At 45.3% G+C, this 56,143-nt stretch overlaps 4 protein-coding genes and 1 pseudogene across 5 annotated transcripts; all 5 read left to right on the forward strand.

The window, feature by feature from the left end:
* The first annotated feature begins 1,221 nt into the window (after window positions 1-1,221).
* LOC133911459 (homeobox protein BEL1 homolog) lies at window positions 1,222-5,822 on the forward strand. 2 transcript variants are annotated; one of them, XM_062353703.1, is made up of 6 exons: window positions 1,222-1,380; window positions 1,730-1,794; window positions 1,881-2,618; window positions 3,349-3,731; window positions 4,363-4,423; window positions 4,738-5,822. In XM_062353703.1, exons 3-6 carry the CDS (start codon window positions 1,911-1,913, stop codon window positions 5,407-5,409), a joined length of 1,824 nt encoding a protein of 607 aa, XP_062209687.1. In that variant the 5' UTR covers window positions 1,222-1,380; window positions 1,730-1,794; window positions 1,881-1,910; the 3' UTR covers window positions 5,410-5,822. The 2 variants fall into 2 exon arrangements, with proteins under 2 accessions (XP_062209687.1, XP_062209688.1); XM_062353704.1 differs by having other exon boundaries at window positions 1,886-2,618.
* A 16,456-nt stretch (window positions 5,823-22,278) lies between these two features.
* On the forward strand, window positions 22,279-24,209 carry LOC133911461 (uncharacterized). The gene is made up of 2 exons (XM_062353706.1): window positions 22,279-23,945; window positions 24,099-24,209. The coding sequence occupies exons 1-2, from the start codon at window positions 22,473-22,475 to the stop codon at window positions 24,207-24,209; spliced, it is 1,584 nt and encodes a 527-aa protein (XP_062209690.1). The 5' UTR covers window positions 22,279-22,472.
* Window positions 24,210-27,848: 3,639 nt separating this feature from the next.
* Window positions 27,849-31,288, forward strand: LOC133911460 (probable receptor-like protein kinase At5g24010). Its single transcript, XM_062353705.1, has one exon. It carries the CDS (start codon window positions 28,048-28,050, stop codon window positions 30,616-30,618), a length of 2,571 nt encoding a protein of 856 aa, XP_062209689.1. The 5' UTR covers window positions 27,849-28,047; the 3' UTR covers window positions 30,619-31,288.
* An 882-nt stretch (window positions 31,289-32,170) lies between these two features.
* Window positions 32,171-34,104, forward strand: LOC133911462 (probable receptor-like protein kinase At5g24010). The gene has a single exon (XM_062353707.1). It carries the CDS (start codon window positions 32,360-32,362, stop codon window positions 33,776-33,778), a length of 1,419 nt encoding a protein of 472 aa, XP_062209691.1. The 5' UTR covers window positions 32,171-32,359; the 3' UTR covers window positions 33,779-34,104.
* A 17,191-nt stretch (window positions 34,105-51,295) lies between these two features.
* On the forward strand, window positions 51,296-52,460 carry LOC133912655 (uncharacterized; annotated as a pseudogene).
* Window positions 52,461-56,143: the final 3,683 nt, after the last annotated feature.

Raw genomic sequence — 56,143 nt, forward strand, 5'->3', positions numbered from 1 at the left:
GACCAGCTACTTAGCTGCAAACTACAACGAATTAATCTCCCAATATAAGTGTCAATACAATGATAGCTGAGATTAGTCTCCGAGTAACGCGTCCAGCAAAAATATATATAGAAGAAGAGTAACAAAAGAAGGAAAATCAAGCAAAGCAACAATGGAGATATGTTGATGGTCCCACAAATGGGCGTGGTCCCACCAATCGTTTTCATTGGCTGTTTTTAATTGCAATTAGTTGGAAACGGTGGACCACTCTTTCACCAGTTGGTGCCAGGCCCTAGTTCCGGAATATTTTGTGGGGAGAGCAAACTATCGGTGCACATATTTGCCTTTTAAATTGTGTTTTCTTTTTGTGCCAAAATCTTTCTGTAGTTTTAAATTTAAAAAAGATTCACCACCTTCTCTTATATTCATACTGAACCTCAAAAGCAGAATTAAGTGAAGGAAAATATTCAATTTTACAGTGTAGCTGGCCATATGCTCAATTTATCGACATTCGTCATGGATTGCATTCATAATAAGTTGTATTTAGACTTCGGACACGCTGTATGCAAGTTATTGGATTTCTCGTCCAAGTTCAATCTCATGTTCTAAACTATATCCGACATTTTCCATGAAGCCAACTCTAGCTAGAGCATTTCCATCCCAAGCATGAGCATAGATCAGTGTCAACAAACATACTTTGTCAATGGACCATATACAGATATACCAACATAAAGAAATAACCTTGGTAGAAGGTCTGCGATTGTATACCCTCATCATCCAAATTCAAGTTCTATTCTAACTCTGATTCGGGTGCTTAGTTTAATCTTCTTAACTGAACGATAGATGATTCCTCCTAATATATCTTTTCTATTTTTGAAATATCATTATATGTTTTTTATATCTGTGCATAAAGTAAGTTTTTGTTGTCAACCACGACAATAGTCTCTAAGGAAATGACAGTTTCAGCTTCGTAATTTGTAACACTACTAAAAAACCTTAAATCTAGTCGGTTCAAAGACCATGATCGCATTCGGTTTTGGACTGTGAATCATGGTCATCACCGTTTGGATACTGATTCAGTGGACTGAAAATGTGACCTACAATTGATTAAAAAAATACAAGTCACCTTAAGAACTCAGAAATAAAAGCTAAAAATAATAATCAGCCTAATTATTTAAGTGGCCGGGCTGACGCAATTACCCCCCTACAGATACATACAAATACCGGTGCTACCACTCGAGAGTCCAGTCCAGATATTTGGATGGGAAGCAGTTGCAGTAGTAGTGCAGAGAAGAAGTAGAAGTAGTAGCAGCGGCAGGGCGAGGCGAGGCGAGGCGAAAGCTTGACGCGGCAACCACCACTCGGCGGAGGTCCAGAGCTCGCAACGCAAGCTCCCAACAAGTATGCTTTTCCTGCCATCGCCCCACCTTTTTCCCGTTTCCTGCTCGCTCGCTCGCTTGCTTTTCCTGAGATGAGATCTTTGGTTTGGTTGGTTTCTTTAAGACCCGTGCGTCCAAATCACCCAGCCTTTTGATCCCAATTTCCTTCTTTTCCCTGCCCTCGCAAGGGAAAGCAAGATTCTTGTGTGAGCTAAAGGGGCCTAGCCATAGCTAGCCGCTCTTGCAACGCATCTTTTTTGACTTGTGTTTCTCACCTTCTCGATCAGTGCTAGCTGATTATGAGTAGCGCCATGGATCACTGCTTCTCTGGTACTACTGACTACTAACTGCATCCCACTTATTTCTTATAGTTATGTCCGGAAAGATTTGGTCGGCCAAGCTCTCTCTCTAAAACTCTGGCCACTTTGCACAAAAAGTGAGTTCGATCTCCCTTTCGTTGTTCCTACTCTTGTTTTCCTCTCAGCTGTGTTTTGCTGATTGGTGTGTTGTTTATGCTTTAAGGGAAGCCTTTCGGTGGCCAGTCTGACGGAGATGGCGCATGATCCGAGCCTGGGTTTCGCGGACTATTTCTCGGCTGCGGATGCCACGGCGGCGTCGGTCGCGACGCTTATGCCGACGGTGGAGGACGGGGCGCCAGAGCTGTTCGGCTTGCACGCCGACATGGAGTTTCTCGGCATGCGAGGCTTGGCCGCCATGCCAGGCGCGGCGTCGGCCGCTGCTCACAGTCACAGCAAGGCTGTGCTCATCGACGCCGGACCAGACGGCGGCTCCACGAACGCCACCATGCGCTTCCTGAGCGCCGGTCAGCAGCAGCAGCATCACCAGCCGAGCCAGGCGCCGCTTTCCCTGTCGCTGTGCCGGCCGGATGGCGTGGGCGTGACGTTGCACCAGCACCTCGGCGGCTCGTCGCGGCAGCAGCAGCCGGCACCCGGGGCATGGATGATGCACGATTATTCGGCGCCGCAGGGGCAGCACGCGGGCGCGTGGCAGCTGCGCTGCTCCAGGTTCCTCCTCCCGGCGCAGGAGCTCCTGCAGGAGTTCTGCAGCCTCCTCGTGGACGCCAGCGCCAACAAGCACGCGAAGGCGGCAACGACAAAGCCGTCGTCGCAGCAGCAGCCAGAAGACGGCGGTGACGGGTCGTCGCCGTCGGCCTCCCGGGCCCCATCGCCGCAGATCCGGGCCATGGACGCGCTGGAGCTGCAGCGGCTCAAGGACAAGCTCTACATCATGCTGGAAGAGGTGAGCGATCATCGAGCGAGGCAGCTAGCTGCTGATCTGTGAGGGGGGAAAAGGCAACAGGAAAGCACTAGGAGTTCAATTATGGTTGCCGGAAGGGTGCACCTGCGACTAGGGCAGCGAAGGGAGCCTATTCTGGGGCCTCACCCTTTGCTTTTGGAAACCTCTATTCCCTTGCCCTTCTTTAGGTACACGAGGCCGGGTCCCCTACCTAGCCGGCCGGCTGGTCGTACATGCAGCTGTGCAGCCTGCAGCAGACTCTCACACACAGTCTCTGCGCAGCGCCATGACTCTGCAAGTGCAAGCTGCCTTTCTATTCTGCATGCTGCTCTACTGCCTCTTTGCATGCCCATCCCTTGCCATTCAATACCTCAGCTCACACAAACAATTTTTACTTGTGGTACTGTGCTGCTGCTGCTGCTGCGCAGTTGCCCAATAGCTCGTGCATGTGAATTGGACTTTGCAGAGTTCTAGGGTGAGCAGATGGGCAGAGGCGACTACAAGTTACTGCACTGGCAGTTGTTACCGTTTCACTGTTACATTGGCCGTCACTTTAGTTACTGCGTCTACGTATCTGAGCTATGTACCAGCAGTACTTGTGTACGAACTAGCTAGTGGAGAAGATAGGAGCACAGGAGAGGAAAAGTATTCGTCTGTAAAAATGTTAATTCGAGCTTGTTCCATTAATTACTGCGCGATGCATGTATTCGTACGGTGCTGAAAATGTGTGCAGGTGGACAGGAGATACAGGAGGTACTGCGAGCAGATGCGGGCGCTGTCGGGCGGGTTCGAGGCGGTGGCCGGGGAGCGGGCGGCGGCGGCGTACACGGCGCTGGCGTCGCGGACGATCTCGAGGCACTTCCGGAACCTGAGGGACGGCATCCTGGCGCAGCTGCAGGCGGTGCGCAATGCGCTCGGGGAGAAGGACGTGGCCGTGCCGGGGATGACGCGTGGGGAGACGCCACGGCTGAGGGTGCTGGAGCAGTGCATCCGCCAGCAGAAGGCGTTCAACCAGGCCGGCATGATGGAGAGCCACCCGTGGCGGCCGCAGCGCGGCCTCCCCGAGCGCGCCGTCACCATCCTCCGGGCCTGGCTCTTCGAGCACTTCCTTCACCCGTAAGCACACATACCCCGATGCACGCTCTTGCACATGCTCTTATTAGTTACTAACATTAATTTAGGATTCCATTTCTGAACTCTGAGGGTTCGATCGATCAAATATAGAACAATATATTTGCAGCAAGTGCAAGTGCTTGCTAGCTAGCTATCTAGTAATCACGTCGCCACTGAGCTTGTCACACACTGGGTGGTGCTAGTGCAAGTAATTAGCGCGTGACGATTAGGTTGTGATGGTATCTACCAATCCGCTTAATAGTCTTCATATGACTTATTCCACAGTATTGTTCTTTCCGGACCACAATTTGTCTTGACAAGTGGTGCGCATCAAATGCTCAAATGTCCATCTTGCTATATTTGTCCAGCAAATGCTACTTAAGCATAGATATAATGTCACGTGTCCTTACTAATTCAGTGATGCATGCTAGCTAGATTAATTACTGGTGTACGTATCACGTATCCTTCTCCTTATTTAGTTTTTTGTTACTAAAAAGGTATACTTACAGTTGTATTTTTACTTCAAACTAGGACTCATACATAATAGTGTATGCAAGAGTACATGTTTTTTTTTTAAAAAAAAAGAGAGCCCAAACTAACATCTTGTTTATATGCCCCATTCAAATTATCTCAGGTATCCAAGCGACGTGGATAAGCACATTCTGGCACGCCAGACGGGCCTCTCGCGGAGCCAGGTACGTACGTACACTATATAGTTGATCTGAACTAATCATGCATCCATGTTTCTATAAAAAAAGGTAAATATTTATCAACGTTGCTGTGTGTCGGTCGTCGGAGAATAATATTGCTTGCTAAACATATATGCAATTGCGTGTTGCGCCCCACCGATTCGATCCACGTTGTGTAGATAGCACATCAATTCATTGGTTGCCATGTCAAGGTCGTGACATGTCCTCTTGTGCTCACAAATGTTTCGAGAAAAGATTCTTTGTCCATGATCCGCGTTCCTCTCTCATTACAACGACACAATGACATATGCTGGTCGCAGGTGTCCAATTGGTTCATCAATGCGAGGGTGAGGCTGTGGAAGCCAATGGTGGAGGAGATGTACGTGGAAGAGATGAAGGACGGCCAGGATGGCGGCAGCAGCGGGGGCCAGCAGAGCCTAAACCCTAACCCTAGCTGCAGCCACGCCTCCGAGGCGCACGGCGGCGGCGGGCATGGCGTCGATGAGACAGATGGTGGTGACAACGGTGATGACCGGAAGCCGACGCGGGAGCAGCTCCTGCACGACGCGGGCTCGCTAGCTTCGATCGTGAACATCGGCGGCGTGGCGCGCGCGGGCGCCGCCAAAGGCGCGCGGCTGGAGAACTTCGGCCTCATGGACCACCTCGACTTCGACGCGTACGACGGCCAGCAGGGGGGCTTCGGTGGCGCCGGCGGCGTGTCCCTAACGCTAGGCCTGCAGCAGCACGACTCGCACGACGGCGGCGTGAACATCGCGTTCGGCGCGCCGCAGTCCGAGCACCACGGCGGAGCCGCGGGGTATCTGTTCACGGCCGGGGAGCAGATGGTGGAGGGCGGCGCCGTGCACCCGGGGCACGGTCACCACGTCCAGTTCGGTGCGGCCAGCATTGACGGCGAGGCGGCGCACGGGCCGCAGGAGCACTACAGGGGCCTGAGCGCTGGGTTTCACCTGCTGCGCGACTTGGCCGGGTGATCCACATCTGCCTGGGTGCCAACTTTGCGATGGGGATGTCGCACCGGCGCCTAGCGGATGGCATGCGACATGCTGTGTGCTACAGGTTTTGCTTGGCTCATGCCGCTCTCGGCGCCGGGGCAGGTCTCTGTCGATCTCCAACGCCGACTCGGCTGTGGCTGCCTGAATTATGTAGCGTATACAGTGCAGCAGCAGAGGATCGAGTAGACGCGCGGTGCAATCGTGAGGGCCGGACCGAGTAGTTTGGACGCAGGTGCATGCAGCTAGCTAGCTTACGGACCGGACTTGTATAGTGGACACATGCAGCTTGATTGTTTGTCAAACTGGTGGACGATTCAACTCAATCACGCCAGGTGATATTGCTGGTAGAATGTTCGTCATCAATTCATGCATGGCCATGAAATGGGTACGTATTATGTGATTCTTGTAGCTAGCGCATGGCACTGCAGAAGCTTGTTCTACACGTGTGTCCCTGCATTTAAAAGAGAGAGCAGGCGCTACTACGTACCTGGATACAGACATATGCTAGAATTTATGGTATAATAAATTTAGCACTTTTCAGATAACATTGCTGTCTTTCAGTACTAAGTACAGGATATTGGCTATTACTTTTACAGTTTTGCTGGATATTAGGTGACTGAGATCTTGCAAAGCTCTCGGTCACCTCAATTTGAACTAGAAATTGAGATTATGGGTGGGGATTTAGGGTTTGGGATTGGGGATTTAGTGTTTTTGGTGGGAATTTACATATGCCCGATAGAGTTAGAGGGTCGCCGGGGAGGCCGAACGGATTGGCGATGATGGTGGGCAGGATGGCAAGGCAGCGGGGACACCACCCCTGTGGTGGCGGAGGACTGCCGTTGGGCGAAGAAGGTCAGGGGGAGCACCATAGTCTCTGTGGTTAGCAACATGGAGGTTGGCGACAACAAATCTGATGGAGGGAGCCACCGGAGACGGAAGAGGAGAGCTCCGTCGGACTTGAAGAAGAAAGGGGTTTGCCGGCAAAAATGGAGGGAGGAGGTGTGCCGGCATTGGAGATGGGCGGGGAGGGGGGGGTGGAGGTGTCAGGTTTGGCGGCGACGTCTTGTGTCAAGGTGGGATCGGAGAAAAAGAACGGGAGACATGGAGAGAGAAAGAGGAGAGGCCGAAAGGGGATAAGGTATAAAAGAGAAGCTGGACTAAATGGTTGGATCTAGATCAAACCGTATAAAAATAATTGAGATAAATACAATATTTCAGACATCTGAGAAGGAGCCGGATCGATACTTTATGAGCAGTCTCACATGCACCTACAGGATCTGAAGCTGGTAGCATTCAAATGACATAATATTTCTCTAGTGTAAAGTGTAATGCATCTTATGCATGCATGCATGCATGGTGTTCCAATGTTCTCCTTCAGTCCTTCAGCTACATTTGCAAACATGCAATATGGACGCATCAGCATTTGAACCAAGACTGCAAACTCATGACATTGTCATGCATAAATGAGATAAATATACAATTGAGCCCATGCATGTACACTGACACTTGTACATAGGCAAGAAAATTAAAAAAAATATCTACTACTTCAAAAAAATACGTAGGGGTTCCTGTACTTCTCGCACCAGGCAGGACGTCCTGCCACCTCTCCACTGAGCTCTAACAGCTCCAATCCCGATCTCTTCTCTTCCTCCCCGTCGTGTTCCTGTCATGGTGCCACCCTCACCATCGTGGCATCGCCTTCGCCCCTCCGCTTTCCCATCCCACATGAATAAAGTTGGAGGCGCGCGGCCCAAGCAAAGGCCCTGGTACTTGTTGCCAACGTGCTGGATCATGACGCCTGCTTTGGTAGGGGCTAGGGTTAGGGTTTGGCTTGGCTCGGTCACCGCCAGCCCCGACGCCGATGCGCCGTGCATGACGGCGGTGAATTGCCTCTATATCGTGGCCGCCTCCGCGGAGGCTAGCGCCACCGCGCTGCAGTGGTGGGCGGTGTCGTTCCTCAACGATGAGGCCCGGGCGGGTGTGGATGGGGAATGGCTCGCGGCCGTGCTGCGATCGCGGGTGACTGTCGCGCTACTGGCGAATCTAGCGGCGCATGTGTTCCTCGTCTTCGTTCTCGCGCTTAAGGTGATTGCCTCGGTTTCTCTTCTCCTTCCCCGCTTGTGGGAGGCTACCTGCATGCTATTGATGTTGTTGCGGATTTGAATGGAGCGTTGTACTGATTGAGCTCATGGAGGTGGGTTTCGGTCCTGGGGGGCTAATCGCTTTAGCTTGCTGTGTGCTATTCATTGATGTTCAGGTGGGTTGTAAGCTGCTCTTTTGATGTGTTAATTTTGATTAGACAAAGGCTTTGTTGGTTGTCTGCTTTTTCTCGTGTCCTCATTGTTTAATAACTTCAAGAAGCACAGAGTTGGAAGTTGGCCCCGAAATGGAAGTATTTTAATAGAGGAACGCGTTGATTGAATTTGTGAACTTTGGATTTTCAGTTTGGGGTGTAATATTGGAATAAGCAAAATGTATGTTCTTGTAGCAGTGGAAGTGTTGGTGTTTGTTTGCACATTTAGCTGCAAATCCTTAGCTTATGCAGTTCTACAATCGTCAAGGGACGAAAGGTCTAGAATGGAAGTTTAATGGTGTAGTTTGAAACTTTGAATGAGGAATGCTTGTCACTGTAATGCGATGCATACTATCATTTATCTGGATGAGAATTCTTCTAGGATAGTTTCATGTTTTGATTGCTGGGGTGATAGCCATAAAATGGTAAACACTGGCATGCTTTGGAAGGGTGCTAATCATTGGATAGAAATGTTGGTATAAATGTTAAGGTTAAGGCAGTACTTCAATATCAAATGGTGTGTCATAGTGGACTAGAATATCAGAAAGAATATATAGCATGAATCTTAACTGTCATTCTGTTATGTTCTCTCAGAGGATGCTTTTGTCAAGTGCTTGTGTGAACAGAACAAGGATCGAACACCTGGTGCGATGAAGATCATGGAGCCTTGTTAATGACCTTTTCTGCATATCAATTTTATACCAAAGTTGTATCTCTTGTTGTTGTCTCCATTTCCACCCAATTTTAGGATTTTTTTGTTGAGTAGTTTTGGAGATATTCGGGTTTGTATGTTTGTTGTTTGATTGCGATAGTTTTCAGTGCTGTCTTTAGACACCATTTAGGTGACCTTAGAGATATGATAAAATTATGTTTTCACAATATAGCTCTTATTTTGTAGTTTTTAAATATGTATTTATTTGCTATCATATCTGTAGTACAAAAATAGATACGAAAAAGATAAGCACTGCGATGCTGGACAATATCTCTTCATTCAGGTGTGTGTCCTTTGCGCCGTAGGTGTCGAATCTGCAGCTACATGTGCGGCTGGAGGACCGCGCGATGGACTGCATCATCCGCCCACCTACCACTGTCGAGGATCATTTCATGCAGGATTGTTGAATTCGGGTATGATGCTATTTCAATAAGCGTAGTTATCCCACTATTACTTATCACTATTATTGCTACTACATGCTATATGAGTCTGTGGTGAACAATGACTTTAGTGTTTGCAGTGCTTCTACAATGTTAACAATGTTCTGTCTTTAGTATTGTAACTTTATATACTTGAATTTTGTTGGTAACTTCATATATAATCATCAAGATACTTCAATGATGATGGTTGGTTTTAGAGGAGTCAATAATATTATCGTATGCAAATTTTTAGCTCTTATTGCAACGCATGGGTATTCAACTAGTAACTGTAGAAATAAGTATCTGCAATCGCGTGAAGAATCAAAATACATCAAAGAGGTCGATTGCTTGTTCCAAAACAATAAATAAATAGAAGAGTGGTCGATTGCAATCCTAGCACAACCGTGCATGTCAAATTGTTATTCTTTGGTTGTTTGCCGCAAACAACAATCATTAGGCATACTTAAACAAAACTTGAAATGTTCTTCGAGATCATAATGACGGATTTTGTGTAAAGCTCCGGAGATTTTGTTAGGTGGGAGGTCACTCTCATATATATGATCTCATCATTTGCAAAGTTGTGGCGTCACTACAGGGAGGAGAACAAAAGACATCCATCACCAATGTTGTTATCTCAAAAATTAAACCCTTCATCACTAGCACCGTGCTTTACATGCTCAAGATTCGTTGTAGTACAGGAAGCAGTGGAAATCATATTTTCAAAGAAGTACTAGTAAACTGGACCTTGGCTAACCCTTCGTCAGTAGTTAGCAAGAAAGTTTGGCAAACTTAGGAAATCTCAGGCCATCAACCCTAAATTTGTGCTGTCCTATTATCTGAACATAAAAGGATCGGTGATACTTTAAGAGGAGAGATGAATTAGGATCAATTAAAACTATTACTCAAACTCATAAGATAAACATATTCCAATTTCTATCTAAATATGTTTTAGATTTATCTAGCGTTTTTACTTTACTGAAATAAAAATTTTACACTTAGAAACCAATCCTACCAACTACACATGATAATTCTAGGAAAGGTATATATAGAATAGTAAATGTAAGAAATAAGTATGGTATGTAAAGAGTAGAGAGAATGCAAACACTCAACAAGATAAATTTTTCTCACTGTATCGATGGATTGCCATCCATCACCCTTAGTTTACGTTAGAGCATTTTGCAAAGGCCAAGATCCATGGTCGGATAATTCTGTGGATAGTTGTTAGATCTCTCCACTCACAAATGAGTCTCCTACTAGGACTCTTCCAGATACTCACTGCCATTTTCACTATGGTCGTGCTTCACCACTCTGGTACGAGCTACTCCTTGACAACCTTCTCGGAGGGTTTCGTCAGACAAGAACATCTCCAAACCGTCTAGGTACTGGCAAGCACAAAGAGTAATAAGTATGAACCACTCACTTGATCCAACCCTAGGCTAATCACCTAACTAGATGTACAATAGGGCTAAACTAACACTTATCAAGTCCTTAGTCTTGTGCTAATTTTCTTGGTCTTCAATGTGTTCAACTTTAGTGGTGTGTCTATTTATAGCCCTAACTCCCAAAACTAGCAGTTGCCTATTGGGCTTAGAAAACTGTGAACATCACATGTTTCGGTGCTAAGCAACATGTGCTCACCGGAACTACAACAAAAACTAGTTGTTGGAGCCCACTGTCATATCACCGAATGATTTTTCAATCTTCTAGTTCACACACCGGAACATCAAGAGAGTGTATTTCACCAACTCCGAGCCGAGCAAACCTTTTTTTTTTTTGTAAACTTCTTCCAATGAACCTTCTGGTGATTATTGAATCATCTGGTAGAGCTTACGATGAGTATTGTGCCTGGACTTCTTCACTTGGACCCTTTCTAGAAATTTGTTCCAGTGTAACCTTCCCGTGATCATCGGATCATTCGGTGAAGCTTTTGGTGAGTATTATGCATGGACTTCTTATTGCTAAGCTATATGTTCTAAATTCTTGATGTTTACACATTAGTTGAATAACCACCATGATACCTAATTGTTCCCTCTTTTATGATAGAATTATAAATAATTCTGTAATTGGTTCCAACTTTACCAAATCTGATTTTAGCTAGCAAAGGAATGTCTATATTCATTATTATTCAATAAAACAGGTAAACAACCAAATATTAACAGGCCTAATAGGCTTACTACTCCCCTATAAGTTGGGATCCAGATCCTCTGACTTCACAAGGGTCAAGTCATAGGTGAACAATGTGTTTCCAGAGGTGCTACCAAAGTCAAACACTGTAGCAACTCTATGGTTTAAATACTTCTGTAGTGATTTTACTTTTCACATGCATACTGTGCCATTGCATCTTATACATCCATCTGAGATCTAACGGCTAACAACATTTTGAAATCACCATAACTTCAAATTCTCTCAAGTCAGATGATCCTGGTTTAGCAGAATCCTATTGGGCAAGAACAACTTTCTAGCTTGGCCATATCCAAGTAAGTTAGTAGTTGTTTGGTTGGAGTTCAAATTTTGGCTAGCTACAAAAAAAAGGTATGTCTAGGAGATTCCTTCACAAAGCTAAGGCCATTTCTGGCGCCCGAATTGCTTGTTTGAGCTGCCTAGGGCAACCAAAGCCCATGCCCCTATGATGTGGCAGTAGTGATAGGTCATGCCAAAAGCATTTATTGCTTTATATCTAAGCCTCAATCGATAATATCATTCAAATCGTGATTCCAATTTGTAATCCATCTGAACCATTGTATTCCTTACATTAAATCAATAAATCATCAAGATCCATATTGGCTATGTTTTTGTGCTAAAATATTTATTGGTATGTGGAGCCCATATGTCATAGCAGTAGATGAAACTGCTTTGGCAGTGTTTCTGGTGTTTGGCATGGTAGCCATCCAAACATCTTAAAATTGTTCCATAATTTGGCCATGCCCAGGTTTTGGTCATGACCAAATTTTTTGTTGGAACACCGGTGACACAAACCAAACAAGCCCTGAGGCTCAAATTAAGAACCATCAGATATGAGGTTGGGCTACTGCCAATTGGGCTGATGTCACAGACTTGATCGGATCTAAGAGATGGAGAGCGAGATATCGGAGTCGAGAGAAGAGAGGAGGTAGCCGAACGCTAGAGAAGTGTTCTGGAGTTCTCTATTGTCAGTTCATCGATAGTTCATCTTGTCTTTGTTGGTGTCTTATATACGCGCCAGCGCCCGAATATACTTGATCGCTCACACCTAAGTCCTGATAGATGGGCTTGGCTAAGAGGAAGAGTTGCGGTAATATGAATATGAAGCCCCGATAGGAATGGAAATAAAGCTCGAGGCTTGCGAGCAAGCTCGGGCTCAAAAAAGGCTCGGCTCGGCTTGGGGGCCAAACGAGTCGAGCCTGAGCTAGCTCGCAAGCGGCTTGTTGACACAGTCTAGGGAACCTAGCCCACACATGCTGCTATTTAGGTTTAGGGTTCCACCATAGACCAACAAAAGTCACAACACTCGCCACTTGATTTCCAAATCACTAAGGGCACCGACCAAAGGTGTCACCGCCCTCATCAGCTGCCAGACCTCATCCCGTACTCTCGCCGTGCCGTTGGTGCCGCCTCTCCATGTCTCCACCCACGGGCCACCGTTGTCGCCCTCTTGTTGCCTCTCCACGACTCTACCCACGATGAGATTCCATGTCCCAGCGGCGGCCTACGGGGTGCGGGAGCCAAAGGAGGCGGCCACGTGGTGCCACTTGGCTATGCTAGGTGCGCGTTGACAAGGCGGCTGTAGCGTCTCGACGGAGGGCTCGAGACACTACTACAAAACCATGGATCACTACTGGTTGCAAAGGGCCTTTCACTTCCAATTTTGCATCCCACAGTGATTGGTCGGTAGTGAAAGTTCGAGCCAATCACTGCCAGTTGCACAATTGGCATTGTTGCCCCTTCCAAAAAACAAAAAAAATAAGTTGACTTGATTTCGAGCCAGCTTAGTTGCCGCTCTCGTCGAGCGGGCGGTGCTCCCGCCACCATCGGAGAGGAAGTCGGTGTCGTGCCCGTGCTCCACCCCCGCAGCTGGGCTCGAGAGCTGCCCAGAGCACATGATTGGTGATGAGATCGAAGTCAGAGGGGAACCCACTAGTGAGTGACATGTCGGTGGAGCTCGGCCTTGCTGCCACCACCGCCGCTACACAAGAAAACACGATGTCATGAAGGCCATCATCACAACACACACGCATTCCCAAAGAATTCAAACCCAAATCCTTCCGCACAATTGCAAGGCAGCTCGAGCAGCAACCCAATCTCGCACCATATTCTGCAAATTTTAGCTCATTCATCATGAACGCAGCTCCAAAATGTGCACTTCTGGTGCAAAATCCTATCCCTGAAACATGACCAAACCCCACGAGAAAACCAACTGAAACTTGACCCACAAATCTAGGAGCGGTCACGCCTGGAGCCCCAGCGCCCCACCCAAATCTGGATCTGCACACACGATCTCCTCCTTGAGCTCGGGCATCTCCCCCTTCTTGGTGGTGGAGAAGTACTTGGAGTCGTGCCCGCTCATCTCACCCCGGCGAGCCGAGCCTTCCCTGCCGACGAAGCTCCATCACAGCCGATGATCACGGGGTGGGGTCGCTTGATCTTGCAGGTTGTGGCAGTGGGTGGAGAGGGAGAAGGCTGTAAGGGGAGGGGGTGGGAGTTTGGGGATTTTTGAGATCGGGAGGTGGGGCGGCAACGACAATAGTGGATATCAGATCAATTATGCAGCAACGAGGGACCGTGTAGCACCCTGAGTTTTAGCATTTAAAAATATAGCAAAATTCACTCATTTTTAAAAAAATTCTAACTATTAAACCAGTATAAAATCAAGAATTGAAATTCAAATTGATTTAAGTTCTTTTGAATTCAAACATCTCCCAAATCTTGATGTTTCCATTTCAAATCTTTTTCCTAATTCAAATACCCATATCCGAATTAACGCCAAACCCAATTCTGAATCCAGCTTCAAATATTCGAATACTCTTATTTGAATTGATGCCAAATACAAATCTAGATCCAAATTCAAATAAATTCAAATGCTCTTATTTTAATTTAATCCCAAATATCTCAAATCCAGACTCATTCTAATCGTCATCGGTTTCATATTCAAATGCAATTTTGAATCGTTCGTGATTTATTCACATTCCTTCTCGATCAATCGCTTCGCAAATTGAATTTAGATCATTTCGAATCAAGTTCTAAGTTCAAATCTTGTATTCAAATCATCGTTCCAACATAATGTCCATTTCATATTCAAATCCAACTGAATTACGCCAATCCGATTCAATACAACTGATTCAATTTGAATTGTTACAAATCCATCTCATTGATTTATAATTCATGTTCTCTCTCACTCTCGATCACCACACAACCACTAGCACCTCCCTCCCGCTAATATTTTCACCGGAGTAGCTAAATCCAATCACATTATCTCCATTTTCTCTCCTATTCACACCACCATTCTCTGATCTTTCATCAGATGGAAAAAGCCATTTTCCTCTCCTCCTCCCTTCCTTCACCCGCAAGCAACCATCGACACCATACATACACACATGCATGCAATGAACAAGCACACACCCACCGCACAAGCACAAGAGAAACACCGTGCAGCATCCCAGCCCTTGCCCGTGCCGTCGACGCCATGCTGTCGATCTGCGCCATCGCGTCGCACTATTTCGCATGCACGCCGATCCCTTGCGTCGCTCAATTTCACACTGCTGCACTGTCCCCTAGCGTCGTGGCCCCGGTCTGCCCAAGGCTACCACGTCGTCGCTCGCACGTGCACTGCACCGTGCTGTCACAGTACGTGCTGCCTGCCCGTGCCGCTGTCCAGCCATTTCATCATTGAGCCGCTTCTCCGGCTGACCTTCCTGTCTACTGGTCCACGTCATGCAGCCACGCCCGCGTCACCATGGTGCGAGGCCGCTACTCACGCCGCACCATGCGTTGTCCCAGCCACGCCACCTCCTACTCCACCTCTACGGCCTTTTGTGCCATTATCACCCAACACCTCTGTGGGCACCCCCTTCTCCTCTCTTCCCGCTCCTCATTGTCACGACCGTCGTAGTTCGGTCGAGCCATCGCATCATGTCACTCTACCGCACACATGCGTAGCACCGCCTGCATCCCCTTTGCGTCACTCGCGTCGTGCCACGTCGCGCCCATGTGCTTCCCAGCTGACCTTCACAAACTATCACGCACCATCGTGCATTGTGCCGCCATCATACACACGCTACGCCTACCAAGTTCACTGCTCCAGCTGGACCCGATCCTCTGGGGCGCCTCCCTTTTCTCCTTCGGCACTCATCTCACTCCCTCTCTTCCTCCCACCGTTGTTTCTCCCTCCGGTGCCGCTGCTGGCTCCTCTGGCCAACTGCCCTACAACCACCTCCACCTCTTCGGTCGCTCTCTCCCATCTCTCTTGATGCCCCTCTCACCTCCGGTCTCTCTCCCATATCTCTCGTCCGGCCTCCCTTGCTCCGAGCCGCACGCACGAGCAAAACCACCCGGCCTTATCTCTTGGCCTCTCCTCCCCCTCATTGCCGTGTGGGCCTACTGGTCGGTCCACCAATCCCCGAACCGAGTCTACTACGCGGTACTGCCCCTACGCACAATTCCGGCCTACGGTACACAACCCCTCACAATTCCCTCCGGTTCACAAATCTACAGACTAAGTCCACAAAATAGTCCTCTCTTTCTTTTCATAGAATTTCTATTTCTCACAAATCTTTCGAGCGTCATATCTCTCTGTTTCAACTCTGATTTTGGCGATTATTTCGCTGATATTCCTCTAAAATCATAATCCATCTCCCTGCCAAATCCTGTAGTCTTTGGAGCTCCATTTATTTTCTCGTTCGGTATTTATTTTCGTATTGCGATGTTTAACTAGAATTAGCTTCATCTTTTAATTAAAGTTGAGTTTAGATAATTCAATGACCATGTTTAGGTTATAATCATAGATTAGTTGCTTATCTTAATCTAGATTAGAGTAGATTTAATCCTTTTTTAATTAATAATAACTATTATAATAACTAAAGAATTAATCTTTTAATTAAATATTTAGAAGTAGATTATCATTTTATGCCACAGGTTATAGATTAATCTTGGTTTAACAATGTAATAGATTAACCAATGCAGCTGATAAATAAATAAATATCAGTCATTAGAATATAATAGAATAATTTAACATTAGTAATTAATTATCCTCTTTAATTAATTAATTAATTAGATTAATGCAGTAATTTAACCAAATTAATTACATGCATGTTTTTACCATAGCAATAGTGTATACCTTAATTAGAGTGGCCGTTAAGTAACACTAAGTAATTTAAGTTTAATTACTAGATAACCTTGGTTTAGTGCTATAGATTAGAATAATTAATCTGGTACTTAAGCACATGATCACCTAGGGTTACACTTACATATATATGTATATATGATCACATACATATATATGTAAGTATCACACATACGTTTATAACTATCGTCTTCCGGCAGTTAAGCTAATAGACACTCACCTAGTTGTTGATGGCTTGATTAGGTTTTCTATTAGGTTAATAAAATAACTAGGTTAACAACTTGACCTAGCCTTGCGAGATAACCTCGCTAGACTTTGTATGATAGCTCTACTTAGCTAAGAGTTGCCGATCATCTTTCCACTAGGTTAGCTTTCGTCGTTTTTTCAGTTGTTCTTCTTCGCTTTGGTATTTCCTTTGGTTTTATTTTGGTGTTCATTTGCTTAGTTGTTGTGTGCTTTTCGTCGTTAATATGCATAGACTCGAAGTCAAGAATATTTTGAAGGCGAGACCCGATGATGAAGAACCTGAGAAACTCAAATAACAAGACCAATCAAGAATTGATCTTCGTGAAGGCAAGTCATATCTCCTTGGTCATATTGAACCTATGTTTTTAAATCTACAAAAATCAACTAAAATTGGAATTATTATCACATGTATTATGTATTGTGCCTATAATAGCTAATCCTATCAAACAATTATCATACCTTAAATGTTATCATCTAGAATACATAGCACCGTAGGATTTACCTATTGTTATCTTTATTAATATCGAACGACACCATGATATCTAGCATAATTAAAAGATATCACCAAAGATGTCGCTTTCAAAATACGTCTCTTCAAAGACATCACTTGATCGTTATCAATGTTAAGTAATATACCATGAATCCTTGACAGTTGTGAATTCCATGATGGTGGTGAGATCCTTGATGTTATGTGTGATATGACATGTGGTGTGTAAAAATGGGTGAAAACTATTTTGGCGGGGACAAGTAGTGTAGTACTCTGTACGAGGATGCTCTTAGAGGCTTGAGTTACCTTTGTGGTATTCATTGCCAGAAGATACATGTCCTGGTCGCTTAAAGACCGAGTCATTTCACCATCATGTTTAAGCCATCTCAGTACAACCATGCGTCCTGTATGGACAAGACTTGACTTTTTTTTTCACTGGACTAGGTTTGATATGATACTAGGAGGCTGAGAGCAAAGAGAAGTTAAGTGACTATTTATCCCTCTGTTTGAATGTACAGAGACCAGAAAGTGCTTAAAAATGGAACCTAGCATTTAGTACAAGGTCTCTAGTACTTGGGGTGTCTTGTAGAAAAGCTCGGCAGAAATGGTGATTGAAGTGTTTTGGTATGATTCGCTTCTTCACTTGCAACAGTTGGAGGCTGAGTATATCGTGTGGATATAGTATACAATCTTTGCAAACTGTAAATCTATTCAAATAGTCGTGTCCACAGTCATGGACATACGAATGCAGAACCTTTTTTACTAGACTCTGATGTGTGTGTCGTGATGAGTGAGTGTGTGGACTAGATGTCTGTGCGATGAGGTTATTGGTGCGATCAATTAGAAGCTGTGTGGTACTAGAGGTATACCAGATGTAATGATAGGGACTGCGGAGCGAGGTGTAGCCCCTCTCAAGACCGAAAAACTCCCTGATATACCTTGTCACTTGTTTTTTTCTTATTCAAACTGTTTTAAAAGGTTAACAGTAGAGAACTCAATTGAATACCTGCATAAAAATATTGTATACTTAAAACTATATCATAAAGTTCTATCCTTGAATCATCCATTATGCATCTATCAATACCTTGAAGTAGTATAGGCCTTGTTGGATACCTTTCGTACTCAGTTTTGTTACTTTCAGACTGTTGACATGGAGAACAATATCAACCCAGATGAAGTTAAAGAGAAGAAGTCTAAGGTCGCGTGCGTAGCCGAGTCGCTTTGCTCCGCTGTAGGCTCTTCTGCCTGGCTGGTCTGTCGTGGATCCTTTTTCACAAGACCATCTTTCGCCTCTTTCAGGTAATTATTTTCTTCAAAGTATGTATTTGATACTCCCTCTGGTTGCAAATGTAGGTCGTTTTAGCCTCTTCAACTATTCTCTAAATATAAGTCATTCTCGAACTTCTATGCATTTTTTCTCTTTTGTTCCTGTCTTGCCCTTGTTTAATAAATGCTACCACTCTCACAAATGAATAAGTTATCTTTTCCAATGCAAAATAAATGAAGGGCAATAAGGTCATTTGATCTACTTTGTTAATCTTTGTGCATAAGTCTAAAACGACCTACATTTGCAATCGGAGCGAGTATTGTTCTATTAAATTCTATATGTATCAGCTACTTGATCTAGTGACTGATACAGGAGACACAAGAGAACTCGAGGTTGGGATCCTGACAGAGCGGGAGCATGGGAGCAGCGGCGCGGGAGCAAGAGGAAGGGGAGCAGCGGAGGAGCGACTGCAGGGGAGCGGGAGCAGGGAGCGGCGGTGAGGGGCGGGGAGCAAGAGCAGGGGAGCGATGACGCGGGAGCTAGAGGAAAAGAGTAGGAGAGATATAGGTAATATAGAACGAGCGACTGAGAGAGATAAGAGAGATGAGCCGAACACGAGCCTTAGCCAAAACTAAAATCTACTAAAATTTTGGGTCCAATTCAAGTTTCACTACCGGTTCATGTTATAAACTGGCACTGATGTTACAAATTAATATTGATAGTCGATTTTAGTGCCGGTTCTTAGCTACTCTATCATCATTCGGCACAGGAGGTTAAGAACCGACAGTGATACATTATCACTGTCGATTCTTGCATAACCAACAATGATGAGCCACTATTTATAGTAGGTTTTATAGTAGTGAGAGGAAAGGCTATGGAAGGGTAGGGAATGAGATGAGTGATTGACTGATTGGATGCTGAACATGTAGCATTTTGCTTCTAATGGAGTCCCTCGCATGTAAAGTTCATGACTCGCGAGCCAATAGAGCTGGCTTGAGCCTCCGCCAAGCCCGTGTCTAAAAGTGCCTAGAGGCGCGGGGGGGGGGGGATGAATAGTCTTTTCTTAAAATTAAAACTAAACAACGGATTAAAAGCTATCGGATACTCCAGTGAAGGTCGGATACTCCGGTCAGTCCGGAGTATCCGGTCTAGTCCGGAGTCTCCGGTCTATACAGGATATTAAGAATAGCTAAGAATTAAAGCGAGCAGCTAGAATCTAAAAGTGATACTAAGTCTACTAGATATCACAAAGCTTAAACAACAATAAATACTAGCAAGATGATCACTAAGACAATTTATATGTAAATTCTCAAATTCATACGATTAAGTAAATTGCACAAATAAGAACACAAGGGATTATCCCGGAGTTCGGCCACCTCACAAATAAGTGCCTACGTCTCCGTTGAGGAGCTCACAAAGAGCCGGGTCTTTTCCAATCCTATCCTCTTCTAGCGACCACAAAGATTAAGCTAGAATTTCCTTACTCAATTTGAAGTCGATTATAAACTTCCTGTGGTACTCCATAAAGATTGTGTGCTCTACGGGCGACGTCTTGCCGTCTAAAAGTATAAAGCTTCAAGAGAAAAGATCACAGCGAATGCTCGATGAAGAACTCAATGCTCAAGTACCTTAATCTCACTCCAAACTCAAACTCACTAAATTTTTGCAAAACTTAGCACTAGAGTTGGTTGGAGGGATTTTGAATGCTCTTGGAATGCTCTGGGAGTGTAGAGTTCAGCAGCAATAGCAAGCATTTAATGCCATGGGGTGTGGAAGTATATATAGCCATCTCTCAAAAACTAGCCGTTACTGTTCTGACAGACCTAACCTGGAGTATCCAGTGAACACCGGAGTATCTTGTCTTAATTCCAAAAACGGCGTCAAAACGGTCACAGAACGTGTCAGAACTAGCCGTTACAATTCTGTTAAGTTACCGAAGTCTCCGGTGAACACCGGAGTCTTCAGTCCTGACAAGGCTATCACTCAGACTAAGTCCGGAGACTTGTCGGACCCTCCAGCTTCTCCAGTTACCGAAGTATCCGGTGAACACCGGAGACTTCGGTCTTTTTATCAAAAGAATAAATATTAACCGAGCCACCCTTGCCGGAGTCTCCCTCGGAGACTCCGATAAAAACATTTTCTCCTACCAGAGTATCCGGTGAACACCGGAGACTCCGGTCTTTTTCAACAAAAATAAATGCCTAACCGATCGACATCTGGCGGAGTCTCCCTCGGAGACTCCGGCCTTAAATCTCACCAACTACCAGAGTATTCGGTGAACATCGGAGACTCCGGACAATTAAAAATAAAACGGAACCGAGCACCCTCTGCCGGAGTCTGACTCGGAGACTCCGAACTGAATACTGAGTACCGGAGTATCCATTGAACACCAGAGACTTCGGACTCAGTGAACTTTTGTCTAACATCCCGATGTTCGTGGGTGAGTGTGTCTCTCAACTTATTGATTCTAAAAGATATCTTGAGCATTGAGATACTAAACAAGCAATCAAATGCAACCCTCTTAATAGAGCAGCTATCCTAGACTCGATTTCAAAAATAGAGAAATTTAAATCCTATTGAGTACTGCTCGTTGCTTCTCCTTTCTTTTCGAAGGGCATCAAACGTCATATGTCTTCTTAATTTAGACTTAGATCTGTTCATGACTTAGATAAACATATTAGATCCTTAATCGTTTTGTCATCAATAAGCCAAAACCCACTTAAAGAGTCTAGATGTACTTTTAGTGTCAAGTTTCCACTGAGCCCGTGTCAAACCTGATTTTCAGCTCGGAAAGCTGACTGAGATGAGCCTAGCTCGCCTCACTCACAGCCGAGCTCGTTCGAACCGAGCTGAGCCGTTTCTACCCCTACCCCAAATTATGCAGTCAAATAATCATATAATCCGTATCTCTCCTGGATTATTGAAAGACCATGTCGGACGCAACTATCCATATATAAAACTTCCGGATCCATTCAGATATAAAAAAAACCCATATTATATCCTTATCTAACAAGATTCGACGATACATCGAGTTGAATTAGAAAACCCTATTCTACGCGTGACCCTGGTGCCTAAATTGTGGATGATTGTAGTATCCATATAAAATTTGTACTAAACTTTTGCCCAGAACTTTTGAGTTTTCTCCTTAATTTTTTGGTCAAAACTTTTGAGCAATTTTTTTCTCATGCAAACTTAAAAAAAAAACTTGTTTGAGTCGAACTTTTCTGGTCCAAACTTTTTTAAAAAGGAGAAAACTCGGGAGGAATTTTTTTTCCAAAAACAGAAAGAAAAGAGGTAGTCAGGTGGTAATAGCAGGACTCAAATCGTGTTCCGCGCTTGACCGCTAGAACCCAAGTCGTGGGCGAATGTAGCATGGGTCCACGTAAATTTTTCTCAAAATTTTTTAGCAAAACTTTTCTCGTTAATATTTCTTGAAAACTTTTGAGTAAAACTTTTTTGTGCAAACTTTTTCTCAATTTTTTAATTAAATTTTTCTCGTGAAATTTTTTCTAAAAATGGAAAAACGTGTGAGTGAATTTTTTTTCCAAAAATGAAAAAAGCGGAGGTTGTCGGAGTGGTTCGTGCGTTAGCTTAGTCGCACACGCTGAATAGCAGGAGTCGGTTGGATTTTATCTGTACGTACCACTCTCACCCCTGTGCGCTAGCAATGCCGGTGATACTAAGGTCAGTGAACTTGAAAATTAATGTAGCAATAGGATTACTTGGTTCGGCTTTGTGGGTTTAAACTGGCAGGTTTGGTGGTATATTAGCAGGACGGAAGTGACTTAATCACACCAAATTTAGGCAAACAAGGTGCCAATCATCAAAGTTTGGTGCATGCGAGGTTAACAAGCCGTGTGATAGGGTATACTCAGTATGTGTAAATATGATGTGTATGAATAGCAGTATATATGCGTATGTGTCACTTGTAATCGTAAAAAAAAAACACTAAAAGTGCAGTGTGGAAAACAGGACCCGGAAAACGAACACATGGCGAGAAGGAACGAACGATCCTACAAAGGCGATTTGGTCATTGACCAGGCTATTTATAGTAGAATTAAATTCAGGTACCCCAATTCGTTGGGATGATCCCTCTTGTGCTCCCTACAGATGCTGCAGTGCAGTCGCCGCGCAACACCTGTCCTTCTCAGACTTTGGCCACAAACACGTAGACTGCAACGAACGAACAAGCAACACTCACTGCGCGAGCAGCAGCTATATTAAGCCATGCCATCACTGGTGATCGCTGCTCCTTTTGCCACCCATCAGCCCTGGCCCTACCGCATGCAGACCTTGATTTGGCATGAAAGGAGGAGGCGCCATTGTCACGCACTCCGCCGCCGGCAAGCAGGTGCCCAAGTCCAGGACTTCCTTCTTCCTCTACACCCTCCTCCTCTACATACTCCTGCCCGTTCTGGTGCTGTACGTGGTCGCGCTTGCCGTGTCCCCGTTCTACTCCCTCCCGTGCCCGCCCGACAGCAGCGCCGCCAATGCCGTTGCTCGTCTCGCGGCCGCGGCGGATGGCAAGAAGAATAATCACAGCTCTTCCTCGACCACGTTGATGGTTTCGCCGCCGGTGGCGCGGTCGAAGCCCAAGCCGTCCGCGGACGCCGCGCCCACCGGGCTGCGCCACATTGTGTTCGGCATTGGCGCGTCGTCGTCGCTGTGGAAGAGCCGGAGAGAGTACATCAGAGTGTGGTGGCGTCCGGGGCAGATGCGCGGGTTCGTGTGGCTGGACAAGCCAGTGGAGGAGTTCTACTCCAGGAATGCCTCCACGGGGCTGCCCGGCATCAAGATCAGCGCGGATACGTCCAAGTTTCCCTACACGCACGGCGCCGGCAGTCGCTCGGCGCTGCGGATCTCGCGCATCGTCTCGGAGAGCTTCCGGCTGGGTCTCCCCGGCGTCCGGTGGTTCGTCATGGGCGACGACGACACCGTGTTCTTCCCGGACAACCTGGTGGACGTGCTGTCGCGGTACGACCACACGCAACCTTACTACATCGGGAACCCCTCGGAGAGTCACATCCAGAACCTCATCTTCTCCTACGGCATGGCCTTCGGCGGCGGCGGGTTCGCCATCAGCCGCGCACTGGCCGAGCAGCTGGCGGGCATGCAGGACGGTTGCATCCACCGGTACCCCGCGCTGTACGGCAGCGACGACCGCATCCACGCGTGCATGTCGGAGCTGGGCGTGCCGCTGGCACGCCACCTCGGGTTCCACCAGTGCGACCTGTGGGGCGACGTGCTTGGCCTCCTGGGCGCGCACCCCGTGACGCCGCTGGTGACGCTGCACCACTTCGACTTTTTGCAGCCCGTGTTCCCGACTGTGAAGTCGCGGACGCGGGCGCTGCGGCGGCTGTTCGCGGGGCCCGTGGCGCTGGACTCGGCGGCCGTGGCGCAGCAGTCGGTGTGCTACGACGGCGACAAGGAGTGGACGGTGTCGGTGTCGTGGGGGTTCGCAGTGGTGGTGATCCGCGGGGTGCTGTCGCCGCGGGAGATGGAGACGCCGATGCGGACGTTCCTCAACTGGTACCGGCGCGCCGACTACACGGCGTACGCGTTCAACACGCGGCCCGTGGCGCGGCAGCCGTGCCAGAAGCCGCAGGTGTACTACATGCGGCAGTCGCGGCTGGACCGGCGGCGCAACACGACGGTGACCGAGTACGAGCGAAACAGCATGGCGCCCACGGCGTGCCGGTGGCGCATCCCCGACCCCGCCGCGCTGCTGGATCGCATCGTCGTGCTCAAGAAGCCCGACCCCGACCTCTGGAAACGGGTACGCATGCACGTCGGTCTCAGTTTATTATTTCAGTCCACGCCGCCGTGTCGTTTCGTTTCTCAAAAAGCAGCGTACCATTCATTATTGCTGGTTGGTTCGTGCACACACGACTTGGTTTATCCGTTCGATCTGACTAGTTGTATCGTGCAGTCTCCGAGGAGGAATTGCTGCAGGGTGGTGTCGTCGCCGAGGAGCGGGAAGGGCCGGACGATGACCGTCGACGTGGGTGTCTGCAGAGACGGCGAGTTCGCCAGAGTTTAGATAGGCCTGCTCCTTCCGCATGTCTCGATCGATACGGTACTACTCATGCTCGTTGGTCTTAACCATCACGAGCCCATAGGCCTTGTGGGGCCTTTTGGGTCGTCACCTCTTGTTGTAATTGTTTGTAACCAGCTCGTCGGGCTTTTTTTTTCCTTCTAATTAATACAACAAAATGGGAGCGAGCAGATGGCGCAAGGAATGGCCAAGCTTGTCCAGTTGAGATCCACAGATCATGGCGCAGACTTTTTTTTGTGAAACGGGCAGGTCGGATCAGGGGGCAGGGCAGCCCGTTGCGGCGGGGCTCTCGGTTCGACCAGTAGTCCAGTACGTGGATGTCACTACACCGATATAGCTGTAACTTTAGGTGTAAGCAAGGTTCACGAACCGACCTCAGGCGATAACCGAAATCTCACGGTAATCACGGTTATCGATTAAAAATTTAAAAAATTCGGAGAAAATTCATTCGACAAATTTTAAATTTTTGCAAAAAAATCGTGTTTTTCCCTCTCGGTAACCGGTCGGTTTGGACCGGTTACCGAGCGATTTGCTCGATAAATCGAGCGGTTTGGGCGGTTACCGACAGGTCAAAAACCGACCAAATTGATACGATAACCGATCGATTTTTAGCGATTACCGACATGTGTGGATGCATTATCGATAATTAAGTTGAAAAATCATAATAAACAAATAATTGCCCACTAAATCATGAGGAAAAATAGTATATAACCATGATATGTTTTCTAATATCATATAAAATTTTGGCATGACCTTTGCTAATTTTTTATGTTTCGAAGGTAACAAACAGATAGTAATAGCAATTCAAGCATGAACATATAATTATTGTTTCGAATATATGCGTATATTACATATGCAGCGCCTGAAATTAATAAATATATATGGAATTATCATGACCTTCGAAAGTAAATTTGCATCACCCTTAGAACCACTAGCTTGGGGGCCGATTACATTCGGTCATATTGTACTCATCGGTGGACATTAGCATTAATCGTCGTGTCAATAGTAATTCTGCTTTAAACTCAGCCCATATTTGTACTGTCCATGTAGAAGTGGTTGACCATTGTCTTTGCAAAGTGGCATAAAACTCAGGGTCTTGCCACTCATAGACCCACTGAATAGAAGGCTCTGAATGAGCATCAGGAGCAGGATAGTGGTACGGATACGATCCAGAACTACTCTATATGCCATAGCTGCTGGAATAGCTCGCACTATCTTGTGGTCCATCGTGGCCACCATGTGTTATATGCCTTGGTGAGGATGGAGCACCGTGATCCTGATCTTGCGTGGCATGCGAAAACTGACTCTCACCAGTGAATTGCACAGGAGGGACGACAGATGTTTGGCCTCATCCCTCGATTGACCTATGGCACGCTGCACCTGTTCCTCTTCCGTGTCCTCATTGTCGCTTTGTCAAATCTACTTGAACTCTAGCTGATTCTTGCCTCCGAACCCTCTCGTCTGCCTTTCCCTTCCTCTTATCTTTTGCCCTATCCAGCTCACGTCTGAAATAATCGCGTACATCTGGAGGCACCCTATCACAGTGTACAATATTTGATCCGCGTCCTGCCAAATGTTCTTTTAACCTTGTGGCACCACCGCCTCTGTTCGCCTTATTGCAATAATTACACCTAAAACACGGGGCCAAATTGTCCCCATGCTGCCACACCACATCTTTATCTGTCATCGATTAGTTTGTAATTTCTCGGTAGGAAGAAGAAATCTCAAAGGTTAGCCTACTAATACATATGCCCACATGTGTTCAAATCGTTACCCAACTCAATTGAACAAAAATTATCAATGCTTACCCAACTAATAAACTTATTTGACCGAATATTAGCATCATATACACCTAAATAACCGATTATGTAGCACAAATATTACCATCATTCACATGTACATGGACAATTCAATGTAATAAGGTCTATAACCCAACGAATCACCCGAACTCATCACCGAACAATGCATTTTACACACAAAAAAACTACTACACAGTTCACAACTGAACTAATAACGCAATGCATCGTCAAAATAACATGATACCGACCGTTAAAATGCTAAAATCGCGCTAACTACAGCGGTTACCGACCGTTACACTGCATAAATCGCGCAAAATGAAGCGGTTACCGACGGGGTTGAAGCGGTTACCGAGCATGCGCCAAAATCCGCGGACGAGCTGGGCCGCAGGTCGGTTACAGAATTAATTCGATCGGTAACTGAGTATACACCGTCGATAACCGTTGCTTGACCACCGGATTTGCGCCGTCCTTCGGCGGATTGGATCGGGAAGTCGCCGGCGCCGCTCGTGGAGCTTATGGATTTGCGGTGGGAAAAGTGTAGCGCTGCAGGACGCTCCAATCGGACGCCACCTTATCCATTCGCCGTGGGCTGTAAATGGGCCATAGTCCACTGTTCATTTGGCCCAGAACAGAAACGAGCCCATTACAAATATGTCCGAAGTTTGCCAATCAATTTGGATGTCCAAACAATATTTGTTTCAAGTTTGGTTTTCACAGATACTTTGAAATTACCTCTAAGTTTTTTATCAGATTTTTTTTGGATTTTTTTATTTTTTTCAAAATCGGTTTGAATTTTTTGAATTCAAATTCGGTAACCGAACGATTTTTGAAACCGAGCCGCAGTGGGAAGGTCGGTAATCACGATTTTTGGACCGTTGCCGTCGCATTTTTAACCCTGGGTGTAAGATGTAATGGGAGCTGCACCTCATTCTCTGTTATGTCATGCGAAAATGCTACTGTAGTTTCTTGCACAGATGGACCTCTTTTTTTCGTTTTATTTCTCTTTTGAGAGGAGAGGACGCACAGATCGAGTGATCCTATGATTTTTCGGCCCCGAGCCCAGAGATGCTGAAGTCTCCTGGGCCGAAAGAGCCTACTAGATGCAGATGGAGGCTGGAACAGGTCGGGTCAGAAGCAAGACTTGTGATTTGGACCTCAATGTTCGCATCCCAAGGATTCGCGTTCCACGACCCGCTTTCCCGCAGCTTTTCCATTCGCGTCAGGCGAGCTGGAGACGGCACCTGATAGCAAACTATCGGCATTGACACCAAATCTGCATGACGGCATGAGCAACTATGTAATTATTTTTTGCTCTTCTCAGTTTCCTACGCAGAGGAAAATGCTTATCTTTGCTGTCTTTCTCAAGTTTTTATCCTGTTTCCAAACCAGAAAACATGTTAAATTATCTTTGATAATTAGGTTCAAACTTGCTACTCCTTTTACTGCTGGGGGAAAAGTGAGTGCAATCACAACTAGATACACTCTAATAGAACAAAGTGCATAAGATATATCAAAATATCATTTTTAGACTTCTATCAAAAAAAAGACATGTGTTGGCAAAGTGTGGCTATGAACTGGACATGTCCTCGTAAAATGGCGCAACCAGGTGGTTACAGTAGAAATCTTGGTGCTAAGTTTTGTATTGGACGGCTATACGATTAGGCTATTTTTTTCAGAGGACAGTTCCTCACGCATCACCGCATACTGATATCATATCGTGAATGACAAATAAAACAATGATCACAATCAAGGAAACTACTCTTTCCCTCTCCCCGAAGAAGAGAACAAAAATCTACAATAAGCTTACTTTTTCAGCCGAATGGAACACATGGGTGGCCAGTGGAAGTCAAGGAATTTGGGATGACCCAACCAGTATCCGTCGACTCCACTCCACTCGAGTCACCGTGTCGTTCTCTTCTCCCACCTTCCAAGTCCACTTTCCCCGTGCCCGAGTCCACACACCACTCCTCAGTCTTGCCTCCACCACCACCACCACCACCACCACCACCGCACTTATCCCCTACATGGCCGTCTACCACCCTGCACGCGGCACAGGCAGGCAAGCCTCCACTACCACCTCAATGGCTGTCCTCGTCGTCATCCTCCTCGTCTCCTTCCTCCCGTCCACCGCCCTCGCCGCCTTCTCCCCTGCTTTCTCCTTCTTCCTCGCCTGCGGCGCCACCTCCAATGTTTCCTTCCCGTCCGACTCCCCAGCCCGCATCTTCACACCGGACGCCCCGTTATTGACCTCCTCGCTCGTCCCGGCTGTGGCGAACGCCAACTCCAACCCCGCCTCCCCTCTCTATGCCGCCGCGCGCGCCTCCAGCTCCGCCTTCTCCTACAGGCTTACTTTCCCCGCCTCCGCCGGGCAGACCGCGTTCCTCGTCCTCCGCCTCCACTTCTTCCCTTTCGCCGCCTCACAATCCTCCGTGAGCATCTCGTCCGCGCGCTTCACGGTCTCTGTTCTTGACGAGTACACCGTACTGTCCTCTTTCTCGCCGCCGAGCGCCGGCGCGGTCAAGGAGTTCTTCGTCCCGGCAGGCAGCTCCGAGGACTTCGGCATCACGTTTACTCCGGACACCGACTCGGCCGCGTTCGTCAACGCCATCGAGCTGTTCCCGGCTCCAGCGGAGCTGCTGTGGAACCGCACGGTGACGCAGGTGGGCGCGGCGGCGGGCGACAACATAGTCCTGTGGCAGCAGCAGGCGCTGGAGACGGTGTACCGCCTCAACGTGGGCGGGCCCAAGGTGACCAAGGAGAACGACACGCTATGGCGGACATGGCTCCCCGACGACCCCTTCCTCTACGGCCCCGCGGGGCTCTCGGCGGTGAACAAAACGAGCAGCCCAATCTTCTACGACCCGTCGCTTGGTTACACCAGGGAGGTGGCGCCGGACATCGTCTACAAGACGCAGCGCACGGCGAACTTGTCGGCGGCCGGCTCCACGGACCTCACACCGGGGATTTTCAACGTGACATGGACCTTGCCGGCGGAACCGGGGTCCAACTACCTCGTCCGCCTCCACTTCTGCGACTACGAGCTGCTGAGTTCCGTCGTCGGAGTAGGCATCGTGTTCAACGTCTTTGTCGGGCAAGCCATTGCTACCCAAAACCTCACGCCGAAACAACTTGAAACGCAGTCGAACCAGGCATTGTACATAGACTACGCGGCCACGGCGCCAATCGCCGGGAACCTCACCGTCAGCATTGGTGAATCTGGCTTTCTGAATGGACTGGAGATCATGAAGCTACGACGCGCCAATTTGAGCTCGACTGCCGGGTCACGTGCTAGAAGGAAGAGAGTTTTGATCATCGCGCTCTCGGCCGTGCTCGGCGCCTCTGTTCTTGCGTGCGCGGTGCTCTGCTTGTTCGTTATTCTGCGTAGGAGACGGCGGATCCTGCAGCCCGCGCCGGAGGAGAAGGAGAGCACACTGCCGCCGAGGACGCAGGCTGTCCCCGCCGGCTTGGTTGAGCAACCGAGCTTGTCCGACGAGGGCACGACTGACGCGATGCAGAGGGTCAGCACGAAGCTCCATATCTCGCTGGAGGAGCTCAAGGCGGCCACGGACAACTTCCACGAGCGCAACCTGATCGGCGTTGGTGGGTTCGGCAACGTCTACCGGGGCGTGCTCCGCGACGGCACGCGCGTCGCGGTGAAGCGCGCCATGCGCGCGTCGAAGCAGGGGCTCCCGGAGTTCCAGACGGAGATCGTGGTGTTGTCCCGCATCCGGCACCGCCACCTCGTGTCGCTCATCGGCTACTGCAACGAGCAGGCGGAGATGATACTCGTGTACGAGTACATGGAGAAGGGCACGCTGCGGAGCCACCTGTACGGCTCCGAGGAGCCGCCGCTGTCGTGGAAGCAGCGGCTTGAGATTTGCATCGGCGCGGCGAGGGGCCTGCACTACCTGCACACCGGCTACTCGGAGAACATCATTCACCGCGACGTGAAGTCGACCAACATCCTCCTCGGCGACGGCTTCATCGCCAAGGTTGCCGACTTCGGGCTGTCGCGCATCGGCCCGTCGTTCGGAGAGACGCACGTGAGCACGGCGGTGAAGGGCAGCTTCGGGTACCTGGATCCAGAGTACTTCAAGACGCAGTACCTGACGGACCGGTCGGACGTGTACTCCTTCGGCGTGGTGCTGTTCGAGGTGCTGTGCGCGCGGCCGGTGATCGACCAGGGCCTGGATCGCGACCAGATCAATCTCGGCGAGTGGGCCGTGAAGTGGCAGCAGAAGGGGCAGCTGGACAAGATCGCGGACCAGAGAATCGTCAGGCAGGTGAACGAGAACTCGCTGCGCAAGTTCGCGGAGACGGCGGCGAAGTGCCTGGCGGACTACGGCCTGGACCGGCCGTCCATGAGCGACGTGCTGTGGAACCTGGAATACTGCCTGCAGCTGCAGGAGACGCACGTGAGGCGGGACGCGTTCGAGGACAGCGGCGCCGCGGCCACGCAGTTCCCCGAGGACGTGGTCGTGCCGCGCTGGCCGTCGTCGACCAGCTTCCTGACGATGGACGAGACGGACGTCACAGACGTGGGCGTCGCCAACAGCAAGGTCTTCTCCCAGCTGAGCATCGGCGATGGACGATGAGCTGCTGCTGCACCGCTTGTGCAATCCGAGTCACGTACTATTGCTTTTGTTAGATTCTCTGAATCTCCTGAAGGTCACGCATGTTACAGCAGCCAAAAACTTGAGAATCGTTCCTGAACAATGCTTCAAAGTGTTATCTTCTGTCCCTGCACTCTGCATCATGGACACTCTGCTCGTTGATCTTTTTTTGTGCTTCGCAGCCTGCACGACTGTTCGCATGGGAACAAAACTTTGGCCTTCTCTTCTTCTCAAGTGGTCACACGCAGCCAAATATCGCACAAAGTAACGGGCTAAACAAAGCAGGGCTGCAGAATTCTCAGAGGGGAACTGAAAGAGACATGGATTGATGCTCTCGTCTTATCAGTTGAACATTCTTCGGTTTGGTCATAAGACTATATTAAGAGATCGTACAACTCGCATAGAGTAACAATTAAACAATGTCTGAAAACTAGACAGATTACTGGAATGGAGCCGAGGAGGCCAGGGAAAAGTGTGAAAAGTTGAACGCGGATCAGGGTTTTGAGAAAAGAAAAAGGAGAAAGAAACTTCCTATGATAATGACGCGCATGCATGCACCTGCCATGGTCCATGTAATTGTATTTTAAGTTCTAATCAAGCCGTGTCATCATGTTTCATTTAGTATTCTTCAGAATCTTTGCTTGTTGTTGTTGCTTTAGGCCCTTTTTATTTTTTATTATGATTATGAATTCTAGCTCAAAAACAGAAAAAAAAAAACGGTCACAATCTAAAAGCTAATTTTCATAATCCACAATTCACGTTGTATTACGATATCCAATCATCCACAATCTTATAGAAAAGAGTTTCCACGGATTCTACGAATTGAACTAAATTCTCATAATCTAAAGCTAAAACAAACAAGCCCTTAATTAGGTGCCTTGACGAAAGTCAGTATTCGACAAAAGTGAAAATTTTTGGTATAAACAAGCAAAGGGATACAAACGTGTAAATAGTTAATACCGTCTATCTGATCCATTTTGAAGGCTGCGGTTGATCTCAACGTCCCACCAGCTAAGGGGTTATTTCATGATATTTTATCGTCGCATGAGGGTTTTCTGTAAATCAACTCCACTAATGGGATCAACTGTAACCTTTGGATAGCGATCGGATGGATAACATTAGTTGCTTGCACGTTTGCACCAAAGATTTCCCACTGACAAAATTGGGCAATAAGTCAATGACTACTAACTGATAGATGCTTCATGTACCATACATTTAACAATCATATAATCTGCATGAAGGAACCAATTATTTCTGAAGTAACTCGTATTAACTTTATTCATGATGTACACGCCTATGGAAAGTGTAATTGGCAACGAAAATCCTTCAAAGAAGATTTTTAGCTTTTTTTAGGGAAAAAGATATTTTTTTAGTTGTTCAAAGAAGAATTAACACCAAAAAGAAATCTGATAAATGGAAAATAACTATCCGGGCCAAACTGTTCCAAATTCCCATTAAGCCCACCACAAACCCGCCCGCCCACGAGAAAAGCCCATGCTGACCGACGCGTGAAAGACCAGACCAAACCAAACCAAACCTCTGGCACGGCCACGACGCGTGGGCCCCGCCATGTCTACCCAGTCGTCTCCCCCAACTTGACGCGCTGATTTGATTCCTCCACTCCGGCCGCCCGGCCGCCGATCTCCAGCTGTCCCCCGATCACCATTTCCCCCTCCCCACTACTAAATCCAACACCTCCGCATCCGTCTCCGTCTCCACCGCCATGGCTTCCTCACCGAGCCCCACCTGCCTCGCTGTCCTCCTCCTCTGCGTCATCTTCTCCGCCGCCGCCGCGCGGTTTGCCCCGGCGGACAACCACCTCCTCGCGTGCGGCGCGGCGGCCTCGGCCGTCCTCCCCGACGGTCGCCGCTTCGTCCCGGACTCCGGCTGCGCCTCCACCCGCCTCCGCTCCCCCGCCCCGACCCCCTCCTCCGCCGCGCCCAACTCCCCATCGCCCCCTTCCCAGCTACACGCCGCCGCGCGCGTCTTCTCCTGCCGAGCGTCCTACGACTTCCTCGTCCGTCGCCGCGGGCACCACATCCTCCGCCTCCACTTCTACCCCTTCGACTCCGCCCTCTCCGCCTCCCGCTTCCACGTCGGTGCCGGGGGGTTACTCCTCCTCCACAACTTCACCGCCTCGTCCCCTGTCGTGAAGGAGTTCATCCTCTCCGTGGACTCCGACGTATTCGTCCTCACCTTCGTCCCCGAGGCCGGCTCTACTGCCTTCATCAACGCCATCGAGTTCGTCTCGTCGCCCGAGGAGCTTGTCGGCGACATCGGCACCCTCGTGACATCCGGCGGCGCCGCTCAGATCGACGGCCTGTCGTCTCAGGTTTTTGAGACTCTGTACAGGATCAACGTTGCCGGGCGCAAGGTCACGCCGTTCAATGACACTCTCTGGCGGACATGGGTTAACGATGTGGACTTCCTCGTCAAAACGGACACGTCCTCGTCTAACTACATGGCATGGTCGTTCAGTGGTCGGATTGCTTATCCCAAGGATAGCAGGCTGATGAGCCGGGAGGTGGCTCCCGACAATGTCTACAACTCAGCGAGGTCAGCGAGGTCAGGGCGCAATGTGACTTGGGGTTTCTCTGTGCCTGCTGGCAGCCGTTACCTCGTGCGCATGCACTTCTGTGACATTGTTAGCAAGGTGCTGTATGAGCTCTACTTCAACATCTATGTCAATGGTCATCTTGCAGTCAAGGATTTTGATCTCTCCAGTGCCACCGGGTTCTTGGCTTATCCTTATTACATTGACTTCGTTGTGGATGTGGAGGATGAGGGGATGCTGAAGTTGGCCATTGGCGGCTCAGAGAAGAGCCTATCTGACAAAGCAAGCGGTATCCTTAACGCACTGGAGATAATGAGGATGAAAAAGATGAGTGGCGGTATGGATGGGGATTTCCCAGTTGCTCTGGACATGGAAAATGTGACGAGTAAGGGGATTGGGGAATTTGTTCGCTCCCTGCTTTGTGGATTCATCTTTGCGGGTCTATTTGTGGCTTTGGTCATGCTGATGATGAGGTTGAGGGCCGAGCTGAGGAATAATGGTACAGCTTGGTCTTGGCAGCCAATGGATTCTGGTGAAGGGAAATTGGCTAGAGCATATCAGCTTGTCCCCAGCAAGACAGACTATTGAGTGGCATGACATGAGCATCTTCGAGGAGTTGCAAACCATGGCTGTTGTATGTATCTAATGACGTAATACTTCTATTCGGTTGTAAGTATTGTAGTTCTATTACGTTAAAAAAAAAGTATTGTAGTTCTATTACGTTAAAAAAAAGTATTGTAGTTTACATATTTGCTCCTTCTGTGCTTGAACTTTGGGCTGTTTCTGCTTCGCTAATTGAGGACATGCTCATTATGTTGTAAAAGTATTTTACCCTAGATATGTCTGTATTGGTACTATTTCACTTATTCAGTTCAAGTTGTGAATTATGCTTGAATGAATGCCTTTAGTTTAAATATGCTGCTGTAGACTCATGGGGTACTGTAATCTCATTTTATGCCTGTACGCTTTGGAGAACTACTAATGAAAATAATTAGTTGCCATGGAGACATAGAGTTATAGAAGGAATTGGGGAAAAAAACATCGTACCATTGTGGCATGATTTAGCTGTTGCCATTTCCTGCTTCATATACTGAAGTATTGATTGCATCTTGCACAAACATCTCCTGCAAAACTCATCAGATGAATTGTATATTGGACCGCTTGGTGGGTTTGATCCTGGCAGCTTTACCATATGCATTGTGGGATGCTGAGCCTCCGGCCCCTCCTAAAACAAGGTCTACTACTTGGTTGATTGATGCTTCTTTGGCATGTTACTGTCTCGATTTCCAACTAGTTTTAAACATGCATTTCCTGTTTTAAGATGATTAACACAATGTGGCATAACAAGGTGGAAGATGACTTGATATGATTATTGATTTTGAGAAATAGCAGCACACTACAAACACATGGATGTTTTATATTTCTTCCTGCCTTAGGGTACTTAAAGTCTTCAACCATATAGTTGCTCTGATATGATATCTGTCACCATGATTGTAAATTATCATTACTTCGCTGATTTAGCACTTCTGTTATTACGGGGTGGCATTGGGCAGTTGGCTCCCTGTTTTCACTTCACAATCCGCAACTGTACTTCTCCATCTTGAATTCTCGATGAACTTGTCTCCTTCTGAAGTCCTAAGTCCCAACTGCTACAGAAGCTTTCCTTTTCATATCTACTTTCCTTATCTGATTTTATTTCCTTACATTTTCCACCTACTTTTTAAGAACTAAAATGAAGCTATTTTCGTCAAGAATCTCACCATCCAGTCTGCCTTTCAATGCGTTGTTTCCAATGTATTTATGTGCTACAGTGGTAACTTTTAGTATCTTGATATCTTTTCTTTAAAACGTAGCACTAGCTGAGGAAATTTTATCCTATCCAGTGATACTACTAATACTACATCTGATTTTAGCATTTACATTACATGGAATGTTTCCGAAAACGTTCCCTAGAAACCAACTTAATTCTAATTGTGGTTGGATGACTGAAATGTTTCTGTCTAATCAGTAAGAACCTTAATCTTTTCAGCATTCATAGATATTTATTTTACAATTTAAACAATACTTGTCCATTGATGTGATCAAATTGTATTTGTGGGTCTTTCTGATCCCATTACTTTGTGGGTGGACTTTATAAATTTTCATCAGAATCTGTCTGTAGTTCTGTGCTGCTCACTTGCTTTTTGTGGCTCTTATCGTGAGTTTTTTTATTGTGAAACTGTACAGTGTATATCTATGATTTGTGCCTTTTGGAACTCTTTAAAATCACAATACTCATTAAACAATAGTCATGGACTCATGGAGTAGTTCTTGATCTTGCAGTTTCATCTTCCTTACTGATTATCTTGATTATGAGTTTGTACTATTGCCCTGTTCGCATAGTTTTTTTTTTAGCACCACTATCCATTTTTTTTTTCACTATCTGAATGATTCTCCATACTGGCCCGAATTTTTGGAGCATTCTATTGTCGACCTTTGTGGTTCTTTGCTCCATTGGATAGGTCTTTGCATATTTGAAATGTACGCTGAACACCTTGTATTGCCTGTTTTTTTGGGTTGCCCTCATCCCTGTATATATGGTAGCGAGCCCAAATATAAACTGGATTACCCCAAGTAAACATGATTGGCCCGTTGTGCTCAACTGGCCTGACCCATTTGATGACCCGTTCTTGGAATAATGTGATAGTGTTATACATGCTGCAATTCTAATGTCGTAAAGAACCTAACCTGCTTAGTGAAGGAAATTTTCATGGTATATACTGCTAGAACATTGTTGAAAATTTACTGTTTTATGATACAACTGAGCTGAGCTCATATAACATGTTTATTTGGAGGCTTCCTACACCTACTTGAGATGTTAGCTTATTGCATGTACAGGAAATCCTGGCTCTGTATGGTGCCAAAATAACCAGATTTGAACTGTATTCGAATTTGAATTTGGGTCATACATTTTCAGAAAGGAAAAATGCTTTGGAAGAATTATTTTGTTTTGATTCATGAGGTCAGATGATATTGAATGTTAGTTGGCTGTACTAATCGTGTAGGATTGCAGTTATGCTTAGACATGTTCACATGCATGTTTTAATAGTTAAATTGTTATTGACTGGATTTTACAAGCTACTAGGTCAGCCAGCATATGACCGGCATTGCTTATTTCATAGGAACACTTAGAGCATGCTACACTTGCACAATCCATAGGAATGTGTAGTTGTACCTGTTAACAACCATTAGTTGACAAAGCATGCTGATTACCAAAGTCAACTTCAAGCTTTTGTCTTTTGAAAATAGCTGGAAGCGGAGCAGGAACTATGTCATACCATTTCAAACACCTTATTATTCAACTAGAAATCCATCAAACAATCGAGACCTGTTACTTGCTGGTTACCAGCTAGAGACGGTGTTGATTAATGTTCTGGTTTTGACTTCAACTGTCTGGTTTATGCACAGACATTTATTTAGTGAAAGGTAAGTTTACTTGAATTTGGTTTCCTATTCTACTCATATGATTTCCTAGCTCACCTTAATACCTCAACAGTGTAACTAAATTTGTCAAAATGATGCAATTCCAACCTTACAACTCAATAACTGTACTAAATGCTCCCTTTTCTGCTTAGTTAAGTAATTAATTTCTTAATTGGATAAGTAATTAATTTCTTAATTGGAGATATTATGTTAGTAAAGATTTAGCCTTTCGATAAAAGGAATGTCGGCATCAGTTCAATGTATGTGCATTCTTCGTGACCATATATACTTGTTGATATTATGATGCAAAGTGCTTTGACTAAAGAGACAGCATATCACAACACCTAGAAAGCTATAATCTGGTGGGGGCAAACTGTACCCCAATGTTCCACAAAAGGATTACCAGAATGTGCCATGTTAAAAGGTATGGTCAGCCCTTATGTGCAGCTGCTGTCTAATGTTGATATCAAGTGTTGGGAACAAGATCTGTGGGAAAGTCCAGTGTAGGGCAGTGGGCACATTTGCTGGCCTCCTTACCATCTGTGCCCTCAATGCTTGCAAAGCTGTTCCTCCCACTTTTTTTCCCCTTTCTATCTTCACTTTTTTCATTTAGTAACTCATTGTTGTGAACCTCTTTTTTTGGGGCGTTCATGTTCTTATACAAAAGGCTCTATTATGCTGGAGCACAAAATAACATCATTGTTGAATCATTGTGCACTTTCGCCTTCTTAGACGCTTTCTTTTTTAACAGAAAGCGCTTCAGAAAATTTCTGAGGAAATCAATTTGTTCTGAAAAAATAGAAGGAGAATACACCTTGTATTTCTTCTTTTCAATTTGTGGTCACTATGCCCGACCATTAGTAAAAGAGAAATTGGTCGGTGCCACCCAAAAAGTTTTGAGCGGTTCTTTTTCACTTGCGCGCCACAGCTGAGGTTCTTTTTCAAGTGGCTGTGGCCCGTAGAATTGTTAAGTTTCCTTTTAACAGCTGAGATTCCTAAACAGCAATTAATTCCTTGGGTCAGGTGAATAAGATCAACATGGCAATTTGCTCTCCCAAGCATGAAAAGTCAGGTACGTATGTCCATAGCTTTAAGAGGTAACGTACATGATCGAACTACATCAGATATACTTTTTTATGCCTTTTTGACATTTTGAATACCTCTCGGCTGCTTTATTTTTCTTTCTCTTCCCATCTGCTGATGTCTTTGTGAACGTTTTAGTGTATAAATCTGTATATCCTCATCGCCTGTATGTTCTTTTCCTCTTGATTGGATGGCAGCAGTTCTCCTACTCTCACTGCCAGCTGCATCTACACCCCCTCCCATATGCATATAAATTACTGTTTAACATTGAGTCCATGATCAATGATGATGCTGTCTAGAATTTGTGCCATTAGACGGCAATTTGCATTCCCAAACTTGAAACATCAAGTGATGTACGTGCCTATGGCTTCAGGACGTAGTATACATGGTCAAACAATATCATACATATTTTTTAATCTATTTTTTCATATATTTTAGTAGCTCTCATCTCCTTTCCTTTTCCCTCTTCCCAATTGCTGATGACTTTAGGAACAAAGTTCTTTCTAGCGACCTTCCTTAACACTGTAATTTTTCAGCTTGTATGTTTGTTTCCCCAAAATTGGGCTTGGACGGCAGCAGCAGCTCTCCTATAGTCCTATATCCACAGTTCTACTCCCACATGCATGTAGACTAAACTCCCACATAGCGACCTTCCTTAACACTGTAATGCTGTCTAGGATTTGCACATGTATACTAACTAGCATCAGTACTGAACCTGTCGCTGGCAGCAAAACCCAAACCGAGGCAGACCCGCACGAATGGTCTCAGCTCTCTAGTTTTTTTATTTGGCCTCGACCATGCATGCCCTTGATTCTTGAACTGTATTATACTGCCCATCATAATCCAAGCCTGCTCTGCTTCCCTCATCGCATGACACGTTCCCTGCTCCATATTTGAATACTGCATGATGAGATCTTGACAATGTGACAACGATGAGCGTTGCTCATAGATGCTCATTTCATTTCGCAGTAACTTGTGCAGATCACCCTATAGTTGTTAAGGCGTCAGTGCAGCGTCGCTATAGCAGCATGGCAGAAAATCCATCATCGCCATACCGACGCTATGGCTTCGGCGAGTATGGTGTCCGCCATATCGTCGTGGTGTGGATTTGGTGTCTTGTGGGCACAAGTATTATGTGGCATGCGTCATACCTTAGAAGGAGTGGTAGATTTGGCGATGGCGGCCAAGGAGGGAGTGTGTTGCGCGAATTCTTGGAGGATGAGGTGGTGGAGGAGGGGTGTGGACGTGTGGTTGGCCGTGATGGCAAGATTGCGGACGTGGCGGTGTGCGCTGGGACAGCTGTGTGCTAAAACCCTAGGGGATAGATCTGCTATGGGCTTTTGGGCCAGGCCTCATGTGCCTTGGCTAAAATAAATAAATTATGTTGATTAATGATTGATTCTTCACGGTATTACAAAGTACAAAAGCAAATCAGCAATGTTTCCTCTTGACCTATGATGCACTATCTTAGACTATGTTGTGTGTATTTGCCACGCTAATGTGTGTATAGCGTCGTCATGCCGATGTGTGTATGGCGTCACTATGTCGCCATAAACGTTGTAAAGATGTGAAAGTGGTGAGTCGTCGTGCCTCGTCACATCGCCATAACAACTATGATTACTGCTTCCCCGTCTGACCACCCCGGTCGCCGCTGTTGTCGTTAGTTGGCAACAGTGGCGGTGGCCAGTGATGGAGCCAAAGGCTCCATTTGCTGCTCCCCTGCTCCCTCTCCTTCCCCTTTCTCTTTATTTTTAGATCTTGGGTGCGCTGCACCGCCATGGACGTTGCCACCGAGCGCCTTGTGGTCGGATCCAGACATCTGCACTCTAGATTTGGCTCCTTCGCGATGGTGGTTGTCGAGAGGGGCAACACGACGTCCGCCGTGGTCTACTCCTCCCTACAGTGGATGTCGCCTAGTCCACCCTATGTGTCGGCCCTCCAGTTCTCCGCCTAGTCCACCCTATGTGTCGGCCCTCCAGTTCTCCATCGTGACTGGCTTCTATGGTGATGACGGTGGTGGCAGAATAGCTTCGGCGGTCGGCGGCTGGGGATGGTGCACGCCAGTGCGGCCTTGTGATGTACCACACCCTTGGCTCACTCCGTCATCGGTTGTCGTGGTTGTCAACACGGGCCACGAGTTTTTTAATAATATTATTTTATTAGAAAATTACGAAAATAATACACAAAGCCCAATATTTGCATAAATAGGTACTTATCATCACTCCGTGTGCCGACATGCTACGTGTCAGTGAGCCATATGGCTTGTCGTTACTTCGCGTGCCAACAGGTCTAGTGTTCCACAGACGATATTAAAAGAAAAATGTTAACCTTTTCATTTGATCTCTGATAAAGATGATCTTTATATAAAAAAAATTATACATATCGACGATATCTACAACTTTGTAATTGAATATTTTTTTATTTAATTATGTTTAGATAACTAAAAATGGCTATAAATTTTAAATCTAGTTTTGCTTGGTAGTTGTTTAGGGGTGGCGGCTTAGGTCGTTCTACGGTGCTAAGGAGCCTAATTTAACTAGGTTGTTTCCACACAATGTTTATGTTTTTATGTCGATTTTTCCTAATTAAATGAACATCGTTCGATTTGATCTTGTTTCTCTTAATATGAGCACCCTTTTATATGAAGGGAAATAATTTCCCGGATATCATCATAAAAATCATAAAAGTTGAAAAATACTATCGTTGTGAGGATGACTTGTGAGCTTTAGATCCATATAATATTCTCATAACCGATGGTATTTTCTAATATGAATATTTTTATAATGATATTTATCTAATTTTACCTTATATTGAAACAGCAGCACCCGTGCCTTGCGTTCAAAACCTTGTGCATGTCTCGCAATGTGAGGACCACATTTGCTTAGCTTGGTAGATGCTCTCTTCTCCCTGCAGTAGAATCCTATATCACTGTTGATCTCCCCTGCCTGCTCGACACGGCAACGCATGCTATATTCCTGGTGTGCTCAGCTGTGAATTTGGGTGGATATAACGCGCTGATCCGGCTGGAACACGCAGCGCGACGTGGGTGGGATGGAGAGACGCCCGTTCAAGCGGCAACGTTGTCGCTCGTTTTTGTCAGGGGCATCTCAGCCACCCGACTAACCCGGGATCCTTTTTAATCTTCTATTGGGAACATAAGATTGTCTTTGACAAGTCTGGGAATTGATTTAGGTGCGTTTGATTAGATAACAAGATTAGATGTGATACCTTTATTCATATTTTGTTAGATACAGCGATCTAATTTTTTATTTAGAAGTATAGATAGGACGATTTAATATTTTGTTTGGTTAGATGGATAGAATTTAGATGGGGTTAGTCAAAATTTTGTATGATTCGTTTGTCATATATTTTGATATGTGAGAAATCAAACTGAAATGTGCTTTAATTTATATGTGATAGATGATTGATAATGTTGTAAATTTGGTTTGTCGAATTTTGGATTGCTTAAGCTTGATTTATTTTGATTATGGATTAACTGGAGTTGGAGTTGGAGAAATGTGTTTGTTTATCTTATGGTATGCAAGTGACGGATGTAACTTAGTGGTCGACGATGGGTGATCAGGACTAAACAGATGCTTGGTGTCAAACGATTAAGGAGATCGAGCGGAGTCAAAGGTGATTCTAGTTGTACACATGAAGGTCAAGTAAAATATGAAGCAGATGATGAAGATGACATGTTGATAAAGTCAAGCAAAAGTGATGTCGGTATAAGAGACAAGATGGTCCGAGGGATCGAGAGCAAGAGAGACTTACCGACGGTTAGAATCACAAGACGAAGTACACGTGTCGATATCAGAGCGCTAGCTTAAGGTATAAGCAAATGACGAATCACACTTTGAGAAGCGTGCAGAGGTTTTCACGATTGTGTCTCAAAACTATAGAACCTTGCATCGAGGCAAAGCTAAGTCGTGAAGGCGTCGCGACTATTCGATGGATGGAGTAAGAAATAGACTAAAATATCCTCAGTGTTAGGTAAGAGCGTACTACAAGAGAGAGATATTTTAGTAACAAGCTAGTAAATTTGTCGGTCAAATTTTTTAACCTAAAAATAGAGGGGTAAGACTATAGGAGAGTTTGAACCAGCCACTTGAGCACATTATGCCACCCATTTGAGAGTCTAGTGTTAGGGTTTTAGAGAAGAGGAATGATGAGTGCTTAGCCTATATAATATGTGTGAGTTTTGAGAGAAAAATCTTTGTAATTTGCCTAAAATAGAGCTGAGATCTTTGAATAATGAAATTTATATTTTTACATATGCTTGAATTCCCCTCATTCTAGTTTTCCTCTATTTGTCCCTTTTTTTTTTGCAAGTTTTTTTATCTCGGTTGTGACTTTTGTTTTCGTATTTGAGCTGAATTTTTTCACCTTGTTTGAGTTAATCTTCTAGTTGCTAGAGGCATAAATTCATGTACAAAAGTAAATAATTGGGTATTGAATTTATTTGCCTCCAATCCATCAATGGGTATTGAATTTATTTGCCTCCAATCCATCAATTTGGAGGTTTTCTTCACCCGGTGATCATTTCCTTGAGTTTTTGATGTTTCTCCTAAAGATCTAATTTTTGTATGGGGTTGAGTCATAGATTGGTTTACTGTGGAACCTATAGTTCAATTCCAACTATAAGACCCATCTTCTGTTAGATTTTCAATTTTGGTTTTTGAATCGGAACTTTCGGGTTGAGTTTGAATTTCTGCTACGTTGCTCTTTGTGGTAATTTCTTCTTGACGTGCGTTGGGTGAATAAGTAGTAAACTATCTATTTCGCAAGAAATTCGTAAGATGCATATTCACCCCCTATAGTCCTCTATCTCGGTCCTACAATTGGTATCAAAGCCGGTTTAATCGCTTGTTGATCTTAACCGGTTTTATGATCATTAGATGACAATGGAGAGAAGTGGGAAAATTCTGTTCTTCGATGGTTGAGATTTTTCGTACTGGAAGGTGCGCATATAGGCTTATCTCCTAAGCTAAGGAGGTACAATATGAGAGATGGTGTACTCCAACAATGTGATTCCAATTGCTCGTTTTTGTCCAGCTCAAATTGAACAATATGAGGCTAATAATAAGGCTCGTAATATATTGTTCACTAGCCTGAGTTATAATGAGTTTAACAGAGTTCAGCACCACCGTACTACTCGTGAGATCTGGTCAACTCTTAATGTCTTTTACGAGGACACTAACAAGATCAAGGCCAGACGCCAAAGTACGTACAACTAGGAATATCATATGTCCGTATAAAACCCTGAAGAGTCTTTGGATGCTATGTTTGCTCGTTTTGATAAAATTATTAGCAACCATCCACTGGTGTTTTACCCTATTCTGACCATAAGAGAGCGATCAAGCTTCTCTGTACTCTTGACCATAGCATATAGGAAGTTAAGATCTCGAGCATTGAAGACTCACCAAGTTACGACACGTTAATTTGTAATGAACTCTTCAGCAAACTCATATCCACCGAGATAGATAAGGCGGTTCGGATCGATCTTGAAAACCCCCTGTCTCAGAATATAGTGTTAGTTTCTAGAACTAGTGGTAGCAATCAAGCTAGAGCTAGTTTTTCTTGTGCTAACACTTCACAGAGTGAATTTACTTTGTTTTCTTTAGTTTCTATCACAGAGAAGCAAGTGGACACACTGGATGATGAGGACCTTATGTTCATTGTGAAGAAGTTCACTCGCTTCTACAATAATAGAAGAGACTGGAGGAGAGAGGGTTCTCGCGGTTGTTTTGAGTGTGATGAAACCACTCACTTCAAGGTGGAGTGCTCCAGGCTCAAGAAGAAGGAGGACAACGACTACAACTACAATAAGCACAAGAAGAAGAACAAGAAACCCTTCTTCAAAAAGAAACGCGACAAGATGGCCAAGAAGGCGACCAAGGCGGCTTCTAGGGCGTTCATGGCGGCTCTTAGCGACATCGATACATCTTCAAGTGAGGAGGAGAGCTCGAAGGAGGAGGAACCGCAAGTGAAGAGTAAGAAGAAGGCCAAGGACTACACCAGCCTCTGCTTCATTGCGGATGACAACGACAGCGACCCCGAGCTTGATCCTTCTGAGGTATTGCCTTCTTATACTTAGCTTTATATCCAAGTCGATACCTTGAATAATATTTTTATTAGCCATGATATGTTATTTAAGAAAGTTATATATGAGTTGAATGATCTTAGACCTAAGTATGAGTATGTATCTACTGAACTTTTATTGCTTAGGTCTAGACCTGATGTTGAGGAGTATAAGAGTTATTTGATTGTCATGGCTGAACTTGTCGAGCTTTGAAATGTGTATGCTCAAATCGCTAGTCGGCTTGAGAGTGCCGAGAAGAAATTCCTTGAGAAGGAGTCTAGGTCTACTTCCTTAGGTTAGGAATTATCCTTTACTTGCAAAGGATATTGAACTGAAAGACAAGCACATTAAGGAGCTAGAATCTAGATTGGAGAGTGTTGGGTGTTCAAATGATGTGTAGTCAAACTGTTCTAACTGCATAGTCTTTCAGGATAAGCTTATTTGGGTTAGAGGGAAAGTTCAAAAGCTTTTGACAGAGAATAAGTACCTCCTTTCTTTAGTGAAGAATAAGTACCTCCTTTCTTTAGTGAAGAATAAGTACATCCTTTCTCTAGTGGAGAAGTGCTCAGAGTGCAAGGACGAAATTAATTTGGTCTTGATCAAGACCAAGATGTGTGCTAACAAGTTGAATTTGGCTCTTAGGTTGGGTTTTGAAAGGATGACTTACAATGAAGAGAGTAAGACTATGTTCACCACACCTACTACCCTAGAAGCCAAAAAGTCCTAGATTACTGCGACACTACCACCCATCAAGAAGAAACTCATATCACAACCCATCAAGAAGAAACCTGCACTACAACCCAAGAAGGCTCCACAACCTAAGGTGAGAGCCCCTATAAAAGAGCCCAGAGTGACCGGCAGTTGAGCTCCCAAGAGACTTTACCATTGCATCTACTGTCAAAGGAATGTTACCTTGGTTGGGTTTTGTTTTTGTCTAGCAGAGATGAGCGACGTGAGTGGAAGTGTAGTACCCGGGACATGTACCGCCCCTCTGTTGTTGTACATGAGTCTTTTCCCCGCTCCTACCCACGAGTCTCTAGCGTTTTTTAGTCTTTTCTTAGAGGTGTTGCCCGATGTAGATTTTACCATAACTCATATGATTTTGGTCCACATGTAATAGTCTTTGAGTCCCAGTGCTTTGGCAGGCCACGTGTTTCCCATCGTGGTACTCGTCCCTAGCATGTTGGTGTTGAGTTGCATGCTCCTACTATTTCAGCATCAAGACGGATAACCCAGTACTAAATTCCGAGGAGGTTTTTGACTAACCCCAGTATTGAGCCATCAACTTTCTATTCTTCTTATATGTAAGTGGTAGGTGGAGGCCTGAAGAATAAGTGGCTCATTGACTCTGGTTGTTCGAGCCACATGACTGAAGACTCATCATGGTTCTTCAGCCTCACCCAGACAAAGCATTATAAGTACATCACTTTCAGAGATGATCGAAAAGGTGGAGTGAAGGCTAAAGGAATGGTAAAGGTAAATAAGAGTTTTACTCTCAAATATGCGGCTTTGGTTAAGCATCTGTGATACAACCTAATTTTTGTATCTCGGTTGCTAGATGAGGACTTGGAAGTGCGCTTCAAGCGCGATATTTCTCGAGTTCTTGATTCTTCTAGCGCTTTGTTTTGCAAGATTTCTCGAGTTAGGAGGGTTTTTGGAGCCGGTTTTTCTAAGGTTCCTGGTTCTTCTCGGTGTGTACTTGCCCAAACTTCTTCTGAGCTTTAGATGTGGCATAGGAGATTATGCCACATGAGCTTTGATTTGCTTACTCGTTTGAGTGCTCTATGCTTGATCCGAGGATTGTCCAAGCTCAAGTTTGAGAAGAATCTTGTTTGTGTTTCTTATCGGCATGACAAGATGGTTTCTGCTCCTCACCCACCAGTCAATCTGATGATGACTGAACGACCATGAGAACTTCTCTATATGGATATTGTTGGTCCTTTTCGGGTTCGTTCGGCAAGTGGAAAGTGGTATGTACTTGTTATTGTTGACGATTACTCTTGCTACTCTTGGTCTTCTTTCTTGTAAGCAAGGATTAAGTGTTCTCACACTTTCGAAGCTTAGCTTTGAGATTGTTTAAAGAACTTCCGGGTGCATTGAAAGTAATTCACAGTGATAATGGTACCGAGTTTAAGAACTATCTCTTTGATATTTTCTGCCTTGAACATAGCATGGAACATCAATTTTTTACCTCACGTGTTCCTTAGGAGAATGGCGTGGTTGAAAGAAAGAACAGAACTTTAGTGGAGATGGCTAGAACGATGCTCGATCAGATTTAGTGGAGCCATTAGCATAGCATGCTACATCTCAAATCAGATTTTCTTACGCTCGATCTTGAATTTGACTTCATATGAGTTACGCTTTGGGAGGAAACCGAAAGTTTCATATTTGAGAGTTTTTGGTTGCCGGTGTTTTATCCTAAAGCGTAGTAATCTTGACAAGTTTGAGTTGCGCTCTTCTGATGATATTTTTTTGTGTATTCTCTTTAAAGTCATGCTTACAGGGTTTACAATCTTGACACTAACACCATCATAGAATCATGTGATGTGACTTTTGATGAGTCAACTCCTTATGCTAGTTCTGTCTTTAAGTGGGCTTGTGATCAGGAGATGAGCGAGAGCATCTTTGTAGATTGTGACCTTATAGCTCTTGGTGATGATGAGGATGATCCACTACTTCCCTCGACCACACCTGCTCCAGAGCTGGTCCTGCTTCTTCTACTCCAGTAGAGGGTCCTACAGTCTCTAATTCCACTTTAGCTGCTCTCGAGCCTGCATTAATTGTGATTGAGGAGTAGGTTCTCTCAAGGTGTGGGATCTCTAAACACATTCAACGGCGACACCCTCCACATACGATGATCGATGACATCAATGAGAGGGTAACAAAGTCCAAATCTGTTTCTTATGCTTATGTTATTGATTCTGCATTCGTTGCTTCTATTGAGCCCTATGATGTTAGACATGCTTTATTTGATTAAAATTGAGTCAATATCGTGTATGAAGAGCTTGAAAAAATTGAGAGAAAATAAGTTTGGGTACTTGTAAAGCCACCCCCTAATGGTCACACTATAGGCAAAAAATGGGTTTTCAAAAATAAAAAGGAGGAAGGAGGTCTGTAGTGAGAAACAAGGCTAGACTAGTGGCTTAGGGTTTCACTCAAATTGAGGAGGTAGACTTTGGAGAGACCTTTGCATCGGTAGCTAGGTTATAAACCATTAGGATCCTCCTAACATTTGCAGCATCCTAGGGTTTCAAGCTGTATCAAATTAGTTTCATACAGGAAGAGATTTATGTCAAGCAACTCCCAGACTTTAAGCACCCCAAGTAACCTCACAGAGTATACAAGCTTCAAAAAGTTTTGTATGTGCATTAGCAAGCACCCAGGGCTTAGTATGATAGGCTTAGATCTTCATTGTTAGGATATGGGTATGCCATAGGGTCGGTTGATAAAATTTTATTCACTCTCAGGCATGGTAAATATTTCCTACTTGTTAAGATTTACATAGATGATATCATTTTTGGTGATCTTCTCTTGCACTTGTAGCCAAATTTGCAGAAACTATGAGCATGAAGTTTGAGATATCGATGATGGGCGAGCTCAACTTCCTCCTTAGACTTCAATGCAAGCAGAGTACATTCGTGCACCAAACGAAGTACACCAAGGAGCTGCTGAAGAAGTTCGACATGAGCGACGTGAAGCCCTTGGTGACACCGATGGCTACCTCAATTGTGCTTGATCCGGATGAAGATGACGAAGCGGTGGACCAACGGGAGTTCAGGACATCTACTTTGTCGTTTGCCTCTATGCGCGCTTCCAAGCTTCACCAAAGATGTCTCACCACCAAGCAATGAAACACATTATAAGGTACCTTAAGCACACTCTCGAGTATGGACTCTGGTTTTCTACTGTCTCTACGCTTTCTCTTCTACGTTTTTCCGATGCAGATTTTGCTGGTTGTAGAATTAACAAGAGTACCTCTGGTACCTGTCATTTCTTAGATATTTCTCTTATGTGTTGGTCTTCTCGCAAGCAGTCTAGCGTTACGCAGTCTACTACTGAAGTTGAATATGTAGCTGTCACTAGCTATTGCTCACAGATTTTGTGGATGTTTTCTACTTGAGGGACTTTGGGTTAGATTTTAATAGTGTGCCATTTTTGTGTGACAAAATCAATGTTACAAGCTTAACCAATAATCCAGTCCAGCACTCTAGAACGAAACACATAGATGTGGGATTCCACTTTCTGAGAGACCACAATGAGAAATAGGACATAGACTTGAAATACATTGATACTCAACACCAGCTAGCTGACATCTTTACTAAGCCTCTAGATGCTACTAGATTTACCTATTTGAGGGGAGAGCTTAGTATGTGTCATCCCTGTGACATTGTGTGAAGGGGAGTTGTCTTTGTATATACTATATCTTACTTTTCTTGTATTTGCATTGCATCATATCATGTAATATAATCGTAATAATTGAGCTGTGAATTGTATGTCTTTAACATTTTCGATTATTAAACTTAAATTTGGACTAAGTTGAGTAGTTTTGCGGAGCAAGCTTTTAATCTTAGGCACCTCTTGATGCTTTGACATAAAACATTTCATGCAATTTGGTAATTTTATGAATCATATAGACCATGAAATGCTACATTCTTAATCACTATGTTCTTAATTACTTTTGCTTAGTCAATATTTGTGTTAAGGCTAGCTTAATGAATATTTTGTACTAGGCTTCTTGGTTCATGTCAGTGGATTAGGGAACATTGGACTATATTTTTTTATCTTTGTCAAATGTTTAGCTCATGATAGATCTTGAGGGAACATGTGTTCCTTATGTCGCAAATACACTACTTAACTTGATTATGCGAAAGTTTGATTCTTTGTGAAAATATGAATAAGTCTTGTGAAATCAAATATTTTATGCTAAAATATGATCCAATACGAGTTACCTTGAAGCCTTAAGGTATTTGTCGTACCAGTCGCGTGACACTTTGCTTGGATAGGAGGCAACTTGAGGATAAAAATGAAAGAAATATGCCTAATTGCTCAATTTTGTTCTAAATTACTTGATCTAACTAAGTCTTGATTTCATATGTGAGTGTTTGCAAAGCCTATTATCATGAATGCTTGTTTGCCTAATTTGATATTGAAGTCGGCATGAGTAGATGCTTATGTGATGGTTGTTTTGAACATGATTTGGGTATGTGAAATTAAATACGCCAACTAATTCTTCGGGTTTATATTGTGCAGCTTCATATTCTTGTGTCACTGTTTCTTCTTGAGCCTTTGTGTATTTGTGAGCTTCATCTTCTACTTTTCATAGCCTTTTGATATTTCTAGCTTTTACAAATACTTTATACTATACTTGTGAAAGCTCATTAGAATTACATGTTTATGTATTGTATAATATTTTGCTCTTGATGTTTGTTTTGCCAAAAGGGGATAAAAGAATGAAAAAGGGGAGAATGAAAATTTTGCACCAAATCAAAGAAAAATCTTGTATAAATGAAAAATGCATATATGCATTTATCGAGAGGGAGCATTTGATTTTATGTTTTTGAGTTGTTATTGCTTTTTTAAGGTTTTTGGATTGTATTTGTCTCTCTTAGGTCTTATGCAACATTTCTTATATCAAATGACATGTTTTTGCTCTTTCTTAGTTTTCGTTTACTTGGATGAGCCTATCTTCTTCAAACTAAAATATTTGTGTTTTGAGTTGTTATCAATACACTCATCAAGGTAGAGATTGAGAAGTTGAAGCTTGCGTCGAGGCAAAGCTAAGTCGTGAAGGTGTTGCGATCGTTCGATTGACGGAGTAAGAAATAGACTAAAATACTCTCAGTGATAGGTAAGAGTATACTATAAGAAAGTGATATTTTAGTAACAAGTTAGGAAACTTAGGGATCAAATTTTATAGGCTTATAAATAAAGGGGCAGGATTATGAGAGAGTTTGAACCAGTCACTTAAGTTCTTTGTGCCATCCATTTGAGAGCCTAGTGCTAGGGTTTTTAGGAGAGAAATGATGAGTATTTAGTCTATGTAATATGTGTGAGTTTTGAGAGAGAAAACTTTATAATTTGGCTAAAATAGGATTGAAATTTTTCAGTAATGAAGTATATATTTTTGCATATGCTAGAATTCCCTCTTTCTAGTTTTCCTCTATTGGTTCCCTTATTTTTTTACAAGTTTTCAATCTCGGTTGCGATTTTCATTTTCATGTTTGAGCTGAATTTTTATACCTTGTTGGAGTTAATCTTCTAGTTGCTAGAGGCATAAAGATACACAATTAGGTGAGTTTATTTTCCTCCAATCCATCAACTTGGATGGTTTTTTCGCCCAATGATCATCTCCTTGAGTTTTTGGTGTTTCTGCTGAAGGTCTAATTTTTGTGTGGGGTTGAGTCATAGATTGGTTTGTTATGGAACTTAGTGTTCGATTCCAACTATGTGACCCACCTTTTGTTGGATTTTCAAATTTGATTTTTGAATCGGAACTTTCAGGTTGAGCTTACATTTCTGATGTGTTGCTCTTTGTAGTGATTCCTTCTTGAGGTGTGTTAGGTGAATAAGTAGTAGGTCATCTATTCTGAAAGAAAATTGTAATGCGTCTATTCATCCATTCTAGTTGCCTATCTTGGTCCTACAATGTGAGATATTAATTTGTTGATTTAATTACAATGAATACAGTGGTACAATTGAATTGTAAATCCAATAAACGATTTAAGAGATAATATTATTTAAAACATGCTAAAAATGCATTTACTTTTAACCAACCAGAATATAACGTATCAGCAAAAATAAAGTTTATCTAAAACATGAATGGTTTCGTCCGATCAATTTCACGAGATGGGTTTATTCAATATTCAAGAAAAATATTCTTCTTAGTTGGTCATGCTGTACCGCTGGTCTTTCAATTAAACACGTAAAAACACTAAATCGTTATCTCTCATTCAAAAATAACCCTTCAACCAAACACGTTGCCCTGTTGATGCCCGTATGTTTGTCATCTTGCCTAATTTGCTACGAAATGACTAATGTTGCTGTACATCTGATGGGTGGGGGCAGGCTTGCTTGTCAGTTGATTTCCTGCCAGACTGAAGATTGCTGAACTTTCTGAAAAAAAATATATATGTTTCAATGCCTGGATGAAGCCCAAATCAATAGGAGGAAACTCCAATCAAATGAACAAATAAATCCTGAGCTTGGATATTATTACAAGTTTCATTTTTTTGGGCTAAACAAGTCACAAATACGTCCTGTGCTCTGTAAGTTTGTATTTGTCCATAATTCGTCCGTGTATAGCAGCGACCTGATCACCAAAGTCCGATACGTTTTTCACGGGAGCCGACATGAATCCATGCTACGACAGCGATGAGCGGAAAAAGAGAAGAATTGCAAAGAGAGCCACAGGAGCACTATGGACATTGCGCCAAACGACACAGGCGAGGCGAGGCGAGGCGCCTATATCTATCCGCGCCATGCCGTGCCTGCCCTCAGCGCACCGCGCACCACACCGCCTTGCAACGCTAGCGCACGCGCACGCCACTCGCCGCTCATGGAGGCCGCCTCGCAGCAGCCCCTCGGCGACAGCTTCTCCGGCAGCTGGCTCAAGTGCGGAGCGCAGGCGCCGTCGTTCGAGCGCCTCGTCGACGCCGACCTCCGCGGCGGTCTCGGCCATACCTTCGGGAGCTCCAGATCCTTCATCGACATGGACCCCGCCGAGCTCTTCTCCATGCGGTGGACGACGACGCTGCCGGCGAGCGATTTCGACTTCGGCTTACCTGGCGGCGACGGCAGCGGCCCTCCGTCGCCGATGCTGGTCAGTGCGAGCCAGATCATCCGCAACGGCCGCCTCCTCCCCAGCGAGCCCGTCGGCCGCTCCATGTTACAAGAACACGGCGGCCGCGTCGCCAACCTGCCCAGCGCACCGCGGTCGTCGGCCTCGTCGCCGCTGTACCACTCGGCTCAGAGCACGCCGGCCTCACCGAGCTCCTGCTCCAGCAGCACGAGGAGCATAAACGGCAACAAGAACGCCAGGCGGCCGCTTTTCGCCGGTAGGCGCGGCCGGGCGTCGTCGTGGAAGATACTGCTGCAGTACCTCCGGTTCCTCATGCCGCTGTACCGGAAGGTCAGGGCCCTGCGGCGGTTCGCGGCGCCGAGGCCCAGAGTCGCGCCGGCTAGCCCGGCGCGCGCGTCCACGTCGAGCATCGAGTGGTGCCATGGCAATGCCGACACGGCCGTCCGCGACGCCATCCTCTATTGCAAGAAATCCAGCGTATGTCCACCGATCAATTCAATCGAACAAAAAAGCATGTACACTGCACAGACATTGATCGATTAGCGTGTTCTTTGACAAATACAATTTTTTTGCATAAATTTCAGGGACAAGATCTTTAACACCGCAAGAGCACATCATATACACGAGCTTGAGGTGAATTCACGAGCGCGCGAGTGTCATCTCAGCTCCAGTCCTTTCTGTCTGTATTCGCCGATGTTTTGGCATCTATACCCACACAAAATTACAGTGTATATGCATGCACTCATACATGTGACAAGATGTTCGTGGAGTGAGTATAACCTTGAGTTATGTGAATGACTCGTGTACAGTTGATCAATAGACGACCTCGATCCCTTTCTTGTCTCCCTCCGTCTCCGGCTACCAGCCTGTGTTCATCCATGGAGTTAACCTTTTCTGCCTCGTACTGCTGGGGCCATTTCGTCCATCGATTAGGAGAAGGAATAACAGATTACGGCGCCTGAAAGCATCTCGTTTGTCGGCTCAAATTATGCGCTTTTGTGGACATAATCGAATCCGGTTCCAACCTAATCCGCGGAAGCATCATTGTACCAGCAGCAGCTCCCAGCAACGAAATCTTCAGTTTTATACTATTGTAACTAGGCAGGGAAAATCAATTGATACTGTTACAAAATTTATGGACCGTTAATTGGATGCGTTTGGTCAGTCCAACAAAAATCTGAGTTGAACAGAGACTGTTGCGATATTTGCAGGGGTCTGAAAACAGGATCCAGAAACACCTACAGATTAGTAAAGTACTGCTAAAATGTGTCTCCATCTGGATACTAATATCCTAAGCACAAGGTGAGCCTTCCTGGTTTATAAAAGCTCAACTTTGACCAGGAAACACAAATCATTATGCGTCACATACACTTAAAACTACTCTCAAACAAATAAAAATTCAAAAATTAATTGAGCTTCTGTACACACGCAAACTAGGCACTGTTTGTTTTCTGCTTAAATTGGTTTGTTGAGAAGTGATTTTTGAAGAAATCATAAATCTGCTTCTGAGAAAAATGAATAAAAGCTGATAAGCTCGTTGAGAAGTTATGTGTTAAGAAATCAAAAATTTATTGTAGGAGTTAATAGACTGTTTCCAAAAATAACTATTCAGTACAACTAAAAATAAAAACAGCAAATAAACATAGTTTAGGAGAGGTCTATAGATCCGCCATTTTATTCCTAAGAAATATCAACAAGCCATTGGTGGGAGTTGTTCATTTTCCCACCAACCAGAGAGAGAGAGAACAGATCGACGATACTATTATTTACGTCTTGTCCCTGTCGAATTGCAAAAGAATGGAGAATGTCTCAAGGGGGGTGGAGGGGGAGAGATTACGTTCTACGTACAGGAGAGGAGGCAGACATCGTCAGCAGAGCATGATTTGTGCACGAAAGCAACTCTACGGATACCGTCTCTATCTCCTCTTCTACCCTGTCAAATGACAGTTCCGCGAACATACACAACCATCGCGCGTGCACGCATGTAAGCAGGCAAATCTTAATCGCAGAGACCCTGTCTTGAAGAATTATGCGTAATGAAAACGAAAAGGGCCCAGAAATGTGAACACCACAAATAGATCATGACATTTGATAAGCAATGAGAGAGCAGAATTGCATGCCAGATCACTGCACTCTGATGTGCCATCTATCTCTACGTCCTGGGTACTGTGTGCCTTCGGCACATCAGAGTGCATGCATGTATGTACAGTGTCAGCACAGTGCCAGTTGCAATTTGCAAAGCCCTGTCCTGTCTATACACATGCTCATGCATGCTGCGATAAAAATTAGTAAACGACATATCACTTACTATGCATCTTATGCGTACGTGGTACCAATTCAAATCTGGTCGTACGGTATTGCTTCAAATTTAAACGAACTGGTCCATGAGACCGGCTCTGTACGTCAGTTCGTGGATTTAATCGATTGGGACCAGACAGTGATGTTCGTACCGGAGCCGATTGAGCTGCTGTAATTTTGCAACACGTCGGCATTCAGTAGCACGCATGTATAGCAGTCTAGAGATACCGACTAGTAATTTATGGAATCACTGCTATATAAAATATAATTTGACTCATGTATATCTAATAAAACTTTTAAACGTATTTACTCACTCTAGTGTTTTAGTCTTTTCGTCTCCTTACCGGTTATGTATATATGAATTATTTTACTAATAAAAATAAATAAAAAATTAGAAAAAAAATTAACAGATAATCTTATCCTCATTTTTAATCTGGTTTAAAATTAAACTACAACATTACTTTTAACATATTCGTTCGGCGACGCTTCCATAAAATATTCACTATTTTATATCTTAAATTTATAATTAATATTATTATATCTAATATTTATATTTTTATTGTAACGAACGAGCTAAGTGGTCTGTAACGTAGGTGAGCACGTCCTGCGTTTGAACGGCAGCAGCCACGGGCCATCCATTCCAAAGTCGCCGATGGGCACAAGAAAATCGAATCAGTTTGTCGCGTTTGGCGGGAGCGAGGCGGACGACTGCCAAGGGACGGGGTGTGGCCGCGCGGGGGCCTACATGTGCGGGCGTTGGGGCGGCGCCGGGACCAGGCGGTGTCGCTAGCGCCGGCAAGGACACGGACGCAGAGGTGCGTCGGCCGGGGCCCGGGGGCGGAGAGCCACCTGCGCGGCCCGTCGTGCCTTGCTCGTATTGCAAGGTAACCGCAGACTCTGATGGACGTTCCGAAGGCGCTCCCGAACAGCGGCAGCTGATCAGCCTGCTGGTGGCAAGTGTCGTGGTTCGCGATTTCCTCGAAAGTGAAGAGCCACTGCGCAGATGCAGATCTAGTGCCAGTAGACTTACGAAACAAGCTTAATCAAGTGTCGCCTTATTTGGCGTTACTAGTACGTGCCGTGGCTCAATTCAGCCTTGCGTCCACGCTTGCTGCAGTCCAGCTCTTTGGGTGACGACTGACAAGTACGTCTAAGTGGTCCATGGTGTTTCATCCATCTATGCTGGCAAAGAACAGATAGCGTGGCAGTGCCTTCCTTGGGGACGGAAACGTTCAGCTCTTGGATAGCTCACGTTTGCAGCCACAACTGTCGGGCCCGAAAACAAGCGTTCTACCACCGCTCTGCTCACTGCCACTACCCACCAACGTGCAAGCTGGGTTAGCTGATTAGGGTGGAGCACTGGAGCCTGTAGAAATCATGGCGCTCGCTCCGGTCTCCGGGCGGTGGTCGACGTCAGTCCCACGTGAAGGCCGCAATGCCACCAAGGGCGACGTCGCGTCTTGCGTTCGCGCGGCGGAAGCGGACGGACCGGGCCGGACCATTCGTGCTCCGCGGCTTCAGACGTGGTTGCCGATCCGGATGCCGGGCTGTAGCTGCACGGGACAAACCGGGCTTTAATGCCGCCTTGGAGTCGTCCTCCGTTCCAACAACGATAGGGTGCCAGCTGATTTCAAATTGATCGAATCAATATAGGGATGATCAGGTTTGGCAGATTCTGGCCACAAGACCGAACCGAGAGACTGTTTGGTTGAGCTGATATTTTTCGTTTTTGTTAAAAATATGGTTTTTAGTTTTTATGATAGTTTCTTGCTATTATTTTTATAATAAATTTTTAGCTTCCCAGCATACCAAAAACTAGAAAAGTTTATCTCAACTTGCTTCTCAACTTTTAGTTCATTCTTTCATAAGCTAACTTTTTAGCTTTTTAAAAATTAACTCAACAGTTATTTGATTGGACTTCTGACTTCTGATAAATAGGGGTGGCAACGGAGCTACTCTCGTCGGATTTTGCTAGCCCCCACCCAACCCGAAACTCAATTTGTCAAACCCGACCCAACCCCAAAATGGATAGCAGGTGCAAAACGACCCCCGGCCTCAGACCCGACGGGGTCCCGAGACCCAGCAGAGACCCGAAACCCGCTCCCACCCTTCTCCTTTCTCTATCCAGACTCTGAAACTAGTGCATGCGCATCTCTCCATCGTGGCGCCGCCACCTGCTCTCCCCGGCGGCCCCTCCCTCTCCCCTGCGGATCCCTCACCGGTTCACCAC

The sequence above is a fragment of the Phragmites australis genome, chromosome 3 (assembly GCF_958298935.1).
Source record: "Phragmites australis chromosome 3, lpPhrAust1.1, whole genome shotgun sequence".
In the NCBI taxonomy this organism is placed as follows: domain Eukaryota; kingdom Viridiplantae; phylum Streptophyta; class Magnoliopsida; order Poales; family Poaceae; genus Phragmites; species Phragmites australis.

Coding starts and splice junctions, on each gene's coding strand:
- LOC133911459 (XM_062353703.1), top strand. CDS start 1,911: ATGGCGCATGATCCGAGCCTGGGTTTCGCGGACTATTTCTCGGCTGCG. Junction 3,732..4,362: donor TTCGAGCACTTCCTTCACCC/GTAAGCACACAT, acceptor AAATTATCTCAG/GTATCCAAGCGACGTGGATA. Junction 4,424..4,737: donor CGGGCCTCTCGCGGAGCCAG/GTACGTACGTAC, acceptor TGCTGGTCGCAG/GTGTCCAATTGGTTCATCAA.
- LOC133911461 (XM_062353706.1), top strand. CDS start 22,473: ATGAAAGGAGGAGGCGCCATTGTCACGCACTCCGCCGCCGGCAAGCAG. Junction 23,946..24,098: donor ACCCCGACCTCTGGAAACGG/GTACGCATGCAC, acceptor TGTATCGTGCAG/TCTCCGAGGAGGAATTGCTG.
- LOC133911460 (XM_062353705.1), top strand. CDS start 28,048: ATGGCCGTCTACCACCCTGCACGCGGCACAGGCAGGCAAGCCTCCACT.
- LOC133911462 (XM_062353707.1), top strand. CDS start 32,360: ATGGCTTCCTCACCGAGCCCCACCTGCCTCGCTGTCCTCCTCCTCTGC.